At 41.9% G+C, this 51370-nt stretch overlaps 3 protein-coding genes across 8 annotated transcripts in view; 2 read left to right on the forward strand and 1 right to left on the reverse strand.

Annotated features, from left to right (window-relative positions):
• Positions 1-5588, reverse strand: part of LOC115169901 (uncharacterized) — a 10400-nt gene extending 4812 nt beyond the window's left edge. For 2 of the 3 annotated variants that reach the window (XM_029726000.1, XM_029725998.1), the window contains exon 1: positions 5413-5587. In XM_029726000.1, coding sequence (XP_029581860.1) covers positions 5413-5542 — 130 coding nt within the window. In that variant the 5' untranslated portion in view covers positions 5543-5587. Of the gene's footprint in view, positions 1-5412 lie in introns of all 3 variants that reach the window. The other variant, XM_029725999.1, reaches the window with a different exon arrangement.
• A 257-nt stretch (positions 5589-5845) lies between these two features.
• On the forward strand, positions 5846-14599 carry LOC115169900 (uncharacterized). 2 transcript variants are annotated; one of them, XM_029725997.1, is made up of 7 exons: positions 5846-6055; positions 6405-6549; positions 6929-7024; positions 9154-9298; positions 13063-13208; positions 13412-13450; positions 13905-14599. In XM_029725997.1, the coding sequence occupies exons 1-7, from the start codon at positions 5956-5958 to the stop codon at positions 14044-14046; spliced, it is 813 nt and encodes a 270-aa protein (XP_029581857.1). In that variant the 5' UTR covers positions 5846-5955; the 3' UTR covers positions 14047-14599. The 2 variants fall into 2 exon arrangements, with proteins under 2 accessions (XP_029581857.1, XP_029581856.1); XM_029725996.1 differs by having other exon boundaries at positions 5847-6055; positions 13412-13551.
• Positions 14600-17497: 2898 nt separating this feature from the next.
• LOC115169902 (glycogen debranching enzyme) lies at positions 17498-48995 on the forward strand. 3 transcript variants are annotated; one of them, XM_029726002.1, is made up of 34 exons: positions 17498-18133; positions 18831-18990; positions 21436-21646; positions 21854-22023; positions 22607-22810; positions 24497-24678; positions 25447-25558; positions 26168-26294; positions 26477-26579; positions 26696-26793; positions 27059-27198; positions 27757-27944; positions 29057-29180; positions 29597-29760; positions 30186-30287; positions 31519-31674; positions 31988-32138; positions 32363-32487; positions 32988-33100; positions 34700-34834; positions 36525-36655; positions 37249-37385; positions 37678-37811; positions 38398-38573; positions 38908-39010; positions 39715-39940; positions 43485-43605; positions 43836-43971; positions 44554-44666; positions 44855-45066; positions 47373-47470; positions 47661-47748; positions 47897-48030; positions 48118-48995. In XM_029726002.1, exons 2-34 carry the CDS (start codon positions 18906-18908, stop codon positions 48233-48235), a joined length of 4617 nt encoding a protein of 1538 aa, XP_029581862.1. In that variant the 5' UTR covers positions 17498-18133; positions 18831-18905; the 3' UTR covers positions 48236-48995. The 3 variants fall into 3 exon arrangements, with proteins under 3 accessions (XP_029581862.1, XP_029581864.1, XP_029581861.1); XM_029726004.1 differs by lacking the exons at positions 17498-18133; positions 29057-29180 and adding exons at positions 18272-18494; positions 28166-28289; XM_029726001.1 differs by lacking the exon at positions 17498-18133 and adding an exon at positions 18277-18494.
• Positions 48996-51370: the final 2375 nt, after the last annotated feature.

The following is a 51370-nucleotide window of genomic DNA, read 5'->3' on the forward strand; positions in this document are numbered from 1 at the left end:
GTGTAGTGGTCTAAGGCACTGCATCGCAGCGCTAGAGGCATCACTACAGACCTGGGTTTGATCGTGGGCTATATCACAACCGGACAAAAAGGTTAAATTGATACACACCTTGATAAGGTTTGGGTTAGCATTCCCATATGGCCATTTATCCATGTTTCAGCGCATGTTTACAGAAAACAGACAGAAGACAAGAGGCTATGCTAATTACAGTGCCTTGCAAAAGTATTCCCCCCTTAGCATTTCTCCTATTTTGTTGCATTACAACCTGTAATTTAAATACATTTTTATTTGGATTTCATGTAATGGACATACACAAAATAGTCCAAATTGATTTAGTGAAATATAAAAATTACTTATTTCAAAAAATTCTAAAAAAAACGGAAAAGTGGTGTGTGCATATGTATGCACCCCTTTTGCTATGAAACCCCTAAATAGGATCTGGTGCAACCAATTACCTTCAGAAGTCACACAATTAGTTAAATAAAGTCCACCTGTGTGCAATCTAAGTGTCACATGATCTGTCACATGATCTTAGTATATATACACAACTGTTTTGATAGGCCCCAGAGTCTGCAACACCACCATGAAGACCAAGGCGCTCTCCAAACAGGTCAGGGACAAAGTTGTGGAGAAGTACAGATCTGGGTTGGGTTATATAAAAGAATATAAGAAACTTTGAACATCCCACGGAGCACCATTAAATATGGCACCACAACAAAACTGCCAAGAGAGGGCCGCCCACCAAAACTCACGGACCAGGCAAGGAGGGCATTAATCAGAGAGGCACCAAAGAGACCCAAGATAACCCTGAAGGAGCTGCAAAGCTCCACAGCGGAGATTGGAGTATCTGTCCATAGGACTATTTTAAGCCGTATACTCCACAGAGCTGGGCTATACGGAAGAGTGAACAGAAAAAAGCCATTGATTAAAGAAAAAAATATGCAAACATGTTTGGTGTTTGCCAAAAGGCATGTGGGAGACTCCCCAAACATATGAAAGAAGGTACTCTGGTCAGATGAGACTAAAATTGAGCTCTTTGGCCATTAAGGAAAACTGTGAGACACAAACCCAACACCTCATCACCCTGAGAACATCATCCCCACAGTGAAGCATGGTGGTGGCAGCATCATGCTCTGGGGATGTTTTTCCATCAGCAGGGACTGGGAAACTGGCCAGAATTGAAAGAATGATGGATGCCGCTAAATACAGGGAAATTCTTGAGGGAAACCTGTTTCAGTCTTCCAGAGATTTGAGACTGGGACAGAGGTTCACCTTTCAGCAGGACAATGGCCCTAAGCATACTGCTAAAGCAACACTTGAGTGGTTTAAGGGGAAACATTTAAATGTCTTGGAATGGCCTAGTCAAAGCCCAGATCTCAATCCAATTGAGAATCTGTGGTATGACAAAGATTGCTGTACTCCAGCAGAACCCATCCAATTTGAAGGAGCTGGAGCAGTTTTGCCTTGAAGAATGGGCAAAAATCTCAGTGGCTAGATGTGCCAAGCTTATAGTGACATACCCCAAGAGACTTGCAGCTGTAATTGCTGCAAAAGTTGGCACTACAAAGTATTGACTTTGGGGAGGTGAATAGTTATGCACGCTCAAGTTCTGTTTTTTGTCTTGTTTGTTTCACAAAAAATATTTTGCATCTTCAAAGTAGTAGGCATGTTGAGTAAATGAAATGATACAACCCCCCCCAAAAAAATATATTTTAATTCCAGGTTGTAAGGCAACAAAATAGGAAAAATGCCAAGGGGGTGAATACTTTCACAAGCCACTGTAGCTATCTAACATGCTCTAAACACTTGTGTGTAAGCGTAACTCGGGAAGTTTAGCGGAAGTGTAGTTTTGTCAACTGGAGGCACCGATAGCTGTACGGATCTGTGCAAAACTGCTACAGTAAGTATATTTTCTATTTGAAAGATTCTTTCTCGCTAATGAAAGAGGCCATATGTTTTGAAAGCTGTATCGCAAGCGATGACTATTGCCATTTTCTAACAAAAAAACAAGTAACAATTTTGTCTTTGTGGCTGTGGTAACTAGTGACAACCTCCATTAGCCCATTACCAAATGGACATGCCTAGAAGGCATCGCGCTTTAGTCAAATTAACTAAAAGTTGAAATGTTTAGCATTTTAGTTTACCCTTTTCTGAACCTAATTCTCCTAACCTGCTATGAAAAGTCAAATCTGATGTTAATTTGACCAAAGCTGGAGCCAGTCTAGTCATGACTGTTACAATCAGTTTTGCCAGGTCCAGCTAAAATTGAGCCCAATGACCTCTGAAATCCTTCCCACAAGGCCTGAAAATTAGCCCCTCCAAAAAATGTGCAGCATGAGGAGTTGCCACATTTATCCATGAGACCCTTTTGCCATAACATTATTGAGCGAATTAAGGAATATCGACAATTTAACTACGTAGGTAATGAAGGAAAATGTGGTTTTCCATCAGAATAATAATTCTTGCACGTTTAAGAATGTCGCAAGATAAATTTCCCTTAAACTCTCCAGATAATTTTTCATCAATGGATGTCAATTTAACTTGTTTTGACTGCTATGATTAAACAATAAGGCCCTAGGACATGTGGTAGATGGACAATATACCACAGCTAAGGGTATATTCTTTGGAAATAGACCTTAGCCATGGTATATTGGTCATATACCACAACCCCCTGAGGAGCCTTATTGCTATTAAACTGGTTAACAATGTAATTAGAATAGTAAAAATGTTTAAATTGTCATTCCCATGGTACACTCTGATATGCCATGGCTTTCAACCAATATGAATTCAGGACTCAAACTACCCAGTTTCTAATTGTAAATAAATCCAGTTTGTGCATGCGCATAACTATAGATAAATCCAGTGGGAGAGTGAGTCATAACTTGGACAGAGGATCTCAATATCTGTGCAGGAAACACTTGGACGAACTTCAAAAAACCAACGTTAGGCTATTTTCTGGCAATTGTGCCTTCATTGTGTGCCAGATGTTAAGACTACAATCCGTTATAAATGGCCTATTTGCGAGTGACTTATTTCAATAGGCATAGGCTAATGACTCATTTCAATAGGCATAGGCTAATGACTCATCTGGGTTTAATTGCAATTCAACTTTGCCATGGTTTACTGAGCTAGATGCAGATAGCCTATAGCCCCTGGAAGGACATCTCATTTCAGGGAAAAGTCCACCATGAAACTGACATTAAATGTGGACAAAGATACATTTGCGATAGAGCTGTAACCATGATCACAATTGATAACTTCCAATTTAATTAACTAAACAAGGCCATAAACAATTGCATAACACAAGGCTACAACAAAAAAACTGAGTTATAGGCAATTTATTAATTACGTTTGCCAGCTCCAGCTAGGCTACACAAGTGGCACAAATTGATTTGCAATGACTCCAGTGATTTCAACATATTTATTGTACTGTATCAAATGGTAGGCTACAGTAGCCTAATGGCATTGCAATTAATAGCCTACTTGACGGCCAACAGATGCAAACGTAGCCTATCATTGTCAACATTCAAAGGTATTTTCATTGTGGACTTTTCTCCCATAACAGAAGCACGTGAGGGAGTTCGATAATTTCACATTTCCACTCGCGCAGCGCTCCAGACCCTAGAACTGAGCATGAGTAAACCCTTCGCTTGATATGGTTAACCATGAGAAAAGTTGACATTTGAATGTAGTTTACTTTAAACCACCTTTTAGCGAATTTATCTAGAAGAGCTTGTGTGCATAAAGTCATTTTCCAATGATTTGTCACTGTTATAGTTTTATGGAAAAAGAGTGTCTCCATAATGACAATCCTAACTTTTTTAGGATAAAGGGCAACATTTGGAATTTTGGATGAAAAGCGTGCCCAAAGTAAACTGCCTGCTACTCAGGCCCAGAAGCTAGGATATGCATATAATTCGTAGATTTAGATAGAAACTTTAGTGTTTTCTAAAACTGTTAAAATAATGTCTGTGAGTATAACAGAATGTATTTGGCAGGCGTAACCCCGAGGACAAACCATCCTGGAAAAACATTTTGAGGTGACTGTTTTCAATTGGTTTTCTATGGGAACCTAGATTTGTGGCACTTGGTTGCAGTTCCTATTGCCTCCACTAGATGTTAAGTCTTTAGAAATTGGTTGATGTTTTTCTTTAGAGAAATGAAAAAGTACGGCTATTCAGAACGAGGGTCCAGCCTAGTGCTCTCGAATGTTTTGATGCGCTTCACGTTGTTTTTAATCCGGTATTGAACACAGTTTATCCCGTCTTAAATTTTATTGATTTAACGTTTTAAAATACCTAAAGTTGGATTAGGAAAGTTGTTTGAAATGTTTGGACAGCGGTTACAGGTAACTTATTAGATATTTTGTAGTCATGCTGGGCGAGTTGGAACCGGTGTTTTTCTGAATCAAACGCGCCAAATAAATGGACATTTGAGATATAACGAAGGAATTAATCAAACAAAAGGACCATTTGTGATGTTATGGGACATATTGGAGTGACAACAGAAGAAGTTCTTCAAAGGTAAGGCATTAATTATATCGTTATTTGAGTTGTGTGTCGCGCCTGGCGGGTTGAAATCTGATTTTCATGTGTTGGTATGCTGGGCGCTGTCCTCAGATAATCGCATGGTTTTCTTTCGCCGTAAAGCCTTTTTGAAATCTGACACGGTGGCTAGATTAACAATAAGTGAAGCTTTAATTTGGTGTATTGCACTTGTGAATGTATTAAAGTTAAATATATTTTTTTTAAATTTAAAAATCGTGCTCTGCAATTTCACCGGAAGTTGTCGAAACGTTCCGCTAGCCGGACCCCCTATCCATAACAGGTTGCCTACCAACAACTGGTTAAAAACAAAATTGTCACGATGTGCGCGCGCTGTTCTCTCGTTGACAGCACTCTCTCAAAGCGCACACCCCCCCACCATTCACTCCGTAACAACCTGCTCACTGCCTGATGGTCAGCAGCAGCTAGTTACAGATATATATCTTTTTAATTAATGCTGCAGTGCCAATTAGAAGTAGCCCAAAAACCCACAACCAATACATTTTCATCCGCGACATCGTTTTCAAAGTAGCCCAATTTGACAAAAGACCCGCGGACATGGCAACCCTGGTTACAATCTGCTAGCTAGCGTTAGCTCATTTTAAGATGTGGAGTAAGTAGCCCTTAGCCAAGAGGCAGTCCTTTACTAAATAACCAGACCAAAAGCTACATCCTAGTTAGCTAGCTATTCCCACAGCATGTCTACATCGTTATTTGTTACTGTATACCCCAGTGGTCTACCTACACCAGCTCAGCATGGCCAGTGTACTAACTAGCTAACGTTAAACCATCTTGATAACGTTAGCCAATTCGCCCCGGGAGTAAGTAGCCTAGCAGTATATCAGACTGTGATAGGCAACTAGCTTACCCTTTCGCCCAAAACGTTTGTCTTTGCGCAAGATTATGTATTTCAACGACGTTATCTCTTCTTGTTTTGCTATTTCTTTAGTTATTTGGTCTTCACTGTCAAACTCGCTTATTTGCAATGTTGCTGCCATTTTGAAAATGACGGGGCTATCACTGCCTCATCTGATTGGTTGGATGATGGTGCTTCCTACTTTACAACTACTTTGGCCGAATAAAGCAAATCAGCGTGTTCTTTGATTTGATAACACCAAAAATGTTTTCTCATATTATTTGGGGATTTATCATTTCACACACGGACAGTGAAAATAAGACAACCATTCCAGTTTCGTTTTTTGGTTTTGTTTAGGCTTCTCCTGCACAGCAGGTGGTGCTATGCCTATTGTTGACAGTGGACATGCAGCAGGCAAGAAATTCGCGAAGAAGATTGTTTACACTCCTTATATTGTTACCCTACCAAACGCCATCCGGGTTGGACTTTCATGATCAGCTATCGACTAGACTAGCCAGTTATCTAGATACATTGTAGCTGGTGTAGTTAAAAATAATGGAAGATAGAAGCCTTCCTCGTATTGTGGTCATTGCACTGTCTGTGCTGATCTACATTTCTGCTTTAGCAATTAATGCTTTGGCAGGCGCTGGAAAGGGTGAGTTTCATGTATCTTACCTAACTCATGTGAACGCAGTGTTGTGTAACTTGCTATGTTTGAACTGTGTAGCGCTTCCTATATGGCTTTTAATACTAAACTGTAGGACAGGAAATACTATTTTATTGGCGTCACTGCTGCACATTATTCTATTCTTAAGTAGAAGCTTTAAAAGTTCCTAGCTCTATGTTCAAGGGACATGCAGAACCCACCCTATTACACAAAGTCAATGACAACCTTGTCCTCAGGGGAGGAAGTCTGGTGCTTGAGACTACATAAGTGACTGATACAACACTGTAGTTTCCCCAACAGTTATGCTGTACTTGTTTTGCAATCTCCTCTCTCCTAGGACCATTCCATTCAAGTACAGGGAACATTTCCAAGAAGTATGAAACCTACATAACTCCGGCCGGATGGACCTTTTCTATCTGGGGGCTCATCTACACCTGGCTGTCTCTCATGCTCATCTATGTCATCTCCTTCCTCTACAGAGGGTACAGACACAATTATTCACCTACCTATATCAGTCAATCAATCAATAGCTCAACCATGCAGCCATCTATCTTTAAGGCTACTATTCTATAGTATTCTATTATTTTAGGACACCATCCTTCTGCTGTAGTATCAACACGTAGACAGTGAAATGCAGTAATTAATGTATTAGATGTATAATTATGTAGGTATTGCAGCACAACCAGCCATCATTGGGAGTCCCATAGGGCGGTGCACAATTGGCCCAGCGACGTCATTGTAAATAAGAATTTGTTCTTAACTGACTTGTCTAGTTAAATAAAGGTTCATTTAAATAAAACATTTTTAAAAAGCTACAGTAGAATGTTTGTTCTGATACCAACTTTATTTTCAATTCCTCAGGAGCTGGACCCTCTCTGTGCTGCCGTACGGTTTCTACTTGTCCTGGATAGTCAACATGGCCTTCAACATGACCTGGCTTGTCCTATGGGTTCAAGAGTGCGTAACAGTCTTTTAACACCTAAACCAATGAGTTCCTGTTGCCTGACTAACCTGATTTAAGTGGATGGGTGGAAGCAAAATACAGCATCTCCACTTCCACCTTAGCTAGCCCAGCCCTGCACCAATGTTCGCGTGATCATTTTGTCTATCTCCACCAGGCGCAATCATTACATGTAGGTTAAAATATCAAAATCAATATTTATTTCCAGGCAGGTTGAAACATGCATGTTGCTAGCTCGTTTGTTTTGGGAGATTAACATTGGGTTGTTTAACCTGACGTGCATATGTTCCTCTTTATAGCTGGTTCTTTGTAGAATTTTTACCCAGATTCATACAAAATTATGTTTCTCTACTCAGATGATTAATCCACAGATGAAAAGGGAAACTTAGTTCGTTTTTTGTTAATTATCTCTGATGAATCACTCCTCGTTTATCTTTGTCATCCAACGGGGTTTGTATCTTCCTGATAACCAATAAGGAGGGCATTTGCAGCCCGTCGAGCAACTTAAATAGAACCAAGTTATATTTACCGCCTGGCTACGCTACACAGACCCTGTGACACGTGTTAAGTTTGGTTGAAATTATTGAATAACATCTGTGTAAATGTATTTTGCAATGCTCGCACACGTAATGTGGACGGTGTATTCAAGGTGTTACTATAACCATACCACACCTACCCACACTGTGTGCCTCTGCCAGTCTGTAGAGAACAGTGAGAGAAGTTGAACCACATAGGCCTAGCTTTTCCCCCCTTAACTTCTTTGCTTTACAATTAAAATAGAAATACTTAATGTATGAATACAATGTTACTACACAAGGTATATATAATTGGACCCATTGAGATTCATTGTATTTTTGTGGGTCTCTATCATGCTATGATAATTACCAGGCCTATAGATTGTAGGACAGGAATTCTGTATACCTCTGGCCCTTCTTTGGACACTGTGTTAACTAACCTCCAGACGAGCTTCAATGCCATACAACTCTCCTTCTGTGGCCTCCAACTGCTCTTAAATGCAACCGATCGCTGCGCGCACCTGCCCGCCCGTCCAGCATCACTACTCTGGACGGTTCTGACTTAGAAGATGTGGACAACTGCATATACCAAGGTGTCTGGTTAGACTGTAAACTCTCCTTCCAGACTCATATTAAGCATCTCCAATCCAAAATTAAATATAGAATCGGCTTCCTATTTCGCAACAAAGCATCCTTCACTCATGCTGCCAAACATACCCTCGTAAAACTGACTATCCTACCGATCCTCGACTTCGGCGATGTAATTTACAAAATAGCCTCCATCACTCTACTCAGCAAATTGGATGCAGTCTATCACATTGCCATCCATTTTGTCACCAAAACCCCATATACTACCCACCACTGCGACCTGTATGCTCTCGTTGGATGGCCCTCGCTTCATACTCGAAGCCAAACCCACTGGCTCCAGGTCATCTACAAGTCGCTGCTAGGTAAAGCCCCGCCTTATCTCAGCTCACTGGTCACCATAGCAGCACCCAACCGTAGCACGCGCTCCAAAGCCAATTCTTCCTTTGGCCGCTTTACCTTTAAGTTCTCTGCTGCTAATGACTGGAACAAACTGCAAAAATCACTGAAGCTGGAGAGTCATATCTCCCTCACTAGCTTTAAGTACCAGCTGTCAGAGCAGCTCACAGATCACTGCACCTGTACATAGCCCATCTGTAAATAGCCCATCCAACTACCTCATCCCCATACTGTATTTATTTATTTATCTTGCTCCTTTGCTCCCCAGTATCTCTACTTGCACATTCATCTTCTGCACATCTACCATTCCAGTGTTTAATTGCTATATTGTAATTACTTTGCCACCATGGCCTATTTATTGCCTTACCTCCCTTATCCTACCTCATTTGCACACACTGTATATATACTTTTTCTACTGTATTATTGACTGTATGTTGGTTTATTCCATGTGCAACTCTGTTGTTGTATGTGTCGAACTGCTTTGCTTTATCTTGGCCAGGTCGCAGTTGTAAATGAGAACTTGTTCTCAGCTAGCCTACCTGGTTAAATGAAGGTGAAAAAAAATTGTCTGCTCAAAACACCAAGGTGGATCAATGAGAGGGGTCTTTTTTTACTGTTCCTTACAGGCAGATGACTGCTGCGTTGATTGTACTGGGGATCATTGCTGTCACCAACTACTCTATGATCTTTTTCTCCTGCTATGGGCTGAGTGTTTATGGAGCCTGGCTCAGCCAGAACCATCCTAGGGATCTTTGGTGCATCCGGGTGCTGGTGAGTTTAATTTGAGGCTTAATTGAGTTAGTTGTTAAACTCACCATCCTCATGATTGTAGCATGGTCACAGATGTACTTTAGCCAACTCCAGTCGGAGTATTGTTTTTCATAGGATTCACTCATCCCATTTAGTTTTATGGCAACACTTACAGATGTCGGGTTCTAAATAACAGGGTAAAAACGGACAGACAACTATAAAAGCTAAAACCAAGTTTATTCACCCAATGGGTCAGACCGCTGAAGACACAAAGACATGTTCCCACCAGCGTGTGTGTACAGTTGAAGTCGGACGTTTACATAGGTTGGAGTCATTAAAACTCTTTTTGCAACCACTCCACAAATTTCTTGTTAACAAACTATAGTTTTGGCAAGTCGGTTAGGACATCTACTTTGTGCATGACACAAGTAATTTTTCAACAATTGTTTACAGACAAATTATTTCACTTATAATTCACTGTATCACAATTCCGGGGAGTCAGAAGTTTACATACATTAAGTTGACTGTGCCTTTAAACAGCTTGGAAAATTCCAGAAAATGATGTCATGGCTTTAGAAGCTTCTGATAGGCTAATTGACATAATTTGAGTCAATTGGAGGTGTACCTGTGGATGTATTTCAAGGCCTACCTTCAAACTCAGTGTCTCTTTGATTGACATCATGGGAAAATCAAAATAAATCAGCCAAGACCTCAGAAAAGACATTGGAGACCTCCACAAGTATGGTTCATCCTTAGAAGCAATTTCCAAATGCCTGAAGGTACCACATTCATCTGTAAAAACAATAGTACGCAAGTATAAACGCCATGGGACCACGCAGCTGTCATATCACTCAGGAAGGAGACGCGTTCTATATCCTAGAGATGAACGTACTTTGGTGCAAAAAGTGCAAATCAATCACAGAACAACAGCAAAGGACCTTGTGAAGATGCTGGAGGAAACGGGTACAAAAGTATCTATATCCACAGTAAAATGAGTCCTATATCGACATAGCCTGAAAGGCCACTCAGCAAGGAAGAAGCCACTGCTCCAAAACCGCCATAAAAAAGCCAGACTACGGTTTGCAACTGCACATGGGGACAAAGATCGTACTTTTTGGAGAAATGTCCTCTGGTCTGATGAAACAAAAATAGAACTGTTTGGCCATAATGACCATTGTAATGTTAGGAGGAAAAAGGGGGAGGCTTGCAAGCCGAAGAACACCATCCCAACTGTGAAGCACGAGGGTGGCAGCATCATGTTGTGGGGGTGCTTTGCTGCAGGAGGGACTGGTGCATTTCACAAAATCGATGGCGTCATGAGGCAGGAAAATTGTGGATATATTGAAGCAACATCTCAAGACATCAGTAAGGAAGTTAAAGCTTGGACGCAAATGGGTCTTCCAAATGGACAATGACCCCAAGCATACTTCCAAAGTTGTGGCAAAATGGCTTAAGGACAGCAAAGTCAAGGTATTGGAGTGGCCATCACAAAGCCCTGACCTCAATCCCATAGACAATTTGTGGGCAGAACTGAAAAAGCGTGTGCGAGCAAGGAGGCCTACAAACCTGACTCAGTTCCACCAGCTCTGTCAGGAGGAATGGGCCAAAATTCACCCAACTTATTGTGTGAAGCTTGTGGGAAGCTACCTGAAACATTTGACCCAAGTTAAACAATTTAAAGGCCAAATACTAATTGAGAGTGTGTAAACTTCTGACCCACTGGGAATGTGAAAGAAATAAAAGCTGAAATAAATCATTTTCTCTACTATTATTCTGACTTTTCACATTCTTAAAATAAAGTGGTGATCCTAACTGACCTAAGAAAGGGAATTTTTAGTAGGATTAAATGTCAGGAATTGTGAAAAACTGAGTTTAAATACATTTGGCTATGGTGTATAATCTTCCAACTTCAACTGTATGTATGTATCCACCCACCCCAATTTGGGTTAATTCTCCTCCTTCCCTTTAAACATTAACTTCCTGCCTAGCAATAAAGATGTAAGTGATGCGGGTAATAAACTGTTCTTTCTCCTTTAATGTGACCTGACCTCGGCCCCCATTCCTCACTAATCCACAGCTCTCCACCCTTATCAGTGACCACAACCATATACATTCCTCCTACAGATAACCATTAACTTCTGGTGTAGAAACCAGACTGTGGCCCTTCTCCTTTCCATAGGATACCTGATGATTAACAATATTTCAAGTTTAGAAGTCAGAACCTATCACAGTCCCTTCGAAGTATTCACACTCCTTGACTTTTTCTACATTTTCTCATGTTACAGCCTGATATTTAAAATGGATGAAATTGAGATTTTTGTCGCTGGCCTACATACTACCCCATAATATAATATAAAAGTGGAATTATATTTTCAGAAATTATTACAAATTAATTAAAAATGAAAAGCTAAAATGAGTCATTACGTATTCAAACCCTTTTATGGCAAGCCTAATTAAGTTCAGGAGTACAACTTTGCTTAACAAGTCACATAATAAATAGCAAGGACTCAATAATAGTGTTTAACATTAAAAAAATGTAATGACAATGTCGGCAGACTTTGAACATCCCTTTGAGTATGGTGAAGTTATTAATTACACTTTGGATGGTATATCAATACACCCAGTCACTTCAAAGATACAGGCGTCCTTTCTAACTCAATTGCCGGAGAGGAAGGAAACCACTCTGGGATTTCACCATGATGCCAATGGCGACTTTAAAACAGTTACAGAGTTTAATGGCTGTGTTAGGACAAAACTGAGGATAGATCAAGAATATTGTAGTTAAACTACAAAACTAACCTAATTGACAGAGTGAAAAGAAGGAAGCCTTTACAGAATAAACATATTCCAAAACATGCATCCTATTTGCAACAAGGTGCGAAACTAATGCTGCAAGAAATGTGTCCAAGCAAATAACTTTTTGTTCTGAATACAAAGTGTTATGTTTGGGGCAAATCCAATACAACACATTACTGAGTACCACTCTCTATTTTCAAGCATAGTGGTGGCTTCATCATGTTATGACTATGCTTGTAATTGTTACGGACTGGGGAGTCCGGATAAAAAGTAAACTGATTGGAGCTAAGCACAGGCAAAATCCTAGAGGAAAACCTGGTTCAGTCTGCTTTCCACCAGACACTGGGAGATGAATCTTTCAGCAGGACAATAACCTAAAACACAAGGCCTAATCTACACTGGAGTTGATTACCAAGAACACGGTGAATGTTGCTGTGTGGCTTAGTTCGATTTTCAAGGGTATTTAAGTTAAAACTATGGCAATACCTGAAAATACCAATTTGACAGAGCTTGAAGAATTTTGAAAAGAATAATGGGCAAATGTTGCACAATCCAGGTGTGGAAAGCTTATAAAGACTCACAACTGTAATTGCTGCCAAAGGTGATTCTAACTTGTATTGACCCAGGTGTGAGATTTTTAATTTTCAATACATTTGCAAACATTTCTAAAAACATGTCTTTACTTTGACATTATGTGGTATTGTGTGTAGTAGGTTGAGGAAAAAGAAAACCATTTTTGAATTCAGGCTGTAACACAACAAAATGTGGAATAAGTCGAGGGCTATGAATACTTTCATACCCCTTAAGATTAGTTTGCTAAAGCACATACAGCTCTGGCCATCCTACTGCATTTTACTTTACATAATCATTCTATTGTAATGTATTTTCCCTAACCATCTTAGGTAATCCACTTTTTCAGTTGCTCTATCCCTCCTTTTATGAGGAATTCTACAGTCATATACTCCAAGTAATGTTTTCTTATGTCTTAGGTGCAGAATGGCATTGCCCTGTATACCACATGGACAACCATCGCCACTCTGATCAACTTCACCCTGGTGTTGGACCTCTCTGGAGTGGCAAAGAGCACTGCAGCCACCGTGTCTCTCTGTATCCTACTGGTGCTGGTGATCGGATGGTAAGCACAGTTTAACAAAGTCTGCCTTATAAGAATCAGGCTCATCGTCTTTTGATTACATTTTTGGGCATTTGATCCAATCTCACTCGATGCATATATTTTATTTGTTAATTATATAGACGTTACCAATGTAAATTAGACTCTCAGCACATTTGGACACACAGCCACACACTTTCAATGTAATCATAATGTGTTTATTGTAGGTTTGGTATTGAGAACTTCCTGCTGGATCAGCATGTGAGGTATATCCTGACTATTTACCCTGTGGTAATAATTGCTCTGGTTGGGAATGTGTTCAAGCACTATGACCCTGCAGCACCAAGTGCAAATGCAATCTTCATGGGTGAGTAGGCCTCATCTCTCAGACTAGAGATCTATTACCAAGTACAACATCAACCCTTACCTCCTAAACCTGAAAACATATTGTAGATCTGAAGGGATTGGATGGGGGTAAGCAATAGCTCCACGAGATGTGATAGGCTAAATGTAGTTCCCACCATATTGCTTAGACCCAACAGATTCTTTCAGATCTACAAGAAATGTCTAGCTGCGTTTTGGACTGGGCTCAAATCTCTTCATGTGAAACACTTAAACGTTTTAGAACCTCCCTCTCTATTCTCTGTAAATCATATTAGAAACTAATATACATGTTAAAGATAAATAGGATAATTTTACTCTGTCTTCTATCACTTCCAGTTGTACTCTTGGTGGTTTCCTGTGTGCTCCTGGTGGTGCGAGTCGCCTTGGTGTTCAGGAGAAATCGGAACCAGCCCCTGTACGCTGGCATGAGGCTGGAAGCTCTGATCTCGCCCAGCAGCCTGAACAAGAAGCAGAATAAGATATTCATGTAGAAGACTGGTGCACACCACAATAACATCTTTTCACGAAGTGTCAAACCTTAATAACCTATAACATAACACATCTGCCTATATTCAACTATACACATTCATTATTCAGTTTGGACAAGAAGCAGATGAAGATATTCATGTAGAAGACTGGTAGTCTTCTACATAGTACGATCTGTATACGATACGAAGTGTCAAAGCCTATGCTGCCTATAAAACATATAATCCTGCATTACGCACACTCAGTATTCAAGTATTAAAATACCTGAATTCATCCAATCATAACACTACACTGTAATGCATAACACTTTCGATGTTTATAATACATGTAATAAGAAATGTTTGTACACAAATCAATGCACTGAATAATCATACAATTCCAGTGTAAATAACACTTTTTTTTTTTTACTTGATTCTTACTGTTTTGTATCGAGCTGATACATAAAAACATATTTTTCCTATCCTGTATTGATAATTATATTTTCAGTTGATGAAACTATTAGTCGACACACTGAGTATGAGTAGAAATATGGAATGCTAAAATAACATGGGATGTTAGTGTTTTATTATATGGTTTATGTGGGGCTAGGACATTTTTTTCCTATGATTACATACAGTTGATGTCGGAAGTTTACATACACCTTAGCCAAATACATTTTAAACTCAGTTTTTCACAATTCCTGACATTTAATCCAAGTGAAAATTCCCTGTTTTAGGTCAGTTAGGATCACTTTATTTTAAGAATGTGAAATGTCAGAATAATAGTAGAGTGATTTATTTCAGCTTTTATTTCTTTCATCACATTCCCAGTGGGTCAGGAGTTTACATACACTGAATTAGTATTTGGTAGCATTGCCTTTAATTTGTTTAACTTGGGTCAAACGTTTCAGGTAGCCTTCCCCAAGCTTCCCACAAGTTGGGTGAATTTTGGCCCATTCCTTCTGACAGAGCTGGTGTAACTGAGTCAGGTTTGTAGGCCTCCTTGCTCGCACACGCTTTTTCAGTTCTGCCCACAAATTGTCTATGGGATTGAGGTCAGGGCTTTGTGATGGCCACTCCAATACCTTGACTTTGCTGTCCTTAAGCCATTTTGCCACAACTTTGGAAGTATGCTTGGGGTCATTGTCCATTTGGAAGACCCATTTGCGACCAAGCTTTAACTTCCTGAATGATGTCTTGAGATTTTGCTTGAATATATCCACAATTTTCCATCCTCATGAAGCCATCGATTTTGTGAAGTGCACCAGTCCCTCCTGCAGCAAAGCACCCCCACAACATGATGCTGCCACCCCCGTGCTTCACGGTTGGGATAGTGTTCTTCGGCTTGCAAGCCTCCCCTTTTTTCCTCCAAACATAACAATGGTCATTATGGCCAAACAGTTCTATTTTTGTTTCATCAGACCAGAGGACATTTCTCCAAAAAGTACGATCTTTGTCCCCATGTGCAGTTGCAAACCGTAGTCTTTGCAAACCGGCTTTTTTATGGCGGTTTTGGAGCAGTGGCTTCTTCCTTGCTGAGCGGCCTTTCAGGTTATGTCGATATAGGAGTTTTTTTGCTGTGGATATAGATACTTTTGTACCTGTTTCCTCCAGCATCTTCACAAGGTCCTTTGCTGCTGTTCTGGGATTGATTTGCACTTTTTGCACCAAAGTACGTTCATTTCTAGGAGACAGAACGCGTCTCCTTTCTGAGCGGTATGACGGCTGCGTGGTCCCATGGTGTTTATACTTGCGTACTATTGTTTGTACAGATGAAGCGTTTGGAAATTGCTCCCAAGGATGAACCAGACTTGTAGAGGTCTACAATATTTTTTTTCTGAGTGTTTGGCTGATTTATTTTGATTTTCCCATGATGTCAAGCAGAGGTACTGAGTTTGAAGGTAGGCCTTGAAATACATCCACAGGTACACCTCCAATTGACTCAAATTATGTCAATTAGCCTATCAGAAGCTTCTAAATCCATGACATTATTTTGCATTTTCCAAGCTGTTTAAAGGCACAGTCAATTTAGTGTATGTAATCTTCTGGTCCACTGGAATTGTGATACAGTGAATAATAAGTGAAATATTCTGTCTGTAAATTTTTTTTGAAAAATGACTTGTCATGCACAAGGTAGATGTCCTAACCGACTTGCCAAAACTATAGTTTAACAAGACATTTGTGGAGTGGTTGAAAACCTAGTTTTTGAATGACTCCAACCTAAGTGTATGTAAACTTACGACTTCAACTGTACATCTTTATCAGATAATGACACAGGGCTCGTTTGAGTGGTGAGGCTGAAACAACCGACTGGAGACAAAAGTCGAGGAGAGAAGTCGGTGGGAGGTGCAACTGCGACAGGCGAAAGTCAGACACTGATGTGCTTTTCCAACAGCAAGGCTCAGTGCAACATGGCAGTGTTGCAGTTTATTCGAGTTTTTCTTTGTAATGTCGAAAAACTCTTCAACCCCCATATCACACACTGACATACTAAAATATGTGTTCAATGTACAGTCAATGAGACAGCCTCAAATAACATTAATTTGTATGTATCCACTATACATGAATCTCTGCAAAGTTTGTTTCAGTCATGTCTTTGGTTACGTTTTGGTGTCAAACAAAAACACCCTAATGATTGGTTGACAATAGAGCCTCCCACAATTCAGTCAATGGCTGCAGGATGACGTTGATGCAGTTGACATGTAGGTGGAAGTCGGGACAATTTCTATTCCCATAATGCAACACATTTTGAAAGGAGGTGACTGACTTGACAAAAGTGATCCGTTCCAATGTGCCCACAGTCAGATATGAGTCAAATTGGAAATTCTCTTGTGAAATGAGCTGCAGAAAATAATACATATATACCACATGATTAAATAGAAAATACAGTAATGTTAGAGTGGATCACTTTTGTCAATTTTGTGACAATCAGTGGTCAAAGAGTGTTATGTGGATAAAAATTGTCCGACTTGCGCTTACATGAAGACTGCATGAAATTGACAAAAACCATGTGATCAAATGTCATTCAGTTTTGACAGCAGTGGACTGCACATTTCTGCAGTTGCTCTTCACCAACTTCATCCTGCAGCCATCACCTGCATTGTGGGAAGCTGGATTGTCAACCAATCATTAGAGTGTTTTTGTTTGACCCATACGAACGTTACCAAAGACGTTAGCGAAGATTCAATCAGGAACCAAGGGGATATGTACAATTGAACGTAATATTTGAGGCTCTCTCTCTCACCAATTGATACTACAGTATACACCGGTGGAGGCTGCTGAGGGGAGGACGGCTCATAATAATGGCCGGAATGGAGTATCATGGAGTGAATGTAATGGTATCAAACATGGTTTTCATGTGTTTGATACCATTACATTAACTCCATTATACTCCATTCCAGCCATTATTATGAGCTGTCCTGCCCTCAGCAGTCTCCGTTGATATACACACATATATTTTCAGTTTGTGAGTGTGTGATATGGGGGTTGGAGACTTGTTTATTTCGACATTATAAAGAATATTTTTTTATAAACAATGGCAACACTGCCATGTTGCACTGAGCCTTGCTGTTGGAAAACTATCTCCCCGACTTCACACCTTGGATTTCGTCTACAGTCACATCTTCTCAGACTGCTTTCCACCTTACTACTCCATCGAGAACGGTCTTTATAGCGCCTGAACTCTATTGAGTTCTGCAGTGCAGTCATGTATCCTACATGTTACCTAACACACGTCCTCTTCATGTAGAAGCAGCGCAATCCTGTTCGCGGTTTCATCTTGTATCGTTTCTTATTTAATGAATTATATTGCAACATTTGGTGTTTCAGTCGAATGGTGCTCTGTAATAAGACCACATAATGTTGCCAAACAGGTAAGATTTGTATTCCACCTGTCTACAAGAAAGTATGATAATACAGGTTTCTTATATTCGTAAATGGTCGGTAGTCGGGTTAAAGGTTGATGCAAAATTGATACGCCCCCCTGCTCAGATGCCAAGCCTATTCTTCAATACAGGAAAAATACCGATACTTTGTATTTTTGCAAATTACATTAAAGCAACTTTTCACGATGCGTTGAGTATTTAAAGTTGGGTGTAACAGGTGCATAACTTTTTATTTTTGATAGTTTGTAAGCTACGCATAATGCTTCAACATATTTTTGTGTACAGTTTTCGCATCTTGCGGATTCAGGCTTTGTGGTTGTCTGCTTGGTCCTTATACTTTAGTGACTGGCCGACTGAGACTGGACACGGTAGATCGAGTATTTAATAGCCTGGTTGGCCTTTTAAGCGACTGAATTCTGGACCTTATCCAGAATGAGTTATGATTTAAATATGGATACTCATGCGCATCACAATTCAAGTGGGCGTTTGTTGACAGTGCGTGTTGGTGATGCGCGCATTGTGGACGCGAGAAGCCGTGGGATACATGCAGTGAACAACTGAAAAGGATTCAAAATTAGGTCTGCCGAATTTAGTTGATAATGGACCGAATTTAAACTGGACCATTGGCTAGCTACATGGTTTCCAATTCAGGATAAAAGGCTGCCTGCCAATTGCGTCAAGTGACAGATCCACTTATAAGAACTTCACCTTTGTAGTGACTATTATCACATTCCAAATGCATTGATCTTTAAGAACTGGATCCAGTTGTCCAATTTCAACTACACCATTCAGCTGTCACAACGTGTCAACAATATTATGTTAAAAACTGCAATAGGCTGCTAAAATGTAACTATTTTTAGACAGCTGAAATATGTTGTTGATGGCTGGTGACATATTACATTTTTTTTCAACAGGAGGTTCTCGGAAAAAGAAAATCCATATCATCATCCCCTGTACAGTAAAGGACGACTTATATAGGCAAAGTCAAAATGTCCCTCCAGGCAAAACAAGTCAGAGTCCTGGTCCTCAACGATATGGAACAGCTGGGAAGGACACTCTTCCGCCTGGACCAAGGTACCTGGACATTATTTCCCTTTTTATGCATGCCTTAGGCTACCATGGTATTGATTCATTGAGAATAAGAATAACGTGACAGTTAAGGTGGTATTTAAACATGAGACCTATAGAAATATTTGCTAGTGTGCTGTTTCTATAGATAGCCCATTGGGACTGGGGAGTGTGGTTGCAGGCAGACACAGGCATGTCCCTCGCTGTATTGTTGTTTTTGAACATTTTGTTCTTTTGTAGTTTTTTGTGTTGTTCTTGTGAGGTGAAAGTGTTGCCTTTTTAGTTTAATATAGACCAAATTATTGCATGAACTCAGACATCTGTTGGTCATCCAAGATTTCCAGTATACAAATGCATCAACGTTTTCTAGATAACACTCACGTTATACATGATCAGTAATAGCCATTATTCATTTTAATTCAATGATATCTGGTAACATGATACTATTATGAGACAAAGCCAACATAGTTTGCTTCCTTAAGAAGAGATTCTGGTTTAGATGATTTGAATAATCTTGTTCATTGTCTAAATTGTATTCATAAACCACAACTACAGTTGCACAGCAACAACAGGAAATAGTGGAGATCCAGTATCACTCCACTTCTCCAGTTGAGCAACTGCAGTGTTGCAGTCTCAACCATACTTGATAAGGCAGCTGCTGCTGAGCTTATCAGCAGAATCTATTTTCAGAGATCAGACAACTCATTGTTATTCCTATATCTATCAATAACTTATAGTCTAGGGCAGGGATGGGCAACTTTAAAGGGGTGGGGACCACAAAAAATCTGAACTCATCGCGGGAGGGGGCCACAGTGGCTCTCGGGTGTGCGTACCTACCCATATTCATACCCACACATGCAGTCAGAGCCGGACCTAGCCTTTTGGGGGCCCTAAGTGAAGTATTTTGTTGCCACCCCTTGACAGTGGAGAGAACTACTTGAAGTTTTAGAGTTCATTTCTGCAATGTACATAGTTTGCCATGGGACAGAGCGATTTTGAAATGTTCTAACTAATATCATGGAATTCTACTCGTTTTGCCATGGTGGCGGAGAGAAAAATATGCCGCCCATCCCTGGTCTATGGCAACTAGACTTTAAGGGGTGGTTTAGCAGATTAATGACAACAAAGTCAAGGTATCGGAGTGGCCATCACAAAGCCCTGACCTCAATCCCATAGAAAATTTGTGGGCAGAACTGAAAAGGCGTGTGCGAGCAAGAAGGCCTATAAACCTGACTCATTTACACCAGCTCTGTCAGGAGGAATGGGCCAAAATGCACCCAACTTATTGTGGGAAGCCTGTGGAAGGCTATCCGAAACGTTTGACCCAAGTTAATCAATTTAGAGGCAATGCTACCAAATACTAATTGAGTGCACGTAAACTTCTGACCCACTGGGACTTCCAATCATTGTGCTAATATTAGTTAGCAACTTCCTTCAAACTGCACAGGGACAGTTCATCTGACTCTGGGGAAGTACTGTAGATAAATCTTGCAGTATACCTTTAACCCTAACCTTAACCACACTGCTGACCTTATGCCTAATCCTAACCTTAAATTAAGACCAAAAAGAAAATATTTGTTTTCATGAATTTTTACAATATAATCCAATTTGACTTTATGGCTATAGAATTTACTGGAAACCGGTCCACTCCAGTCAAAACCTGTCCACGTGGGAATACAGCGATTCTGCTTCAAGGGACAATCCGCAAATGAAACAATAATAAAAGCGGACTCCCCGCCACTGTTTCGATAAAAGGCTGAGGATTTTTTTTTTACACTCGGTGTACATCATTAATTTATTTATAAGTACAAATATTGATGTAGCAACTGCAGATTGCCCCTTTAAGCTGACCGATAAGCAGACTGCCTGCCTTTCCTGCCTTTGGAACAACGTCTTCCATTGTTAGGCAGAGACAAAACCCTATCGTCATTATATACAACGGGCTCATTTGAGTAGTAAGGTGGAAGCAACAGACTGTAGACGAAAGTCGAGGGGTGAAGTCGGCGAAGGTACATCTGCGACATCCAAATGTCGGACACTGTAGTGGTTTTCCAACAGCATGGCCAAAATCAACATAATAGTGTCAACATATTTTTATTTTCATTTTATTTAAGGGGTGGTTTCCACAGATTAAGCCAAGTACTAGACTGAAAAGCAAGCTCAATGGAGAATTGAAGATTATTTTTTAGTCCGGGACTAGGCAAAATATGTGTCTGGGAAACTGGTCCCAAATTTGTAGCTGGTTCATTAATAGCGATGTGCAAAATCTCCTTTCTCACATTTTTGGAGAATGAGTAGCAAATATTAGTTGAAACGGGTTGTAATCAGTTAGTGGTGCATTCAAAAGCATGGCGAAAGGGGGGACGTAACTTGATCCATGTGCCTTGCAGCATACAATCATAGAAATGTATTGTAAGCTCAGGCCTGTTTGTACTATATGTTTCATCTAAGGCTTTGAGCTCCAGTTCCGTCTGGGCCCTACTCTCCAGGGGAAACATGTGCTTGTGCACACTAACTACCCTGCCCCGGGCAAACACTTTGACCGTCACACCTTCCAGGCCCTGGACTGGCACAACCCCATGGGAAGAGAGGACGACTCTGACAAGTTTTGCACCCTAGACCTACAGATCGCTGGATCATATCAATACTACTTTGGTCACGGGTGAGAGTTAAGCACTATTGTAATAGAGACCAGTATTCATATTGCATTTCTACATGAGCCACAACATCACTGAGCAACTATAGCTTCATGTTGTATGTTCAAGTTGGAATATTGTCCAGATTGTCTTCATATAATAATTTATTGTCCTTATATAATGCTTGATATCACCACTATAAGTAAATATTCTACATGTTTTCACCCCCCCAGCCATGAGGAGAAGTCAGGCGGTGGCTACATAGTGGTGGACCCAGTGCTGCGTGCCGGGGCTGACAACCACCACGTCCATCTGGACTGTATCACCATCCAGACCTACCTGTCCAAATGCCTGGGACACCTGGATGACTGGCCAGCCAGACTGAGGGTGGCCAAGGAGTCTGGTGAGAGAGAATGGTGACGTCTTTATGCCAGCCTGCCTGGCTGTCTAGTCTGTGTAGGGCTTTAATTGTTCCAACCCAGGACTAGAATACCTGATTCAAATGATCAACTAGTCATCAACTAAATTAGATGTACAGTGTTAGATGTGTTATGCCTGCAGTTTTCCTGGATCAAGAGCAAAGAATTGTCTTGTAAGTCCATCATCTCACCAGGAAGTTTGGATCCCATTTAACAGGTTTGACAGAATTTGTTTTAGGTCACCTACGGACACCAGTTTAGTTCATGGTCCCAAGTCAATGTTTACACTACATTTTCACCTTGTCATTTTGCAATATCCCAGGCTTGACCTCACTTGACAATAGAAAGAGGGTTCGTTTAATCATTAACAAGCTGGCTCCAAAACGCATACTGTATGTAGTACTAAAAACCGTACATGCATTAAAGTGAAATGGAAAGCATAGATATCATGCCATGCGAGGATGCCATTCCCTGAGTTTTTCGTATGAAACTTAATCAACTAAGTAAACTGAGAACATTTAGCTCCAATGCTTGGATATTAACAAATGCATTTTGTTTGTTTCACAGGCTATAACATGATCCACTTCACCCCACTCCAGACGCTAGGGATATCCAGGTCCTGCTACTCCCTAGCTGACCAACTAAGCCTGAACCCAGAGTTTTCACCACCGGGAAAGAACTACACCTGGACAGAAGTGGGAGAGTTGGTGCAGAAGCTGAAGAAAGAGTGGAATATGATTTGTATCACTGACGTGGTCTACAATCACACAGGTGTGCGTGTGTAGGTGGGACGTGGGGTGAACGTGTGCCTATGCGAGTGCGTGTCTCCCTCTGTTTGGTTGAAGGATCATTGCAACAGCTGTGTATTAGGTTAGAGATGTTGCGTCGCAGTCAGTAACTGTGAGGCCATACCTAAGCAGTTCCTCTCAAAGTCCAGAGAAAAAGTACCAGCATTGTCAAAGAGCCAGGCAGGTCTCACAGTTCATAGTTTAGCAGTCTTATATCCTTAAATAACCTCTACAACATTTTTAAAGTCCCACTCTAGCCAATGTTTGCATACTGCATGTCTCTTACTGAATGTAGACTAGGGAAAGGTCACTAGGAAAAGGCCACACTCTCTAAAATAATGCCGAGTCATGGTCCTCGAGTCTAGAGCGAGCTTTAAAGATGAGTGGCGTGTTAAAAATACCCTCACTAGATAATTCTGCACCACTTGGTCATGGCTGCTGGTGAACCCAGTCTGTGTGTGTGCAGCCCTGCAGCCAAGCTGTTGCAAAGCAGAATCTATGTGACTAGCATGCTAAGCTAAAAGAGAGAATGCTTTCGCTGACTCAAGCTCCTATTGATTAGATGTGTTTTGAATAGAACCTGCGTCAAAGTGTCTCCTTGCCATTGGTTCAGCCGTGGTTTCTTTTGTCTTCAGTGTTTGAGTGTGGTGTTTGCATGGAGGTAGTTGAGTTGTTTTTCTATTGTCTACTAGTTTCTATTCAGGGCAGTTGTAATCCTTTATGGTTTGCAAGTGTCTGTAATAAGGTTCAGTGTACTGTAGGTAGCCTGCTTCAGAAACCTAGGTACGGCTTGGAGAGGAGGAGGTCTTGAGAGCAGCACTCTATGGCCAAGACCCAGTATTGTGAAAGGTCAGATGGTCAGAGAAACCTTATCTCCATGGCAGCTTAAAGGCCATGTGCTGACTGATGTCCAGAAACCTGCTGAACTCTATGGTCTGTGGTCAGTGCGGCTTACAATGATGTACTAATGGGTCTACGCTGCTGTGATATGATGTAACACTCTGAAATGGTTACCAATGTTAGAGTTCCCCTTTTCTGTCATATGTGCTCATATTATAAACAGGCGCACACTATGGTTAGAATGTGTATTATCTGAGAAATAACCTAGATCAAAAGTGAACATTTTCAGTGTTTACATAAAAACAACATATCTTTCATGCAAAAAACAAAATGTCTCTAGGGTTTATTTGAGTGAAGAGATACCGCTGCTATTTTGGTCATGTGCCCAACGATTATCTGATAGTTCTCAGGGAGTGTCTGCATAGAATCAATGAACCTCCAATCCCCTCTGTAATATTCATTGACAAAGGCCTCAATGTCCTCCATTACATTTACATTTTAGTCATTTAGCAGACGCTCTTATCCAGAGCGATTTACAGTAGTGAATGCATACATTTTATACATTTCATTTCAATTCTTGCATTTTTTTTGTACTGGCCCCCTGTGGGAATCGAACCCACAACCCTGGCGTTGCACACACCATGCTGGCGTTGCACACACCATGCTGGCGTTGCACACACCATGCTGGCGTTGCACACACCATGCTGGCGTTGCACACACCATGCTGGCGTTGCACACACCATGCTCTACCAACTGAGCCACAGGGAAGACATAACTGAGGATTTCAGTGTGGTAACTGTTGCTTTGTGCCCTTTCCCTGCCTGTGCAGCCGCCAACAGCCCGTGGATCAAGGAGCATCCTGAGTGTGGCTACAACCTGGTCAACTCCCCCCACCTGAGGTCAGCCTGGGTCCTGGACCGGGCCATATGGCACATGACCTGCAACATGGCTGATGCTAAGTACGCTGCTATGGGCCTCCCCGCCCAGGTCCAAAACGAGGGGCACCTCAATGTGAGTGTCTGAGGTTTACTTTCTCAGCTAGGATTGTGAAATTCCAACCTTCCCAAAATTCCCATGTTTTTTTTTTTTAATCCCGGTTGGAGGATTCTTGGAAGCAGGAGGGAATCCTCAAACCGGGAACCCTCAAACCGGGAACTTAAAGGCCCAGTGCAGTCAAAAATGAGATATTTCTGTGTTTTATATATATTTCCACACTGAGGTTGGAATAAAATTGTGAAAAAGATGATAATCCCTTTTAGTGTAAGAGCTGTTTGAAGAGACTGCCTTGAATTTCAGCCTGTTTTGGTGAGATGGAGTTTTGGTCACCAGGCAGTACATTTGTCAATAGACCAATAAAAAAGAGTTACAAATCTCTCTACCAATAACATATAGTTTTCAGTTTTCCCCTCTCCACTCAGGCCACTCCCAGACAGTCCTAGCAAAATTCTTACTTGAGAAATTGATATTTTCTAACAAGGTATTTCTTTTTTACCATTTTAATGAAAACAACCACAGTAAGGTGCTTAATTGTTATCCAGAAATTATTTGATATTGAGATAAACATGGCTGCATTGGGACCTTTAAGGAAAGCTTACTTCATTGTTTTACCTTGGCAACAGCACTATAATGGTGGTCTAGAGGTTTTCCTAGTCATGTCGGATGTGGTCAGGAAAAACCACAGGGCCTTATACATAACACCTCGTTCGGTTTGTCTTAATGAAATTGTGAGCTCCTTTTGTGAAGACCTAAACCTTTATTTTTGTGTTTTACCTCTCTAAGGCGATCCGCAATGTTTTGTGGGAGCAAGTGTTCCCCAAGGTCAAGCTGTGGGAATTCTTCCAGGTCAAAATCGAGAGCACTGTGGAGGAGTTCAGGACCCTGCTCACAGAAGGTGAGAGCATTCAACTGAGCACTGTACAGCATTGTTTTTATCTTTCTGTTCATGACATCTGCTGTGTCATTATAATAACTGGTGTGTATTCACAAGGAACCAAAAAGGAAGCAAGCAGGCCAAAATGTGGAGAGACCTACCTAATTACCTGAACTTGTCCAATAAGAAACTTGTTTTTGTTGCAAAATGTTTAATACGGTTTGCTATGGTGTCCACTAATGAGTACACCTTTTATTTATAAACACCTTATGTCAGAGGGTTGTTCAAAAGAGTAACCATCTCTTCTCATGAGCTCCACCTGTCCAGACAGTGACCGTGTATGGATTATCGTGAGAATTAGAGCCAAGTCAGTCAAACAGGCACCTACCTCCACCTCAGTGGGAGTTTGTCCATGTCTGATGCGAAACAAATGACTCCATAAAAAAGAAACATCATATAAAGAAGGAGAAATTGCAAAAGTGTTGTTGATTTATCATTATCCAATGTTCCTTTTTTGGCAGCTATAATTTCTCAGTCAGAGAAATTGTGTTTTGGTATTGAGGATATGCTTGAATGTGTTGGTATTTATGAAGTCATTTATATGTTGTGGTATTATGTGATTGGACTCAGGAGCGAAACCAGACCAGAAGAAGACGGGGGGTAAACAGGGACTTAAGATCATCCAGGACCCCAAGTTCAGACGGTTCGGAAATAAAGTGGACATGGACTCTGCTCTGGAGACCTTTGTGCCTCACAGGTGTGTGTGTGTGTGTGTGTGTGTGTGTGTGTGTGTGTGTGTGTGAGAGAGAGAGTGATCATGATGAACCGATGATCATGACTTAACATCAGTTCATTGAGTAGATTCTCTTGAATGAATCGATCCCCAAATCTAAAGCCAAGTCTCATCCTGCACATTGTCGATTCTTTGTCCCTGTCCAGCCGCAGTCCTCAAGCCATTCTGGAGGCCTGTAACTGGCTGTGGGGGAGATTGGAGGAGATCAATAAAGAGCAGTACCAGCAGATGTTACACCACCAGGAGCAGGTAGGGCACACTCCCGCCACCCCCAGCAGTAGCTCTGGTATGTTCCATATGTGTTTCTGGGTAATGTAGTCCATCCATTTTACAATTCTTTGTTCTGCTTTTTTTTTGCCAAACAGGCTGCTAACTGCATCGTGGGAAATGTAGTTTATGAGCGCCTGGCTGACCATGGGCCCAAGCTGGGCCCCGTCACCAGGAAAGACCCTATTGTTACCAGGTATGCTGTGTGGGCTGACTGTATGTAACAAGGTCTACAGTATTAGGACTGTAATGTCAAAGAAGGAGATTCACTTTATTTCCTGGCATTGAAAAAACGGGGAGTTCCATCCGTGACATCAGCGATTATATCATGCTAAGCTTATTTAAACAGGACTGCCTTCCTTAGAGCTGAAGCAATCATGCCCATCTAAATACAATTTGGATCATTTGTTTACACATGTCATTCTGGATCCAAATAAATAAATGCGTTTGTATGTTGACAGATACTTCACCTTCCCGTTCGAGGAGAAAAGCCTGGAGGATGACCTGCCAATGATGGACCAGCCAGACAAGGCCCGTCACTTCCTGGCTCACAACGGCTGGGTGATGGGAGACGACCCTCTTAGGAACTTTGCTGAGCCTGGTTTGCACTTTTTATTTTACATTCATTTATTCCTGCCCATTGTGCCGGCTGGCGCTTAGGCAGCAACAAAATAATCTTCACTTCTGATGATCTTCGGCTCTTTCTCCACTGTGCCCCAGCTCTGGGGATGTTGGAGCTTCGTCAATTGTTTTAAACTATAATAATTAAAACGTGTGCTTTTATCTAGAACAACTTACAATAAGTGCATTCAGCTAAGGAAGATAAAACTTTACGCTCACTTTTTTCTTCAGGGCAAAGACCAGTGTCTCTCTATGGGTCAATGACACGCAAACAGTGTAGAGATGTGTGATCAAGTCACTCTGGTTAAGAACAACTGCTATCTTACCTAAAACATTTAGCGTAAGTGATATAGATGAATGTAAAGATTCATTTTTAGTTCAGACTTTAGAAACAAAAAGCTGGTAATAGTGATGCTGGTTCTGTGGTAATCTGATCATTCCACAAGGGGGAGCCAGTGAGATGTAAATATAATTCCCAGTGTTACTAAAGGCCAAGTCTGAGAATTTAAAGAAAACAAATGCCTCTCCATCTTTCCAGGCTCCAACGTGTACATCAGGAGAGAGCTGATCTGCTGGGGCGACAGTGTCAAACTTCGCTATGGCAACAAGCCCGAGGACTGTCCCTACCTGTGGGCCCACATGCAGAAGTACACAGAGATCACGGCCAAGCACTTCGCTGGGGTCCGCCTGGACAACTGTCACTCCACCCCTCTACATGTGGCTGAGGTACTGTACACAATTCCATTCAGTCTGAGCCATTGAGTTTGTTATTACACTCCATATAGGCCATACTATCTATGAAACCCATAACGTTACTGTATGGCCAATTAATACGATTCAGGTATCTTCCAAGATAATTGATACAGTTGATGTATGAGTAAAGTTAGTGATAATTCGCTGTAAAGTGACAAAACAATGTCATTAATGAAACCACTCTCCTTCCGTAGCACATGCTGTCTGCAGCCAGGGCGATCAGGCCCAACCTGTATGTAATCGCTGAGCTCTTTACGGGCAGCGAGCTGATTGACAATGTGTTTGTTAACCGCCTGGGGATAACCAGTCTTGTCAGAGGTACCGGACGTTGACATGTAGTAGATACAGCGCTGGAGTGGTGGGGGTTAAATCCCAGGTTACACTTTATTTGACGTATCTGGTGTTTACTAGACATTCAATTGAAAATGTTTATTTAAATTACGTAATAATTGCATTTGGTGTCTTTGAGATTAATTGAAAAACAGATATATTTGTAACATCTGGTACCAGTTTCTTCAAAGCATGTACCAGAAAGTATCATTGGTTACAACATAATTTTTGAGTAAACACCAAATACCATCTTAGGACTGTAAAATAAAGTGTTACCAAAAACATTTTGTTTTGGCATGACTAAATCTAGTCTCTTTTTTTGTCTCTTTCTGTGTGTCTCTCTAATGTCTCCCATTTACAACCCTCATTTCATCATTCCTATACCTCACTTTACATACTATCTTGCTCTCTGCTAAACATTTTTGCATTAAACATATCACCTTTCGTTTACTTCCTGGTCTAAATACCTCATTGACCTTTATCATTGGCGTCCTCCTCACCCATTTATCGGTTCCCTTGTCATATTTCTGTCTCTTTGTTTGGTTTGTGTTTGGTGTTTGGCATGTTTTCTTTTGAATCTTGAAACCCCCATGACCCCTCTTCCATACTAACGTGCTTTCCTGCTTAGCTTTGCCGTATCTCCCTACATTTCGACTTCTTCTCCCTCTCCTTCCTCTACCCCTTCCTTCCCCTCCCTCCACCCTCTCTCTGTGCTTTAACCCACCGTTGACTGACCTGTGGATGTGGACATGTAGTACATGTTGGACGTGGCTCGTGTGTTGAGGCCCAGTCTGTACGTGGTGGCTGAGCTGTTCACGGGCAGCGAGGACCTGGACAATGTCTTTGTGACTAAGCTAGGCATTACCTCGCTCATCAGAGGTAGGATTGCACACCACTAGCTTGGTCCCAGAATGGTTTGTGCCGTCTTGCCAACTCCTATGGTTCTTGTCATTAATGACCATAGGAGTTGGTAAGACACCACAAACAGATCTGAGACCAGGTTAACGCATCACTGCATCTGTGAATGAAACATTGTACCAACGGGCGTTCTCAATTCCTGCATGTTGACACCATTGTGCATGTTGACACCATTGTGCATGTTGACACCATTGTGCATGTTGACACCATTGTGCATGTTGACACCATTGTGCATGTTGACACCATTGTGCATGTTGACACCATTGTGCATGTTGACACCATTGTGCATGTTGACACCATTGTATGTGATTGAAAAGACTACAAGCTAATACGGTGGTGTAACTGTAAACCTCTCCCTCCCTTCCTGCCCCCTCCAGAGGCAATGAGTGCAGGGGACAGTCACGAGGAGGGCAGGCTGGTGTACAGGTACGGAGGGGAGCCCGTCGGGGCCTTCGTCCAGCCCAGCCTCCGCCCCCTGGTGCCCAGCATTGCCCACGCCATGTTCCTGGATGTCACCCACGACAACGAGTGCCCCATCCAGGTACTTTATTCTTAGCCTATCCTTGAGTTCCGCTATTCAGGTACATCACAGTGTTATAGTGGCCATTGCTATTTCATTGCAGTAAATAAAATATCTAGGCACTATTTCAATATGCACAATAGCTGGGATACTACCGCTTAGAGTGAAGCAATTATAATGGGCATGCATTCTAAGTGGTATGCTATTGTGTGCATTGCAGGAAAGTTCTCCTGCAACAAGGTGATCTGTAGGGGCTTCACACTGTTGAGAGCCTGGTTGATTTCAGTATGAACTTTTGGTTTAATTCCAGTACTATATGAAACTCCAGTGAGGCATGTGTGCTGTCTCCATGTTCACTCTCTGGGAACATTTTCCCCTTGTGGAAAAAAAGAGCCAACCACAAACCTCGGTGTGTGTCAATTCCTTTGTTGTTGTCTATGTTCCAGCTCCGCTCTGCGTATGACTCGCTCCCCAGTTCTGCCATCGTCTCAATGGCCTGCTGTTGCTCTGGCAGCACCAGGGGATATGATGAGATGGTTCCTCACCAGGTAACTCTCACACCTTTTCTTGTTCATAACAGTATAATGACTTTTAGACAGATATACAAATATCTTAAATGCATATACACCACTATAGCGTCACAATATCTTAAATCACTTTAAGTATAGAGCCAAGGAGTTTAGAATGATGGTAGCTAGTTACCCCTGGTATCATATGTAGAAGTTTAGGAAAGGAGATTTATAACTGCAACATTTCTCTCCGGCCCATAGCAACATTTATAGAATTGCAGGAAATTATGTTTAAAATGTGCAAAATGTTCTCTATGCCAATAAGAGGGGTGTGAATAGTTGTATTTAAAAAATGTATTTATTTAACTAGGCAAGTCAGTTAAGAACAAATTCTTATTTACAATGATGGCCTAGGAACAGTGGGTTAACTGCCTTGTTCAGGGGCAGAACAACAGATTTTTACCTTGCCAACTCGGGGATTCAATCTTACAACCTTTCGGTTACTAGTCCAACGCTCTAACCACTAGGCTACCTGCCGTGGGGATTTGTTACTATGCCGATAAATGACAATATCCATCCGGACCTTTGCCATCTAGGAAATTTGTGTGACTGGACCTTCTCAAATAGTACTTGAGTACCGCTGCCTGGACTAGACTCTTTAGTGACCGTCTCTCCTGCCTGGACTAGACTCTTTAGTGACCGTCTCTCCTACCTGGACTAGACTCTTTAGTGACCGTCTCTCCTACCTGGACTAGACTCTTTAGTGACCGTCTCTCCTACCTGGACTAGACTCTTTAGTGACCGTCTCTCCTACCTGGACTAGACTCTTTAGTGACCGTCTCTCCTGCCTGGACTAGACTCTTTAGTGACCATCTCTCCTACCTGGACTAGACTCTTTAGTGACCGTCTCTCCTGCCTGGACTAGACTCTTTAGTGACCGTCTCTCCTACCTGGACTAGACTCTTTAGTGACCGTCTCTCCTACCTGGACTAGACTCTTTAGTGACCGTCTCTCCTGCCTGGACTAGACTCTTTAGTGACCGTCTCTCCTACCTGGACTAGACTCTTTAGTGACCGTCTCTCCTGCCTGGACTAGACTCTTTAGTGACCGTCTCTCCTACCTGGACTAGACTCTTTAGTGACCGTCTCTCCTGCCTGGACTAGACTCTTTAGTGACCGTCTCTCCTGCCTGGACTAGACTCTTTAGTGACCGTCTCTCCTGCCTGGACTAGACTCTTTAGTGACCATCTCTCCTACCTGTCTACCTGTAGATCTCAGTGGTCAAGGAGGAGCGTTTCTACCCCAAGTGGAACCCTGAAGCCAAGGCCTCGTCACCCGGGGAGGTCAACCTGAAGACGGGTATTATCGCTGGCAAGCTGGCCCTCAACAAAATGCACCAGGAACTGGCTTCCAAGGGCTTCAACCAGGTGGGTGTGTGGGGGAATGGGTGTTCGTTTGACTGAATCCAAACCAATTCCTTGCCCATATCCATAGGCCTTTGAATGGGTTTTGGCAATATGGTGAATGGTAATTGTAGACTATTAGTAGGCTGGATTAAATAGATATGACATAGCAGTTACTCCTATTTAGTCCTTTGAGATGTGAAGAGGAGTCGATAATAACCAAAGGATCATTTTGGCATTGGCCCTACAGTATTCAGGTCAGTATGTGTGTGAATATGGAAATCTATTTGCCTGATAAGTTGTTTGTAACACTGCTTGTCCCCTGGCCCTCTCCTAGGTGTACGTGGACCAGGTGGACGAGGACATTGTGGCGGTGACGCGTCACTGTCCCAGCACCCACCAGTCTGTGGTGGCCGTGTGTCGCACTGCCTTCCACAACCCCAAACACCACCAGTACAGGACGGAGGTTCCACCCATGTTTATCCCTGGTGTGATGCTTCAATTTTACCATAAACAGAATGGACCATCTATACAATTATACTTGAGTGGCCTATGTCATTCATCTTCAGAACTCTAGAATGTGCTGATAATGGCAGCCATCTTAGTCAGGGATCATTTAAAACCTGTATAATTGGAGAAAAAAGGAGAACACTACTGACCTGGATGCACCTACTATTTTAACACAATCCCCTTCATCTCTCTCCATCTCCAGGTAAAATTGAGGAGGTCATTCTGGAGGCGCGTATCATCGACCGGCAAGCCGGCACCTACAAGAAATGCGAGAAGTACATCAACGGCATGCCGGAGTACACAGTGGAGATTAAGGAGCACATCCAGGTAATCTGACGCTGGGAACGTGGGTAATAATTAGTTGTTTAGGCCTCCTGTCACAATGGGCTTGAGCAGTAAAGATCACCTTGTGACAAATATTTCCTCTCAAACCAAACAAATCCATTTTCAGACTGGGTCTTGAAAAACAAGAAGCTTCAGTGGCATGTGGTTACATTTCACAAGCTGGTATTGTGTCTGTATTCTGTCTGGAATGTTTGTCAGTTTCTATTAAATGCCATTTAGTTTACAGTGTATTTGGAAAATATTCAGCCCCCTTGACTTTTTCCACATTTTGTTACGTTACAGCCTTATTCTAAAATGTATGAAAAATAAAATCCTCCTCAATCTACACACAACATTTAGTTATGGTGTGTATAGACCAGCAAAAGCCGATTCATAATTGTCCTCAACTCTCCTCTCAATCGCCCATTGTGGCCCTTCATACTGTTTTATGTGGTAGTGAAACATTATTCACCCCTGGTCTTCTGTGTCCCCTGTCACCCCAGCTGAAAGATAGTGGCGTTGTAAAACACGCAGGCGTGACGTCTAAGGGCAGCAGTGAGTTTGTCCAGGAGATCATCTTCGAGCGCCTCACCCCTGGCAGCGTCATCGCCTTCAGGTCAGAGGTCATGATGAACAGACCAATATATACACCCATAAAATAGAATTTCACTGTATAGTCTACTGTAACACACACCAATGTGAGTGAGGGATATTCTCTGGCCAGTTTGGCCCCCTATTGTACACTGTTGTTTAGCCCCTATTGTCCACTCACAACTCACAGATAATACTGTTGACTGCACCCCTTCGATAGCTCAGTTAGTAGAGCGGAGGACTGTACGTAAAATAACAGTGGTCCTTAGGTCTCTGGTTCAAATCCGGCTCGAAGGAGGAAACCTTTCCCTCTAGCTTTTGGCTGACTTTTCATGGCAGAAATCCAGGAATCTCTCCAGCCCTGAAGAGCCTGTACAATATGTCTCCTAGCCTGGTCCAAAATTGGTTAGGTTGGGGGATTGTGGACGCCAGGTCATCTGATGCAGCACTCATCACTCTCCTTGGTAAAATAGCCATTACACAGTTTGGAGGTATGTTGGGTCATTGTCCTATGGAAAAACAAATGATAGTCCCACTAAGCCCAAACCAGGTGGGATGGCGTATCACTGCAGAATGCTGTGGTTGCCATGCTGGTTAAGTGTGCCTTGAATTCTAAGTAAATCACAGACCGTGTCACCAGCAAAGCATCCCCACACCATAACACATCGTCCTCCATGCTTCACAGTGGGAAATACACATGCAGAGATCATCCATTCACCCACACAGCATCTCACAAAGACATTGCGGTTGGAACCAAAAATCTCCAATTTGGACTCCAGACCAAAGGACAAATTTCCACCGGTCTAATGTCCATTTCTTGTGTTTGTTGGCCCAAGCAATTCTCTTCTTATTATTGGTGTCCTTTAGTAGTAGTTTCAATGCAGCAATTTGACCATGAAGGCCTGATCACCGCAGTCTCCTCTGAACAGTTGATGTTGAGATGTGTCTGTTACTTGAACTCTGTGAAGCATTTATTTGGGCTGCAATTTCTGTGCCTGGTAACTCTAATGAACTTATCCTCTACAGCAGAGTTAACTCTGGGTCTTCCATTCCTGTGGCGGTCCTCATGAGAGCCAGTATCATCATAGAGCTTGATGGTTTTTGCGACTGCACCTGAAGAAACTTTCAAAGTTCTTTGTGTACCGTATTGACTGGCTTTCATGTCTTAAAGTAATGATGGACTGCCATTTCTCTTCGCTTATTTCAGCTGTTCTTGCCATAGTATGAACTTGGTCTTTTACCAATTAGGGATATCTTATGTATACCCCCCTACCTTGTCACAACACAACTTATTGGCTCAAACACATTAAGAAGGAAAGAAATTCCAAAATTAACTTTTAAGAAGGCACACCTGTTAATTGAAATGCATTCCAGGTGATTACCTCATGAAGCTGGTTGAGAGAATGCCAAGAGTGTGCAAAGTTGTCATCAAGGCAAAGGGTGGCTATTTGAAGAATCTCAAATATAAAATATTTTTTGATTTGTGTAACACTTTTTTGGTTACTACATGATTCCATATGTGTTATTTCATAGTTTTGATGTCTTCACTATTAAAGAAAAACCCTTGAATGAGTAGGTGTTCTAAAACTTTTGACTCTTAGTGTATATGTGTTTCCCTCACCAGGGTGAGTCTGGACCCTAAGGCCCAGGAGCTGGTGGGAGTCATCAGACATCACCTGATCCAATTCAGCCCCAAGTACAAGCCTGGCAGTCTGCCTGACCAGCACACACCAACCATACTGGAGACACCACTGGCACAGTGAGTATACATCACACAAAAACACGCAAATGTACCGTTATACACACACACTGCATTGCAAACACATACAGTGCATTCGGGAAAGTTATCAGGGTCCTTCACATTTTCCACATTTTGTTACATTACAGCCTTATTCTAAAATGGATTAAACCATTTTTTCTACATCAATCTACACACTACCCCATAATGACAGCGAAAACAGAGTAAATATCACATTTACATAAGTATTCAGACCCTTTGCTATGAGACTCGAAATTGAGCTCAGGTGCATCGTGTGTCTGTTGATCATCCTTGATGTTTCTAGAACTTGATTGGCGTCCACCTGTGGTACATTCAATTGATTGGTCATGATTTGAAAAGGCCCACACCTGTCTATGTAAGGTCCCACAGTTGACAGCGCATGTCAAAGCAAAAACCAAGCCATGAGGTCGAAGAATTTGTCCGTGGAGATCCAAGACAGGATTGTGTAGAATCACAGATCTGGGGAAGGGTACCAAAAAGGTTCTGCAACAATGAAGGGCCCCAAGAACACTGTGGCCTCCATCATTCTTAAATGGAAGAAGTTTGGAGACTCTTCCTAGAGCTGGCTGCCTGGCCAAACTGAGCAATCAGGGGAGAAGGGCCTTGGTTAGGGAGGTGACCAAGAACCTGATGGTGACTCTGACAGAGTTCCTCATGTGGAGATGAAAGAAACTTCCAGAAGGACAACCATCTCTGTAGCACTCCACCAATCAGGCCTTTATGGTCAGACAGAAGCCACTCCTCAGTAAAAGGCACATGACAGCCCACTTGGAGTTTGCCAAATGAAACCTAAATGACTCTCAGACCATCAGAAACAAGATTCTCTGGTTTGATGAAACCAAGATTTGAAACCTTTGGCCTGAATGCCAAGCGTCCCATCTGGAGGAAACCTGGCACCGCTATTTTTCAGCGGCAGGGACTGGGAGACTAGTCAGGATCAAGGGAAAGATGAAGGGAGCAAAGTACAGAGAGATGAAAACCTGCTCCAGAGCACTCAGGACCTCAGACTGGGGGCGAAGGTTCACCTTCCAATAGGACAACAAAAATGGCTGTGCAGCGACTCTCCCCATCCAACCTTACAGAGCTTGAGAGGATCTGCAGAGAAGAATGGGAGAAACTTCTCAAATACAGATGTGCCGAGCTTGTAGTGTAATACCCAAGAAGACTCGAGGTTGCTTCAACAAAGTATTTTTTTTATACATTTTTTATTTCACCTTTATTTAACCAGGTAGGCCGGTTGAGAACAAGTTCTCACTTACAACTGCAACCTGGCATGGGTATAGGGTCTGAATACTTATGTAAATGTGATATTTCAGGTATTCAAAATCTGTTTTTGCTTTGTAATTATGGTATTGTGTGTAGATCGATGAGGGGGAAAAACAATTCAATTTTAGAATAAGGCTTTAACATAACAAAATGTGGAAAAACTGAAGGTCTGAATACATTCCGAATTCACTCACCAAGTGTATTGGAAAAGCATTACGCTTACAATGGCTCGAAAGGTATAGTATGTTTAGTTTTTCCTGGTGGCTATATATTTGTATAGTAATGAATTATGTCCATTCAGTATGTGTTGAAGTACTGATCAGCAAGGCTCTGTAGTCTCCAGTTGTGCTCTCAGGTGGTTGTGTTCTAATGTTATGTGACTCCATCTTCTATCCCCATTCAGGATCATGTCTAAGCTGACTCTGGGAGACATGAACATGCTGCTGTTCCGCTGTGACTCTGAGGAACAGGAGGACGGAGGAGGCTGCTACAACATCCCTTCCTGGACCAGCTTCAAGTACGGTGGCCTGCAAGGTACAGTAAAAAGAAAAATGTATTTAACCTTTATTTAACTAGGCAAGTCAGTTAAGAACAAATTCTTATTTACAATGATGTCCTACTGTACACCAGCCAAACCCGGACGATGCTGGGCCAAATGTGCCCCGCCCTATGGGACTCCCAATCACGGCTGGTTGTGATACAGCCTGGATTCGAACCAGGGTGTCTGTAGTGACGCCTCAAACACTGAGATGCAGTGCCTTAGACTGCTGCGCCACTCGGGAGCCCAATTTTGCCCCAGTGCACAGTGAGGTGGTCCAGTCAGCACCAGGATTGGGGTCAATTCCATTTCAATTCGGTCAATTCAGAGTAAATTGAAATTGGAATTTTACAGTTTACTTCCTGAATTGACTGAATTGATCCTAACCCTGGTCGGCACACATTGTGGAAGTTGCCCCTAACCACTGATACAGGGTCAGATATTTTTCCATCCCCCACAATGGTTAAGGTTAGGATTTGAGTTGGTTAGCTCATCGTTGAGCTGTGTCTATAAACAGCTGTACTGTACACATATTGTTGAATGAAACTGGACTTAGACATTGAAAACGGGTTTCATTGTTTTCATACAGGTCTTCTGTCAGTGATGGCGGACATTCGTCCCAAGAACGACCTGGGCCACCCGGTGTGTGACAACCTGAGAGAGGGGGACTGGATGATCGACTATGTCAGTAACAGGCTGGTGTGCCACAGTGGCGCTCTAGGAGAGGTGAGCGATTTGAGTGACAGTAATTCAAACTGAATGAATGAATCCCTTTTAGATTTTTTTATAGGCCTTATGATGGTAAGAAGTAGACAAACAAGACGGTCTGAACTTGACAATGATTATTGTAAATAGAAATTAATCCTACAACTCAGCCCAGCTAAGGTCTAAGACCTGAGTTTTAAATCAACCACTGTGGTAGCAGTATGATAATAGGAAGATGATTATCATCGTCACCATTTTCCGTTGTCATAATTTTAGAGTTTGGTGTTATCCAGATAACATGTGTTGTTTCCAGGTGGGGAAGTGGCTCAAGGCGATGTTCCATTATCTGAAGCACATCCCTCGCTATCTCATCCCCTGCTACTTTGATGCCATTTTAGTGGGAGCCTACACCACGGCTCTTGACACCACCTTCAACAAGATGTCCAGGTACAAATTTAGGATCTTCATTTGATCACCCTGTTGCAGGAAATTTCCTGCACAGCAGGAAATGCAAACATCTAGTGTATTCAAGGTTTAAAAAGGCTTCTAAAGTTTGTAATTTACACTTAAACATTTCATACTTGATTTTCTCAAATTATGTAACAACCCCTACAAAAATCTCAATTAATTATAAGCCACACAATAATTCAGATTTCCAGAAGCTGCAGGATTATTTTCCTCCTGTGAGAAACTGGTCAAATTAAAATCTTACACCTGGATGTCTCACATAAACAACCCTATAACGTTTCTCTCATACCCAACATGCATTGAGGAAATTTTGCAATAGAAGAATGGAATATTCTTAAATGATTAGATTTAGTGAGAATATTTGTATTAAAAAAGGCCCTGCACCTTTAAGGGTATTTGTGCCGAAACCTAGAACCATACCATTAAATGTTTCTGACAACATCTTTTAACCTCTATCCTTTTTTACAACATATTTGTTTTCTTGTGGTGTCTTCAGTTTTGTCCAGTAATGGTGCACAATATTTATGTAAAACCATGTTTTTCTTCTGGTTTCTATCTCTTTCAGTTTCGTCCAGAACGGCTCGACCTTTGTCAAACTGCTTGCACTGGGCTCGGTCCAGATGGGTGGTGTGGGCAGTTTCCCGGCTCTGCCCCCCTTATCCCTGGAACTACCCGATATCCCCTACCGCCTCAACAAGGACACTGGCAAGAAGGAGCAGTGCTGCGTCTCCCTGGCCGCAGGTCTGCCTAGCAACAACCAATTTCTATTATATATTCTACTTCTGTAAACAGTAGTCGGATGCCAACCTAATGACCATGTCTTCTCTGTTGATATTCACAAAACCTATAAGTGGTGTTTAAGTCTATTGTTGATCAGCAAAATTGTCTATTCTAGTCAGTCGCTTGGTATTTTTAAGCTGATACAATTCTACAACCTTCAGTTCATGACCAATCCAGTAGCTGTCAGCTGACAGTCCTATTTGTATCTCGGTACCATTTTGAGAATTGGTGTTAGAATTTCAGGTGCATTTGAACGTCTTCTTCCTTTATTCATCTCTACCTTCCTGTTTCACAGGTCTGCCTCACTTCTCCTCTGGAATCTTCCGCAGCTGGGGCCGAGACACCTTCATCGCTCTGCGTGGACTCATGCTGGTCACTGGTCGTCACCTGGAGGCTAGGTGTGTATTCTCTCTGTACTGTAGTAGTATCCAAATGTAACATCTTAGCTATTAGAAAAGATATAACCAGTGGTGTAAAGTATTTAAGTGAAAATACTTTAGAGTACTACTTAAGTAGTTTTTTGAGGGTGTCTGTACTTTACTATCTATGTTTTAGACAACTTTTACTTTTATTTCACTACATTCTTCAAGAAAATGTACTTTTTCCTCCATATATTTTCCCTGACACCCAAAAATACTCATTCCATTTTGAATGCTTAGGACAGGAAAATTGTGAAATTCACGCACTTATCAAGAGAATATCCCTTGTCATCCCTACTGCATCTGATCTGACGGACTCACTAAACACACATGCTTTGTTTGTAATTTGTGTCTGTGCCCGTGGCTATCAGTAAATAAAAAAAAAAACAAGAAAATGATGGTGTCTGGTTTGCTTAATATAAGGAATTTAAAATGATTTATACTTTTAATTTTAATACTTAAGTATATTTTAGCAATTACATTTACTTTTGATACTTAAGTATATTTAAAACCAAATACTTTTTGACTTTTACTAAAGTAGTATTTTACTGGGTGATTTTCACGAGTCATTTTCTATTAAGGTGTCTTTACTTTTTTTTAGGACAATTGAGTCCTTTTTCCACCACTGGATATAACACTAGAGTACAGTTGATATATTAATTGAATGTCTCTTTTTCCTACAGAAACATCATCCTGGCATTTGCAGGCACCCTGAGACACGGTCTTATCCCCAACCTGTTGGGCGAGGGCATCTGTGCCCGCTTCAACTGCCGTGATGCCGTGTGGTGGTGGCTGCAGTGCATCCAGGACTACTGTACATTGGTGCCCGAGGGCATTGCCATCCTCCGCTGCCCTGTGGTCAGGATGTACCCCCATGACGACTCTGAGCCCCAGGCCCCTGGCACTCCGGTAGGTCATATCTATACACACACATTATGCATACACACACACTTTCGTTTCATCCCTCTCTCTCACACACACACACCCACATGTACACATATAGACACGAACACACATGCATACACACACACACACTCCTCTCTCTTTCTCACCCACACACTCTCACATGCACAAATATAGACACACATATCCATAAACACATACAGGTCCACACACACACATACAGTGCCGTCAGAAAGTATTCATACCCCTTGACTTATTCCACATTTTGTTGTTACTGCCTGAATTCAAAATGGATTCAAATATTTTTTTTTTCTCTCAGCCATCTGCACATATTACCTCATAATGACAAAGTGAAAACATGTTTTTAGAAATTGTAGCTAATTTATTGAAAATGAAATATAGAAATATCAAATTTACATAAGTATTCACACCCCTGAGTCAATACATTTTTGGGGGGGGGTAGACCAGCTTTAATATTGCAAATAGATTGTGACTTCTATCAATGTAATTATCTGCATCATTTTCAATCCCCCATATATTTTTTTGTTAAATATGTATTTTCCTTTTTTTATTATTTTCCCCTAACCCTACCATCCCTCCCCTAATTGGAGTAAATTAATGGACAATACTAAGGCTTCTACTTCCAGCTTATACATACTATATGCATGTTACACACACAGTATATTTTACATTAGTTATTTTTTTATTTATTTTTTCAGCTCCCCTCAACCCCTCCCATCTATCTCTTAACATTTACATTTACGTCATTTAGCAGACGCTCTTATCCAGAGCTTACATCATACAGTTTTCATTTCTATTTGCTATATACAGTATTTTTCAACTGTGCTATGATGTTTTCGCAAAGGTTCTAAACCTTTCTATTCTCATAGATTCTACAGATTGCAAATTAAAGATCAAATGTTTTGCTAAGAGTATTATTATATTATTGATCGATTGACTAGGAGTTTTCATATCACCCAGCAGTGCTATTTGCAGAATTGGCTCCAGATAAATGTTGTAATTCTTCAGCCATTCCTGAACCTGTGACTGAAAACAAGCTATATATGGGCAGTACCAAAACAAGTGATCTAATGATTCTGTCTCTTCGCACCAAAATCTAATGGAAAAACTACGTTTTTTGTGTATCAGTTCATAAACCACGTGCCATGGAATCGGTACATTGAAAATCTCTTTCCAACTGTTTTGCAACCTGTATGGCACAGCTGTAATTTTTTGGGTCCTTAAATTAAACTTGTATACTTCTTTATTTATCACAATTTTCATTAACCAGTTTTGTTTTTTAATGTAGGGCCGACAGACCAGTTCCTTACCTTCTCCCCTTTCCACTTGCCTCTTCAATTTTTGCGGAAATGAAGCAATTATATACTGAAAAAAAATATAAACGCAACATGGTCCGATGCTGAAATAAAAGATCCCTGAAATGTTCAATATGCACAAGGAGCTTATTTCTCTCAACTTTTGTGCACAAATTTGTTTACATCCCTGTCAGTGAACAAGTCAATTTATTTATTTCGGGATATGAATACCTATTATGTCCACTTCACCGTCAGACCATTTTATTGGTAAACTACATGGTAGTCAAATGTACTTTTTTTTAGTGATCCAATACGTAATATAGTACACTTAATTAGGTTGTAATCCAGAGGTTAGGAAAATGACTTGGATCCTCTGAGGCTGTGGACTGATCCAAATTGTGGATTTAAAAGAAAATAACATGAATCATCAGTGTACAATGACACATTTGTATAAGCACCTTTGGCAGCGATTACGGCTGTGGATCTTTCTGGGTAAGTCTTTAAGCGCTTTCCGGCCTCCCGAGTGTCTCAGTGGTCTAAGACACTGCATCACAGTGCTAGCTGTGCCACTAGAGATTCTGGGTTCGAGTCCAGGCTCTGTCGCAGCCGGCTGCGACCGGGAGACCCATGGGGCGGCACACAATTGGCCCAGCGTCGTCCAGGTTAGGGCAGGGTTTGGTCGGCAGGGATGTCCTTGTCCCATCGCGCACTAGCGACTCCTATGGCGGGCCGGGCGCAGTGCACACTGACACTGTGGCCAGGTGCACGGTGTTTCCTCCGACACATTGGTGCGGCTGGCTTCCTGGTTAAGTGGGCATTGTGTCAAGAAGCAGTGCGGCTTGGTTGGGTTGTGTTTCGGAGGATGCATGGCTCTCGACCTTCGCCTCTCCCGAGTCCGTACGGGAGTTGCAGCGATGAAACAAGACTAACTTCCAATTGGATACCATGAAATTGTGGAGAAAAAGGGATAAAAATAAATAAATAAGTCTCGAGCTTTCCTCACCTAGATTGTGCAACATTTGCCCATTATTCTTTTCAAAATTCTTCAAGCTCTGTCAAACTGGTTGTTGATCATTGCTAGACAACCATTTTCAGGTCTTGCCATAGTTTTCATGTAGATTTAAGTCAAAACTGTAATTCGGACATTTAGGAATATTCAACTTCTTCTTGGTAAGCATCTCTTGTGTAGATTTTGCCTTGTGTTTTATGTTATTGTCCTGCTGAAAGGTGAATTCATCTCCCAGTGTCTGTGGGAAAGCCAGGTTTTCCTCTAGGATTTTGCCTGTGCTTAGCTCCATTCTGTTTCTTTCTTATCCTGAAAAACTCCCCGGTCCTTAACGATTACAAACATACATATAACATGATGCATTCACCACTATGCTTGAAAATATGGAGAGTAGTAGTCAGTCATGTGTTGTGTTGGATTTGCCGCAGATATATGTATTCAGGACAAAAAGTGAATTGCTTTGCCACATTCTTTGCGGTATTACTTGCCTTGTTGCAAATAGGATACATGTTTTGGAATATGTTTATTCTGTAAAGGCTTCCTTCTTTTCACTCTGTTGATTAGGTTAGTATTGTGGAGTAACTACAATGTTGAACCATACTCAGTTTTCTCCTAACACAGCCATTAAACTCTGTAACTGTTTTAAAGTCACCATTGGCATGGTGAAATCCCTGAGCGGTTTCCTTCCTCTCCGGCAACTGAGTTAGGAAGGTGTATTAATACACCATCCAAAGTGTAATTAAAGGTTCAATAAAAATAAACAATCAATTAATAACTACACCATGCTCAACGGGATATATTTTTAATGTATGCTTTTTTATTTTGACTCATCTACCAATAGGTGCCCTTGTTTTCGAGGCACTGGAAAACCTCCCTGGTCTTTGTGGTTGACTCTGTTTTGAAATTCGACTGAGGGACCAGTGGGGTACAGGGATGAGGTAGTCATTCAAACATGTCCATGCAACTTATGTGATTTGTTAAGCAAATGTTTACTCTTCAACTTATTTAGGCTTGCCATAACAGGGGTTGAATACTTATTGACACATTTTTTATTAATTTGCAAACATTTCCACATTGACACTATGGGGTATTGTGTGTAGGCCAGTGTCACAAAATTTCAATTTAATCAATTTCAAGTTCAGGCTGTAACACAACAAAATGTGGAAAAGTCAAGGGGTGTGAATAATTACGCACAGGTACAGTCTAACGTGATCCTTGTGTGTTTCAGTCCCTGCTCACACAACCCTTGTGTGATGTCATCCACGAGGCCATGACACGTCACATGCAGGGTATCGACTTCAGAGAGCGCAACGCAGGACCGAAGATCGACATGCACATGAAGGACGAGGGTGAGTTTGCCAGTCTGGTCACCTCTCGTTTCGGTCACACTTTGAGATAATAAGTAGTACCAGGAGTTTTTACTGACCGAGTTACCTGACGAGGAAAAACTCTGGGCCACCTGTTATTCCCTACAAGTGGCTCTTGTTGGTTTTTAAGGTTTTTGTTATGAGGTGCACATTGTCTTGTTGTCTTGCTTCAGCAAATATGGTATATTGTTATTATTCTCCTTGCTACCCAGGCTTCAACATTGTGGCCAAAGTGCACCGTGATACTGGCTTTGTTTACGGTGGCAACCGCTTCAACTGCGGAACATGGATGGACAAAATGGGAGAGAGTGACAAAGCTCGCAACAAGGGCATGCCTGCAACACCCAGGTAAGACTCTATCCACTTTACCCCTCTTTCTTAAAGGTCCAATTCAGCCGTTTTAATCTCAATATCAAATCATTTCTGGGTAACCTTTAATCACCATAATGTGATTGTTTTCAATTAAAATGGTCAAAATTAAACTAAAAATAGCTTCTTAGCAAAGAGTAATTTCTCAAACAAGAATTTTGCTAGGACTGTCTGGGAGTTGTCTGAGTAGGGAGGGGACAACTGAAAACGTCACCAGGCAGGCCAAAATTCCATCCCACCACAACAGGCTGAAATTTCAGCTGATCTTTTCAAACAGTTCTTACACTAAAAGGGCATTACCATAATTTTCACAATTTCACAGTATTAGTCCGACCTCATTGTGTGGAAATGTAGTATATAAAATACAGGAAAATCAAGCTTTTGACTGCTCTGGGCCTTTAAACCTACAAAACAATACAATTAAACCAAACTAGGGAAAAGGGAAAAGCCAGTTTATGTTTAGTTGGGTGTCTTTCCTGCTTCTCCTGAAGTGTGTAAAGATGTAATAATACATATTAAATTGATTTGATGTGACTTGTCTCCCTGGTTGTGTGTCTCCAGAGATGGGTCAGCGGTGGAGATTGTGGGCCTCAGTAAGTCTGCGGTGCGCTGGCTGGTGGAGCTCCATAAGAAGGGCCTGTTCCCCCACAGCTCCATGAAAATACACCGGGACGGTGAGTGCTGCCTGGACACACACACACACACACACACACACACACACACACGCACCAGCAGTGCTGGCATACACACACATTGACATGTATGCAAACATACATGCGCAATGTCCCTCCCTCAGAGACAATTGTTTCACTAATAAGACATAATGAAACATTTTTAAATATGGTATTGTTTTCCCTTGCAGGTAAGGAGGTGAAGGTTTCCTATGAGGAGTGGAACCATAAGATCCTGGCCAACTTTGAGAAGAACTTCTATGTGTCCCACGACGAGAAGGACCCCAACGAGAAGCACCCCGACCTGGTCCACAAGAGAGGCATCTACAAGGACAGCCATGGAGCTTCCAGCCCATGGTGTGACTACCAGCTCAGGCCCAACTTTTGCATTGCCATGGTGGTGGTGAGTTGCCATCAGAGTGGCATCAGCCCATGCCCCGTTCCTTCAATCCTTTGCATGTTTTTTCTCATAGAGAAGCATTGGAATTTCAGTTTACTTCCAGCATTGACTGAATTGAAATGGTATTGACACCAACCCTGGTCCTTAGCCCATTTTCTTGGCTACTCCTTGGATGTAAATTATAGCTAAAGCTCTGGGTCAGTGGAAGATGTATAGCAGGACATAGTGGTAGAGTTTGAGGTATTAAAACCACCTAATGTCAATGTCCGCGCCCCTGCGGAATTCGAATTAGCATAATAAAAAATCCCCATATAAATCTGTCAGTTTAAGCTAGAGATACCAGTTGTTTTGCATCGGGGGTGAAAGCTGACAGAGCTAGAGCAGTGTTTGTCAGACCTTGAGACATCCCAAAAATCGTCTGTACCAAACGGTTTGGCCTACAAACTATAGTCCCTCTATGGAATGATGAGTCTCTCTTGGTTTTTTCGCTCTATGAGCCCCACAAGCGTCTTGGGAATCGTCTGAAGTTGGTACAGCCGATCTGCCGACTTCTGTCTTTAGAGTCTGGACAGTTAGGCTAGACACTATGACCCCTCTGTGGAAAGGTGGCTCTCACGAACATGTCAGTTGTTTTGATCTAGGATGCCCACAGGCCTCACGAAACTTGTCTGAAGGTCCCCTGGTACCAGTTGAAAAAATTAATGGGAGTATATATGGAGACTGGTTAGTGAAATACATGTAAAGAAATATATATTCAAAAGTTTTGGGTCACTTAGAAATGTCCTTGTTTTTGAAAGAAAAGCACATTTTTCAGTGTAGACATTGTTAATGTTGTAAATGACTATTGTAGCTGTAAACGGCAGATTTGTTATGGAATATCTACATAGGCGTACAGAGGCCCATTTATCAGCAACCATCACTGCTAGGCAGAGTTGCAAAGAAAAAGCCATAGCTCAGACTGGCCAATAAAAAGAAAAGATTAAGATGGGCAAAAAAACACAGACACTGGACAGAGGAACTCTGCCTAGAAGGCCAGCATCCTGGAGTCACCTCTTCACTGTTGACGTTGAGACAGGTGTTTTGCTGGTATAATTTAATGAAGCTGCTAGTTGAGGAGGCGTCTGTTTCTTAAACTAGACACTCTAATGTACTTGTCCTCTTGCTCAGTTGTGCATTGGGGCCTCCCACTCCTCTTTCTATTCTGGTTAGAGCCAGTTTGTGCTGTTCTGTGAAGGGAGTAGTACACAGCGTTGTACGAGATCTTCAGTTTCTTGGCAATTTCTTGCATGGAATAGCCTTCATTTCTCAGAACAAGAATAGACTGATGAGTTTCACAAGAAAGGTCTTTGTTTCTGGCCATTTTGAGCCTGTAATCGAACCCACAAATGCTGATGCTCCAGATACTCAACTTTTCTAAAGAAGGCCAGCTTTATTGCTTCTTTAATCAGTACAATAGTTTTCAGCTGTGCTAACATAAATGCAAAAGGGTAATGGGCTGATAATGGGCCTCTGTATGCCTATGTAGATATTCCATAAAAAATCAGCCGTTTCCAGCTACAATAGTCATTTACAACATGAACAATGTCTACACTGTATTTATGATCAATTTGGAATTGGTCCCCCCTTTGCTGCTATAATAGCCTCCACTCTTCTGGGAAGGCTTTTCACTAGATGTTGGAACATTGCTGCGAGGACTTACTTCCATTCAGCCACAAGAGCATTAATGAGGTTGGGCATTCCAATTAATTCCAAAGGTGTTCGATGGGGTTCAGATCAGGGCTCTGTGCAGGCCAGTCAAGTTTTTCCACACTGATCTCGACAAATCATTTCCGTATGGACCTCGCTTTGTGCACAGTGCCATTGTCATGCTGAAACAGGAAAGAGCCTTACACAAAGTTGGAAGCACAGAATCGTCTAGAATGTCATTGGTAGTCTGTCGGACTGCCAGATGGTGAAGCTTGATTCATCACTCCAGAGAACGCGTTTCCACTGCTCCAGAGTCCAATGGCTGCAAAGCTTGTGTGCGGCTACTCGGCCATGGAAACCCATTTCATGAAGCTCTCGATGAACAGTTCTTGTGCTTACGTTGCTTCCAGAGGCAGTTTGGAACTTAGTAGTGAGTGTTGCAACTGAGGACAGATGATTTTCACACGCTATCTGCTTCAGCACTCGACGGTCTTGTTTCTGTGAACTTATGTGGCCTATCACTTCGCGGCTGAGCTGTTGTTGCTTCTAGACGTTTCCACTTTACAATAACTCTTATGGGTTAATGAGTTGACCTGAATGGTGTTCTCTATTCTGTCCCTGAGGCTCCGGAGTTGTTCACTGTGGAGAGAGCCTGGAAGGCCCTGGGAATGGCTGAGAAGAAGCTGCTAGGACCTCTGGGAATGAAGACGTTGGACCCAGAGTAAGAGACCTCATTATCACTCATCACCATATGACCTGACCAGGAGAACCTAGGGCCCTGAGTTTTTCTTATTCAGGTCATATGTTCAGGAAAAACTCCTGGCCCCACTCATACTTGTTCATTAACTGATTAATTTTCAATATTTATTTTCTTGGCACATATACTGACATCAAGTTAATTTCTCCCCTAGTGATATGGTGTACTGTGGTGTCTATGACAACGCCCTGGACAACGATAACTACAATGTGGCCAGAGGCTTCAACTACCACCAAGGACCGGTGAGTGTGCCTTACTGAGGAATTGAATTGTACTACACCTTGAATTAGGAGTTATTGTTAACTTTATTATGTCAATGCTCCCGAGGGTATAAATAAAGTTGTATTAAATTGATCTGATTGGTTTAATGACTTTTTGTTTGTTTTTTAGGAGTGGCTATGGCCAATTGGGTACTTCCTACGAGCAAAGCTCTATTTTGCCAAGAAGCTTGGGAAGGAGACCTATGAACAGACAGTGTACCTGGTGAAGAGCATTCTCTCTCAGCATTATGTCCACCTGGAGAGGTAAATACACACACTAACACACACATTTGCACATGCACACACATACATTCTTTGAACTTTCATCCATGTCTCTTCTAACCCTCTAAGGTCTAGCTGGAAGGGTCTGCCAGAGCTGACCAATGAGAATGGCCAGTACTGCCCCTTCAGCTGCGAATCACAGGCCTGGTCCATCTCCACGGTGCTGGAAGTCCTCCACGACATATAGCACCTCACTTCCTGTGGGCGGAGACTCACCCCATGATCTAATGTCCTCTTGTAGTCCGGCACTGTTTTAATTCACCTTCATAGTGTGGTGTTTGTTGTCTTGTTTTGGACCACGTGTACACCCTATGCACTAAACCTACTGGGCTCGCAAGTATACAGTAATGCCTTGTGAACACCAGCAATTCTCGTGGTTGTGGATGGCATTGGGAAATTTTAGCTCACGGCCTCATTTGACGGCTGACTTAGTGTTGTCAAGGTATGATCCCTATGTTACAGTAGATACATGAGCTAATGTTAAAGCACTTAATGATAAAATATTGAAGATAAAGTATAGGAAGTGTTTGGAAGACCGACTGTTTTAAACCAGCTAACCTCATAGGCAGTTGAACTTTAACCGTGTGTCGCCTGCGCTGCTACCCGGTCCATGGAGATCCTTTTAAAGATGGTATGAAAATGTACTGTACTATGAAATTAGTCAAGTGACAACCCATTGCTGTGTGCTTCCATGCCTTTTTATTAGTTTAGATCCCTAAAAATAAACCTCTGTGGAAAGCATCACTGACAGAAGAACTTGTTGAGTAAATGTTCTATCCATAACCCACCCATTACCCACCCTAAATGTGATGCATCTCTCCTTGTGAATCTGGTGCCACTTTTTATTGGTCAGCATGCTCCCAGTTTATAGTGTGATTGATTAGTGTGTCTGTCTACACAGTGTTGTCACAACACGTAGTGGTATATAAACAGTCTGCAACATGAGACATTCTGTGTCTTTGACTTGATGTTTGTGTTGAGGTGAAGAAAACCATAATAGGGTTAGCCTGTTCACCATCTTCCAGTTTGCTCTCTGGATTGTTAGACACAGCACAAAATAAATGTTTTTTATACAGTACCAGTCAAAATGTTGGACACACCTACTCGATCAGCTCCTTTGTCTCACAACAACCTCTCCCTTAATATGAGCAAGACAAAGGAGCTGATTGTGGACTATAGGAAAAGGAGGGCCGAACAGTCCCCAATTAACATTGACAGGGCTGGAGTGGATCGAGAGTTTCAAGTTCCTTGGTGTCCACATCACCAACGAACCATCATGGTCCAAACACACCAAGACTGTTGTGAAGGGCACGACAAAAACCTTTTCCCCCTCAGGAGACTGAAAAGATTTGGCATAGGTCCTCAGATCCTCAAAGTTCTACAGCTGCACCATCGAGAGCATCCTGACCGGTTGCATCACCGCCTGGTATGGCAACTGCTCGGCATCTGACCGTAAGCCGCTACAGAGGGTAGTACATCACTGGGGCCAAGCTTCCTGACATCCAGGACCTATATACTAGGCAGTGTCAGAGGAAAGCCCCAAAAATTGTTAGACTCCAGTCACCCAAGTCATAGACTGTTTTCTCTGCTACCGCACGGCAAGCAGTACCGGATCGCCAAGCCTAGGATCAAAATGCTCCTTAACAGCTTCTACCCCCAAGCCCTAAGACTGCTGAACAATTAATCAAAAGCCCACCCGGACGATTTAAATTGCCACCCCCACACACTCGCTGTTCATTTGTAAATTGACTCGGTACCGGTACCCTCTGTACATAGCCTCGTTATTGTTATGTAACTTTCTTGTGTTACTTTTTTATTATTATTCATTTTATTTAGTAAATATTTTCTTAACCAACAATGCAGTTAAGGGCTTGTAAGTAAGCATTTCACAGTAAAGTTTTCACCTCTTGTATTCGGCGCATGTGACAAATAACATTCAATTTGAACAGTTTGGGGAAAGCCCTTTCCTGTTTCAGCATGACAATGCCCCCGAGTGCAAAGCGAGGTCCATACAGAAATGGTTTGTCAAGATCGGTGTGGAAGAATTTGACTGGCCTGAACAGAGCCCAGAGATCAACATGATGAACACCTTTGGGATGAATTGGAACGCCGACTGCGAGTCAGGCCTAATTACCCAACGTCAGTGCCCAACCTCACTAATGCTCTTGTGGCTGAATGGAAGTAAGTCCCCGCAGCAATGTTCCAACATCTAGTGGAAAGGATTCCCAGAAGAGGCTGTTATAGCAGCAAAGGGGGGACCAACTCCATATTAATGCCCAGGATTTTGGAATGAGATGTTTGACGACCAGGTGTCCACATACTTTTGGTCATGTAGTGTACATGAACCATGACTGCATTGGTTTGATCTCTACAATATGCTGTGTCATGTCTGACCTACCTTGGACCTGAGGACCTTCGCATGCACAGAGCATTCCCACATTAACATACCTTGACACTGTTGCAGTCCAGCGCTCGGGACACGTTGGGATTTTTGGAAGTGAAGCGCCCCCACTGCAACTTGTCCTCCCCTGTAACAGGAAACCCTTGAATTCTGAGGAATTCCCGACAGTCCCCAGAGTCACTGTGGGGAAGAGGTGAGGAGCGGAGGTGACATGGGCCGTTTCAAACAGGGGTCATGCTTAATCCTAAACAATTGACCTTTGACCTCGTTACACAAGACAGCCATTGACATTATGTACTAACTATAAGACAGATCTTCCATGATCAAAAACACAATAGTAATTATTACTATCAACTGCATTACCTTAACTCCCATGTGTGGTTTAGCGCAACTTCATATAAACTCATAGAGATAGATAGAGGACTGTATCTATCTGTCTCTGAGTTTTTAGCATGGACATAGACATTGAGGGATTCCACCATTTTAAAGTAGTCAACTTGCTAGTGATTCCAATGGGAAAAATCATTGATACAAAGATGAGTCCTCTACCTACCTCTATGATCTTAACTATCCTTTAAAACTGATGCTTGGCTGCATATCCTTCTCCCCTATCCATTGACAGTAAAATGTTATCCCTGTTTTTCTATCCCCTCTGACCTGAGAGTGTAGCCCCTGGGCTGTAGGTGTAGTTACTGGCTGAGAAGCTGTACGGGACCACAGTGGCCATGGGGCCGAAGGTAGTGCAGTGGCCACGCTCCCACAGGAGGGAACCACAGAGCCATTGGGGAATGACAGAGATCTCTCCATAGAGAAGGCAGACATCAGGCTGAGGGTTAGAAAGCATCTGAAAAGCAGCCACCAAAAGTAAACTATCACTGTCATACAACAGACAATAGGCAGTATTTCTCCTGTACAAAATGC

Source organism: Salmo trutta, chromosome 31 (assembly GCF_901001165.1).
Source record: "Salmo trutta chromosome 31, fSalTru1.1, whole genome shotgun sequence".
In the NCBI taxonomy this organism is placed as follows: domain Eukaryota; kingdom Metazoa; phylum Chordata; class Actinopteri; order Salmoniformes; family Salmonidae; genus Salmo; species Salmo trutta.

Coding starts and splice junctions, on each gene's coding strand:
- LOC115169900 (XM_029725996.1), top strand. CDS start 5,956: ATGGAAGATAGAAGCCTTCCTCGTATTGTGGTCATTGCACTGTCTGTG. Junction 6,056..6,404: donor TTTGGCAGGCGCTGGAAAGG/GTGAGTTTCATG, acceptor CCTCTCTCCTAG/GACCATTCCATTCAAGTACA. Junction 6,550..6,928: donor ATCTCCTTCCTCTACAGAGG/GTACAGACACAA, acceptor TCAATTCCTCAG/GAGCTGGACCCTCTCTGTGC.
- LOC115169902 (XM_029726002.1), top strand. CDS start 18,906: ATGTCCCTCCAGGCAAAACAAGTCAGAGTCCTGGTCCTCAACGATATG. Junction 29,761..30,185: donor ACAACGAGTGCCCCATCCAG/GTACTTTATTCT, acceptor TCTATGTTCCAG/CTCCGCTCTGCGTATGACTC. Junction 43,972..44,553: donor GGCATGCCTGCAACACCCAG/GTAAGACTCTAT, acceptor GTGTGTCTCCAG/AGATGGGTCAGCGGTGGAGA.